This window comes from Eumetopias jubatus, unplaced genomic scaffold, assembly GCF_037043125.1.
Source record: "Eumetopias jubatus isolate StellerSeaLion01/CBP00866 unplaced genomic scaffold, mEumJub1_p1.0 scaffold_10, whole genome shotgun sequence".
Lineage (NCBI taxonomy): Eukaryota > Metazoa > Chordata > Mammalia > Carnivora > Otariidae > Eumetopias > Eumetopias jubatus.
Window position 1 is genome coordinate 75589488 of NW_028274816.1, and position 69901 is coordinate 75659388.

Consider the following 69901-nt stretch of genomic DNA (forward strand, 5'->3'; position numbering starts at 1 on the left):
GGAAAACAACATCAATGCCCATGGTTTTCGACAGGGGAGCCACTGGGTCTGGGATCCAGTCTACGGAAAAGAGAGGGAAATGGCTGATGGGAAACTCAACTCTTGGATTCCGACTCTTCTGAGACTTAATCTCTCATCTCTTTAATTCTGTGGTCACACTTCTTTCAATTGCATCTGTTCTTTTTTTTTTTTAAGATTTTATTTATTTATTTGAGAAAGAGAGAGCACAGAGGGAGAGTGAGAGAGAGAAGCAGACTCCCCGCTGAGCAGGGAGCTCGATGCGGGGCTCGATCCCAGGACCCTGAGATCATGACCTGAGCTGAAGGCAGATGCTTAACTGACTGAGCCACCCAGGTGCCCCTGATCTGGATTTTAATATACGTAAAACATACAAATGATACAAAAGAGAGGAGGGCATTCCATGGTGGCAGTGGGGAGCTCACCTAAGAGCCTGGCATGTGGTAATGCTCTGCAAATGTTTGCCGGGTAATTGAAATGATCAATGAAACAAGCAATGAAGGAAACTACTTCACCACAACCAAGTTCAGAGTAAGAATGAACAAAAGATGGGGGCCATTGGAAACAAAATGGTTAATATCTGTTGAATTAGTAATGGGTACCATATATTTTTCATGCTTCTAAGCATGCTTCTGAACATGCTATTATCTTATTTATTCCTCAAAAACCCTTATATAGATTTGGAACCATTTTATAGATCCGGAAACAGAGCCTTGGGAAGTTTTAGTAAATTTCTAAGGATACCCAGTTGGTGTGTAGTCAAAAGTCATATCCAAGATCCAGTTTCAGTTGACAGGGACAAGAATGATCAGGATAAAGAAACCTAGGGCATCTGAAATTTGTAAACCAGAATTTGGGGGATGCCTTCCATATGTTCCCACCATTCTAGGTGTTGATAAGAAGCAGACAGATGCATAAAATATGGCCCCCTCCCTGCAAAGAATTTGTACATTGCCTTTTTTTTCAAGCTACTATCATCCTGTTCTGAAGGTGACCTGAACCACTTGAGTGGTGCTCTTTTGGTTTCTCAGTTAGATTATAACCTCTTGAAGACAGGGTCAGTGGCTACTATTCCCTTTGAACTTCCTTGCCCTACACAGATCAGTATTCATTCTTGAATTCCTTCTATTACTGAGTTGTCAATAGACCTAAACGTGACAGATATCCCAAAAGGTAAGTAAGCAATGGAAAGTAGAAAGTCCCTGACTCATTAGAGCAGGGGTCAAAATATTGGTGAGTCAAGAAAAATGCCTGAAGTGAATGTACATCTTTGATTTATTCACAGAGTGTAAAAGCAGATTATCCTGACTGACATATTCCTTAGGCCCTAGTTCTCAGAGAACATTTACCAGCCACAAGTCATGAGCCAAGTGGCACAGGGAACAATGAAGGTATATTTCTCACCCATTGGGAATGAGGCATCTCATTTGCTTTTTTACATCTATCTGTAAATATGGTATTCACCAAAGGATTTTACAAACTGAGGAATCAGAATATATCATTGTGAGATGACTGAAAAGTGAAGGACATTTTGCAAAAAACACAAAATAATAGAGAGTTAATGATGCATAAAGATAATGTGCAGCGGCAGTAGGAATGGCATAAGAAAATATCAAAATATTGGTTTGGGCACTACAAATGGCTGCTGAGTATAAGGAAACAGAATCATAGCTCATCTGAAAGCAGAGGTGCCCAACCAGTGTGTCTTGGCATCAGAAAGTTACAGATGTGCCACAAAATGTTGATCCTTTCAGTCTGGAAGTGGCTGGATGGGCTGGGAGGCCAGAGCATTGGGAGGTGGTCTCTGGCTATGGGAACCTTACCCAGGGGAGCCTCAAAGGGTGGCCTGGGCTGAGTGAGAGTCTGACAGTATACCCTACAATCCCCAAAGGAGGCAAGCACAATGGGGGTGTTTACCATGTGCTGAGTGGAACCAAAGAGGACATTTATTTTAGCAGCCAGCTGCGAGTGTGATGCTGCCAGCTACAGGCAAGAGACCCCTGGAGATGCTGGGAAGGCTGGTGTTCCAGGATGCCTGGGACAGGGCATGCAGCCCAGAGTGCAGCCAGCCAGAGTAGGGGTGCTGGAAGGCCAAGTAGGTTGTCTTGGTGGAGGCAGCTCCAGATCTTACACTGTGAATCCATCAGGCACTTCTGTGTATTCATGGCTGATGTGCCCTTTGAGTGGTGACCAACCTAGCAGCAGGGTGACCCCTTTAATACGTAGACTTTTGAAGATTAGAGCTTCAACATCTTTGGAAATATTTGATATGAAAGAGAAAGAGTTCAAGTGGATTCAAAACTTATTCTCATTACCCTAGAAATTTCAACATTATATTTGTCGGTAAAGAAAAAAGAAGAGCTGGGAAAATGTTAAGATATCATTTCAGTAGTCGCAAAAAAAAAAAATACATGGTTTTACATTTTGATTGCCTTGCGAAAACTTTCCCTACGATGGTAATTATCAAGAACGCAAATGTGTGCCATCATCTTCGAAGTTTTGATCAGGACATAAGTGTCATAATTTCAAGTATAAAGTCACATATAAACAAGTTCTTTTTTTTTTAAGATCTTATTTATTTATTTGACAGAGAGACACAGGGAGAGCAGGAACACAAGCAGGGGGAGTGGGAGAGGGAGAAGCAGGCTTCCCGCTGAGCAGGGAGCCCGATGTGGGAACTCAATCCCAGGACCCTGGGATCATGACCTGAGCCGAAGGCAGATGCCCAACGACTGAGCCACCCAGGCGCCCCACATATAAACAAGTTCTGTTCATGGAATCTAGCTGAAATTTCTCCTTAAAAGTTTAAGAAATATCTTGTTTAGACGCACTCAGTATTTAATATTTTCCTTAATCCTATGTATTTCCTCCTTATATCACATGAAGAAATGTAAAGAAATATAAGAAGTATAAAGAAATGTTCTTACCAAGCCCTTTACAGATAGAGCCAAATCACGTCCAAATTATTCTAGTGTAACTACACTAATATGTCATTACTTTCTGGTGGTGCTGACATGGAAAATGTTGGGAAGTAGTCCCCAAAAGCGCTTTTCACTACTAGAAAATCTTCAACCTTCTTCACTGCAGGCAAGCCACACGACTGGGCAGGCAGGAGACAATGTCCTGTATGTAGGACCAGTTTGGGCAAAAGCAAAATCATGAAAGAGTCAGGATATTCCCCCAAAGCTACAAGAATATTGGAACAAGTAGAGGACCTTCCTTCCTTTTAAACTGTCGAAGACACGGTACTTAATTTTGCAGGGCTCGGAAGAAAAGATCAACAGGTGAAAATTAACCCTCGCAAAATCAAAACAAACGTTTGTGTTTTATTTCTATCGTTGAATATGTGAAATATGAAAGGTGACGCAAGGCAAACCTGAATGGCATGCCCAGCTAGGCCAGGAAAAATTTATGAGAGAAGCCAGGAATTCTGGCTGCCTCTCCGCTGCCTTTATCCACCAGCCTGAACCTTCCTTTCAGATCATCTTCTCAAATTATCCATAGGAGATTTATTCACATACTCAATAAGAAAAATATTTCTAATTATATCCAACCATTCTTAATATGAATGAGAATTATGCAGGGACGCAAGGCTGCCAAGATTTTTTCTGCCAAACAATTCCTTTTGACTTGAGAAAGCACAGGCAGCTGCATTGTTTCCATAGCTATCCATATAAAAGAGCCCTTGGAATGAAGCTGACTCGTCCTGCTTTAAAAAGCTCCAAGGTAAGTGGGAACAGGCAACGGGCTTTTAAGAGGGACACTGGCCACGCTGTCCTGCGTCGGCTGCAGAGCTAGCTCGGGTACTGCTCCTTTGGATACTGCACGTTTTTACAACCATGACTTTTGTAGCCTTCTGTTTACAATAGCCAGTAATGCCACAAATTGGATTTTGTGTGTGTGTTGCGGGGGGGGGGGGGGGGGGGGCGGTGCTTTTGGTTAACTAATGAAATGCTTTTCCCTTCTCTTTTATAGAACTGCCTTGTTTCCAGACTACATCTTCTCACTTGCTAACAAGGTAAGTGTTGGACTAACCAGTCCCTGGAGGAGAAGGTGAGAGCCTCTGGGATGGATCTGTGTCACTTAGCAACCTTTAAGAAAGTGCTGGTCTCAGTAAATACCTTAATAACTGTACTTCAGGAAAGGTACTGGAGAGAGAGGGAAGGAAGTCTTGCTTTTCAGAACAATGCACACACACTCATTTGGGATGCAAGTGTTGGTGGGGGGGCGGGGGGGCATCTTAACAAGAAAACTGCTAATGGAATTGCTAGTTTGTTAACAGAGTATCATTTTATAGGGAAAAGAGATCTGCAATAGGATTCGCTTGCTAAAAACCTCAAATTTGATAAAAATGTATCCTGCTATTAGAATTCATTAAGTAAACATGATATCTAACAAGTAAGAAAGAAGGTACCTAGGAAAAATCTTCCTTAAGCTCCTTTAAAACTTGTAAAAAGTTACCTTGCCCAATGCTGAGCGTTGCATGAAATTAAGATGCTGTGAACCTTTTGTTACACACATATAGGTATTAATCTGCCCAACTACTACACACCGTGTTTCTGGAGGGAGACACTGGTGGGTAGCTGATCAAAATGACTTTCAAGTAACTGAATCCCATAATGACTGAGTAGCGTTCTTTGCCAAACCTTTCATTCTACCAATGCCGCTGGCAACCTGCAGATAACAGAGCATAGGGCAGCCCAAGCCCGCATTTTCCAGCAAGAAATTTGGAAGGGCAAAGGGAGCCCTTCAATGCAGAAGAATGAGGATAATATAACACTGCATGTCGACTGAACATCGATGAAATAAATTTAAAATAATAAAATGAGGATAACGTTTGCTATGGCTTTTATCCTCAATTAGGTTAACCAATTAACTGGATGATAATATGCCAACCCTAAGATATAATAATATGCAAAGATATTATGTCAGGCAAACACTAGTAAGCACACAACTTGAGAAAAAGAGGTAAACAAAATTATCATCCCCAAAACGCCTGACCTTGAGCACTTCTGACTGAATATCTAAAGGAGGAAATGAAGTTCTCTTGCAGTATATGACAAGAAATGGACTTTTCTTCCATTACAATAAATAGCATTTTCCATCGAGATAAGAGCCTGTACTATTTCAAACTGCTTTCTCAGTCACCATGTAACTTTGTTCCCAAAGTATCTGTCCAGTATCTCACAGGCTGTGAATTAAGAGAGGCAGATATTGTAATCCCTCTTCTATGAGGGAGGCACTGTAGCTCGAAAAGATCAGGGGTCACCAGCTCCTCCACAGCACGCGGAGACTACCTCCAGCTCCCTGATTAGAATGCTAGTCTTGGAGGTTGAAAGAAAATAGTGCATGTTAAGCCCTGAGTACAGTGTTGGTTACACAGTGACCCTTGATGCATCTGAGATCTTGGGATTGTTTGTTTCAGTAATTACAGCATGGTGCACAGGGGGCCTGCCTGGTGAAATTTCCAAATAGTGGAGTTTCCATGAACTATCACCACCAATATATAGAGATGTACTGATACACATGCCAGTCCACATCTCTAATGTGAAATGCCTCATCTCCTTTAGGACCTCTGAGTTCAGCAGCCATGAGTTCAGACCAGGAAATGGCCATTTTCGGGGAGGCAGCTCCGTACCTCCGAAAGTCTGAAAAGGAGCGCATTGAGGCCCAGAACAGGCCCTTTGATGCCAAGACATCTGTCTTTGTGGCGGAGCCCAAAGAATCCTTTGTGAAAGGGACCATCCAGAGCAGAGAAGGAGGGAAAGTGACGGTGAAGACCGAAGCTGGAGCGGTAAGTACAGTCCCTGGAGCTGGCCACATTTCATCAATTCTTGTGTTCCATCTCTCAATTGACATGAACCGTTATGTTCCCTGTTTACCAGACTCTGACGGTGAAAGATGACCAAGTCTTCCCCATGAACCCTCCCAAGTACGACAAGATCGAGGACATGGCCATGATGACCCACCTGCACGAGCCCGCTGTTCTGTACAACCTCAAAGAGCGTTATGCGGCCTGGATGATCTACGTGAGTGCCTCCCCCACCCAAGTGCTTTTTATCGCCATCACCCTGGACCTGCCAGCCCGTTGCTTCCCCTGTAGTATAAATGGGTCAAAAGCAGTGACCCATTTCGCTTTCGCTAGTGGTGTAATTAGTCAGCACATGTGTTAACTAGCTAGTACATTAGTTAGTTAACAAATTGCAAGGTTCACTATTGCTGTTGTAAGGCACAACCCAACAGCCAGTACTTCATCCTTTGTCTTCCCATCCAAAGCCGGGGAAGGTCATTGTCCACGTAGACTGGGTTTGCCACACGTCTCCTGAGCAAACACTGGAGCAGCTACTGTTTATATCTCAGCCATGTGCCTACATTTCTACCCACCCACCCCTTTCCAGTTGTAGAATCATCCAGAGGTAAATGATACATTTACACTTTAACACAAAAAGATAATGTTTTAAAGACCAAATTTTACTCATTTTCAGTCTTCTAAAACGACAGCAATTTGTATCTGTGTGTTATGGTCCCCTCTATATGAATGCCACCCCCTCGAGGAAACCTCCCATCTTCCCCAGGCAGAGTGGGATGCCCTGTCCTATGGTCTCTGCCCCATCCACAGCACTGACCTTGGTTGTCCACCACCATGCATTCACATGTCTGCCTCGTGTGTAGACTGTAGGCCAGGAGCTTCCCAAGGAACACATCTCATTCACACTTCATTCTAGGTGCCCTGCAGGGGTCTGGCACATAATACACACCCAGTGAACATCTTAGAATTGAACTGATTACATCACATTGACATTTTTGTGTAGTTCAGCCAGTGCTGACGCTCAGCCGGACAATACCCACACCGGTGTCTCCGGTGATTAGGGTCAGCATCCATTCTGACTGGTCGGTGCCTGTGTTGAAAAGCTCCCTGTTTAATCATAATGTATTTACACCATTTTGTGTTCTGTGTCTTTATAGCTTAATAGTAGTCTACAAATGTTGTCCCAGGATTGCTGGATCCTTCCAGGTTTACCTTATTACATGCCTGCATCATACTATCTTAAGATTTACCACAGTTCACCAAACCACTTCATACCGTTGCGCACTTCAGTTGTGTCCAAACTTCTATTTTCATGCATTTGAACGATCTTCATGCTGCAAAGGAAATACAGGCATATCTCCTAAAACACAGTAAAAATGTCTCACACTACACATTAAAAAAAAAAAAAAAAAAAAAAACCTTTGGAGCTCCTACTATGTGAAAATCATTGTGATAAGTCCCAAGAGGAATAAAAAGTCAAAATTATGAGCCCTTCCCTCAAGGATTTTGCTCTCTCACTGTTGAACGTTCCAACTAATTTTCATGCCGATGCCTTCAAGAAATGTAGGGTACTTCCTTAAAGTGCTCCTTTGAGTCAGAATTCATTTAACAAGTGAATTGCACACCTAACAGGGAAAGCTCTTTCTTATTCCCTTGCGTAGACCTACTCGGGCCTCTTCTGTGTCACCGTGAACCCCTACAAGTGGCTGCCGGTGTACAACCCCGAGGTGGTGGGCGCCTACCGAGGCAAGAAGCGTCAGGAGGCCCCGCCCCACATCTTCTCCATCTCCGACAATGCCTATCAGTTCATGCTGACGGGTGAGTTAAATGCTTTGTGTGTGCGTAATCTTTTTGGAGCCATAGGAGAAAGAGACCCTAACTGTCTCAACACGCTCTTTGAGCCCTTCCGTTAGGCTGGTGTACTGGCGAGGGAGGCGGTCCAGGAAGGAGGGGGTTTAAAAGATGACTTGCAATCCTTACCATCACACAATTGCTCATGGTCTCTTCAACTTTTAAAAGTCAACAGGGGTTGACCATAGTTAGAGAATTTACTTTTGAATGACTCAGAAACTAAAAAAGCTTGAGCAAAAATTATAAACACTGTTTGTGTATACACACATGCAATCACACATACAAACTGTGCTTCCATTGCCAAGAGCCAAAAACCAGAAGAGTAAAATCTGCCCCTGTGGTCTTATCCTCAACATCAGAAACTATGACCAACGAATGCCCTCTCTATATTAGGGAGGGCAAAAATGCTATTGCCCTTTGCCCTGAGCCAACCTCAACACGCTCCAGATTTTAAAGTGTATTTGGTATGAAAACAGCTATACCACGAATCTTCTTCCTAGAATACTGCCTCAGCCAGCCCAGGTCTAAGCTAGTTGGGGAAAGGACTTAGAGAATTCATCTTCAGAGAGAGTAAAACAGTAAAACCAGCCTTTTCCCCAAACTATGACTAAAGCCGTAATTACTTCCAAAGCTACCACCTGTACTATATTTACCCCATCCCACATGCTAAAATACCTATTTTTCATGACTTCTTACACCTACAATAAATATTCACTATTCACTACTGGAATTGTCATCTAAACCCGACCAAAGGCTCAAGTCCACTTTGATATGTCCCTAGTGACAGAATATTACAAAGAAAAGATCTGCTGCTTTGTTCCAGTGTTCTGTTTAAATGGATGCAAGTGTGCTGAAGTCAGGGGTGGGGTGTGGGGAGGTAGTGGGGGACATGGAAGGGGCACTGGAAAAGACTGGTGGCCGAGGGCCCATGAAGCCCTAGAGATTGCAAAGTCCAGTCTGAAAAATACTAAGTTCATCCCATTTTACTTTACAATTTACAAATATACAAAAAAAAAAAAAAACCACCCAGTATTAAATGTTTATGATTTCTCTTTTGTAGACCGAGAGAATCAGTCAATCCTGATCACGTAAGTAAATTTTATGCTTTCTTATGACTGTGACAGTTGCCACATCTGGAACCTCATCTCACTTGTTTTTATTTGACAGCGGAGAATCTGGTGCCGGGAAGACTGTGAACACCAAGCGTGTCATCCAGTACTTTGCAACAATTGCAGTCACTGGGGACAAGAAGAAGGAGGAAGTTACCTCTGGCAAAATGCAGGTGGGTCTGGGGCCAGACTCAAGACTCTCAGCGCTCTCAGAAATTCTGGAGCACCAGAGGTGAGGACCGCTCTTGCCTTTGCAGGGGACCCTTGAAGATCAAATCATCAGCGCCAACCCCCTACTGGAGGCCTTTGGCAACGCCAAGACCGTGAGGAATGACAACTCCTCTCGCTTTGTAAGTTGCAGACACTGGTACAGACACTGTTCACTGGTCAAGGTGTATGGGTTGTTTGTGAATATACTCTCTGAATCTTTTCGTTCACATTATACTATATCAGGCTCTCTCCTTTCCCTCTGAGCATGTAATAATATGGATCCAAGTCCCATCTAAAAAGATATGTGACCCTATATCTGAGTTATTTCTCATTTGTCATTACCTACAATTATTTGTAATATGAAAATCAAAGATAAAATTCTTTTACCTAAAAAAACAGGAGATACACCTTTTCTGCCTCATACAAATAGTCTCTGGATTTATTTAATATCAACCCATTAGGCAGTCCAAGTATTTTGAGTTTCTCAAAGATTTGATATGATTTGAAAACAAAGTAGTAATATTAGTTTTCCTTTCAAGGGTAAATTCATCAGAATCCACTTTGGCACCACAGGGAAGCTGGCTTCTGCTGATATTGAAACATGTGAGTGCCTGGATCTCATTTATAGTCATTTCTGTTTCCTATAACTTATAAAGTCAACCCAAAGTAAAATCTGCAACCCACGTGAATTTTTGCATTGCTCTGTTCATTTTTTCCTACCAGATCTGCTAGAGAAGTCCAGAGTTACTTTCCAGCTTAAGGCGGAAAGGAGCTATCATATTTTTTATCAGATCACATCGAACAAGAAACCAGAACTAATTGGTAAGAAATGTCATAATCCCTTTGCAGAACGATTGCACCAGCACCTCCCCGTGCATGGTCCAGCCCCAGTATTCCATGACTGAATTTTGTCAGGTTTATCACCTTGATTTCGAAAGCAGCTTCGTAAGTTTATGTGTGCTTATTATAGAAATCAAAAATGAAAACTGAAGATAACAGCTTCAAATCCTATCACTATGAAATAACCACTGTGAACACTTGGGTGAATATCATTCTACTCATTTTCTGTACTTATACATATGATAACTGGAATCATACTTCAATGTTCCTCCGTGATGTACTTTTTTCACTGAGCAATAATGTATCGTGGTTTTTTTCCATGTCACCAACTGTAGCTCCACATTATTATTTCTAATGGTTGCATCGTGTTATATTCTAGAGATAAGCATAATTTATTTAACCATACTTTTTAAAGAATATTTAGGTTGTTTCCAATCCTGGATTTTAAATAGCACTGTACTGATCATTCTTGTAAATATAACTTTTCCCAGTATGTGATAATCTTCTTTGGCTTCATAAAGTGTCTTAGAATTTGTCTAGCCATCTCTTGTTTTAATGAAGGGGATAATTCTGCCTACCTTTTCTCTGTTTCATGTACTTAGAAATGCTTCTGATCACCACCAACCCATATGACTACCCATTTGTCAGTCAAGGGGAGATCAGTGTGGCTAGCATTGATGATCAAGAAGAGCTGATGGCAACAGATGTAAGTGCAACACAAGAATGATGATTTTGGGTTAGAACAATGGTCCCTCCAGATAAATATTCAGTTTCTAGTAGAAATAGCAAGAGAGGGTTCAAAGATGAGCACAGGTGTGCCACCTACAGTCAGCCAAAAAAGAAGGTCTATCATATCTGAATTTATCTAAACCACTTTTTTTTTTGTAATCTACACGAATGAGATCCATACTGCTTCTCAAAATAACAAGTTCCTTAAGTTTACTATCTTGTTCTCTATCTTAAGTTTACTTTTTCAATCTTAGGGGGTCTGTAGCTATAGTTCTAATGCTCAGTGCTGGCCTCTAAAGAGTTCCTTGCACCCCCATCAGCAAGGATAGTTTCCTCAGTTTGACCAACGTATCAGGAATCAGAATGTGAATGATGAATAGTAAATGTATGGATCATAACATAACAGTTATCCTCTTGGTTATATTGGCAGAGTGCTATTGATATTTTGGGCTTCACTAATGAAGAGAAAGTCTCCATCTACAAGCTCACAGGGGCTGTGATGCATTATGGGAACTTGAAGTTCAAGCAGAAGCAGCGGGAGGAGCAGGCTGAGCCAGATGGCACCGAAGGTACCAACGAAGTCATCCCTGATTTTTTGTTTGTTTGAAAATCACATTCTTAACTTGTTATCCTTGAGTTTTTCTAGGACGACAAAGTCATTTTTAAGAATTGAGTTTTAAAGTATACCCAGATAATATACTATGTGAAGCATTATATTAGATAGATGTTTCCTATCATCTATGAAGTTCTTTAGGGCACACTATCCATAATGAAAATCTTGAACTTAATGGGGAAAAAAGGGGGCAAGAATGCTCAAAAGAGATATTCTGAAAACACTGCACAAAATGTCTATAGCTTAAAAAAATGTTTTTTGAGAAAATGGGTTGCTCTGGGCCATAATAACTTTGTTTTATCCTTTCTTCTTTTCAGTTGCTGACAAGGCGGCCTATCTCCAGAATCTGAACTCTGCTGACCTGCTCAAAGCCCTCTGCTACCCCAGGGTCAAGGTCGGCAATGAGTACGTCACCAAAGGCCAGACCGTAGAGCAGGTAGGTGCATAATTCAATTCACTGGCAGGAATCAAGCATTTTTACAGTACTCTGATAACCTCAAGAGATATATTTTTGTTTTTCAAGGTGACCAACGCTGTGGGAGCTCTGGCCAAAGCCATCTATGAGAAGATGTTCCTGTGGATGGTCACCCGCATCAACCAGCAGCTGGACACCAAGCAGCCCAGACAGTACTTCATCGGGGTCTTGGACATCGCCGGCTTTGAGATCTTTGATGTGAGTTGGTAGCTGGTTGGTAAGGGGATTTTACAGTAAGGCAACAGAACATCAATAAGAAGAAATCTATGAATATTATAACCTTCTCTCACTACTCCCAAAAAGTTATGCTGAAACTTAAAAGAGAATGATAGAGTAACTACTACTCATTTATCGCAGTGGCAGTCCCCCCTCTATGAGAAATCATGTACTTGATGAGCACTCTGACTTGCTACGTACGGGACCCGAAGGGAGTTAAGAGCTAGCTTTGTGTCCGGGCGGGGGGGGCCTCTAAAAATCCCACAGCACCAAATGAAGTTAACATAAAAATATCAAAGTAATCCTGTGAAACACAACATATTCTGAATATATGGTGGGGAAGTCATTCAAAAACACTTAGACAAGAAGAGCAAAGATTAGTAACTTATAAAGTCAGCATTTATTCTCATTAATGGGATAAGATAAAAATCCCTACTTGATGAAATACAGTTTTCTTGCTTATAGCTTTTAAGAAGTTTATCTTTTTCTTTCTAATTATAAAAGCAAAACTTGGACATTGCAGGAAATACGCAAAATCAAGGGAAAGAGTTCCCTGTTAATTCCACTATTTATATCAAGCTAATGTTAACATTTTGGAGTTTGGCTTTTGTTTTTAACACAAGTGTGTTATCACACTGTATATGATATTTGGTATCTTGATTTTGTTTTCATTTCACATTGAAGAAGAACAATAGTGTCAATTATTGTCCAGTTACAAAGCTGACACTGGTGATTTCCATACTACAGAGACTCCTCCCAGCCAGCTCCTAATGGGTTGCCCATTAGCTCTTAATTGAGTCCATGGAAAATGAAAAAGATAATGGAATAAACATGAAATGATGAAGTAGGAACTCAGAAAAATCCCTGAGTAAGCTTAAGCCAGTGCAGGGAAAGAGCATTAATACGATCTAGGATTCTGTAATAAAATGGCAGCAGAGAAAACAGTAGATTTCATAGTGTTCCCCGCCCCATGATTTTGATATCTGTAATCTAAAGGCTATTCAACATATATTTTTAAATTAAGAAGTCCTACATTTACAAATGCTCAATTTGCTCAAGAGAAAAGTGAACACATGTATTTATTTAGTTCAACAGCCTGGAGCAGCTGTGCATCAACTTCACCAACGAGAAGCTGCAACAGTTCTTCAACCACCACATGTTCGTGCTGGAGCAGGAGGAGTACAAGAAAGAGGGCATCGAGTGGACCTTCATCGACTTCGGGATGGACCTGGCTGCCTGCATTGAGCTCATCGAGAAGGTCTCCTGATCTGTTCACTCAGTAACATCTTCTCGTAAACTCTGTGGCTCATCCTACGGCTCATATTTACCCTATACGCATTTTGTTTTGCTTTAATCCAGCCCATGGGCATCTTCTCTATCCTGGAAGAGGAGTGCATGTTCCCCAAGGCCACAGACACCTCCTTCAAGAACAAGCTATATGAACAGCATCTTGGAAAGTCGGCCAACTTCCAGAAGCCCAAGGTTGTCAAAGGCAAGGCTGAGGCGCACTTCTCTCTGATCCACTACGCCGGCACCGTGGACTACAACATTGGTGGCTGGCTGGACAAGAACAAGGACCCCTTGAATGAGACCGTGGTCGGGCTGTACCAGAAGTCTGCAATGAAGACTCTGGCTCTCCTCTTTGCTGGGGGACAAACTGCCGAAGGAGGTAACACTCAAAAAATCTAACACTTTCTCTAGATATTCCAAAAAGTGCTGTTAGATGGAGGCTGATCTCATAACCCTGCCAGAAGGATTGCAGGGCCAGATCCATTGTTTTTCCAAGTTTTGACTAAGTAGGCTGCATTGCAATTATACATTTGTGTCTCACTCTGGCACTGACAGAGACCTGCCTTACTGCAAAGGGTCAAAGAGGAACTGTTATGACCTCAACCAATGAAAGGCCTCAGCTTCTATGATTCTCTCCTATTCTTTCCTCCACATCTGCTGGATATTGAGTAGCTGGGGATATTTAAGGCAATGGAGTGACAAACTTCTGCCTATCTAGACTAGTTTCTACTGATGATTTTTGAAGTTATTTTGTCCCCAGATGTCCTAACTTTAAGGATCCATTTTTACACAGTGAAGTGAATGCCCTTCACTTCATCTTCTAATGGAGAAAAAAAATCACAGAAAAGTGGATACAAGCTTAGTTGACAGATAAGAGTCATTTGGCTCCAACAGAGAGGCCAGTAGTGTCCAAAAACTGCTCCATCAGATGCGTGCAGAAACTGGCAATAAATAAGCAAGAAATAGCTTTGTCAGTTCAAAACTATACTTGAATGACACCTTTTCTTATTTGCTCTCCAGAGGCGAGTGGTGGTCCCAAGAAAGGTGGCAAGAAGAAGGGTTCTTCTTTCCAGACTGTGTCTGCCCTTTTCAGAGTAAGGAAGAAACTGTTTTTGACACTCCCCACTTACTTTAGGAATTTGTTTTTTAAAGCACAGAGTTCTTTCCACAAGTCATTGAGGAAAAGACTGACAATGATTAATGATATCTGTTCATCTAGTTTTAGAGAGAAAACATTTAAGTTACTCAGAAATTATTAGCTCATCTTTCATGTCGAGCCACATAATGCCAAATATTTTACAGGAAATTTTATAAAACTAAATATTCTACCATTCATAGTCTAGTCTTGTCATAAAACTAAGCAATGAATGACACAGTACTCAGATTAAATTAACGGTAAAGCTAATGAAAATCTAGCAGCTAGCCTATAAGGAACTTAATATGGTATCTTTGTCCTTAATCCAGTCAGTCCCCAATTATAGCTGGTAAGATTATTCCCCTTTAGATGACATTGATGCCCTGAGAGTTAATTGGGTTGGAAAGGGGAGCTATGTTCATGAGAAAAAGCTCCAGTGTGGTGCAGGCTTGCATGTCCTCATTGGAGAACCATGGCGTTGGGTAGAAGAAAGTGTGGCCATCTTGTATAAGAAGGCAATAGCCTTGTGAGTGTATGTGGGAGGCCATGCACCAGGGAGGAAGTAGGACCTGTGTCAGGCTGCTTCTCATGTGTAACTCCTGCCAACTCAAGTGGAGAAAGAAGTAATGAGGAGAAACCTGCCTCTCTGGAGAAGGATAGCAAGGTATTACCTTACATGGAAATGGTCCACACTGGTCATTCAACTCAGCCATAAACATTGAGTTCATAGACATCACCAAATGCCCACAACTATGGCTAAAGTCGGAGATAATGGGCTTTTTCCTGACTTTACAGGAGAATTTGAACAAACTGATGACCAACCTCAGGAGTACCCATCCTCATTTTGTGCGCTGTATCATCCCCAATGAAACAAAAACTCCCGGTAAGAAGCTCTAGAGTGAAGGTACAAAGCATGACTGCTATACCTCTTTTGAAAAAACAGCAACAATTCTGCAGTGTAATCCAAATATATACTTTTAGGGGCCATGGAGCATGAACTTGTCCTGCACCAGCTGCGGTGTAACGGTGTGCTAGAAGGGATCCGCATCTGCAGGAAGGGGTTCCCAAGCAGGATCCTTTATGCAGATTTCAAACAGAGGTCAGACTCTCTGAATTATGGTACATCTTGAAGTTTACTATAAATATATTTATTGCAAGCAAAACAATTTAGTGAAAAAAATGCCTCTATTCATGTTTAATTTGCCACAAAGAGTGAAAAATCATAAGCCTCAAAAACACCTTTAAAATATAGATATACCACCTATTTTGTACTCCAGACTTTTCACGGGCTTTACTGAGCTCCTGGCTTAGCCCATAGATATACACATTGACTTCAGTGATTAGGAGAACTACCATTTTTTCATGTGTAATATGTAAGTACTAGCAATACCTCCTCTTATAGATGAATAAACTGAGGCTCAAGAGATTAAGCTACCTGCCCAAAGTCACATGGGTGTTGGTGGCTAGGTTAGGAACTCTCCCAGGCAGGTACAGAGCTCCCAGTGAGTCATTTTCTATCACTTCCTTTGTCTCCCGCCCTCACTCACTGGTTTCCAGAACCCTGTCATACCAGCTCCTCAGCAACTCTTTCTCCTCCCTAGATAAGTCCATCTTGGGAATCAAATAGGAGGCAAAGGGACAAAGGGCTGGCGGCAGCTCCAGGGAGCTGGCCTCTCTAAGGCTGGGTCTGGTAGAATGCGCAGAGAACTTCAGTGTGCAAAACCCAAAGTACAATTACGCGTGAATTTGGGTGATCAGAACAGTTCCTCCTACCTGAACTGAACCTTCCTACCAGATTCCTCACTAAAAATTTGCTTTCTGGGACTCAGGATCATAAAAAGCAAATGAATCTAGCCAGGAAAACATGTCACATTTTATTGGTCATCTACATCTTAACATGAACAAGATCATGGGATGCTTTCCTGAGAATAAGGTCTGATGAGGCAGAAAGGAAAGTCTGCAACTGTGCAGGAGGGTGGAATGGAATGAAAACTGTTGATGACCTGACCATCCATGTATACAAAGTCCTTCCTGCAAACAAAGAAGGATACTTTTCTTTAAAGCTCTGATGTTCTAAATAGGTCATTTAATGTTTATCTATTAGTGTCATCATAAATGAATTTAAAAAACAAAAACTATATTTACTTAAACAGATACAAGGTATTAAATGCAAGTGCTATCCCCGAAGGACAGTTCATTGACAGCAAGAAGGCTTCTGAGAAGCTCCTTGCATCCATCGACATTGACCACACCCAGTATAAATTTGGTCACACCAAGGTAACGGTTTCTAAAGCGTACCTGATACTGTGTCCCTTTGAAGTTTATGTATAGTGTCTGATCCGCAACTCCTCCCATGCACAGGTCTTTTTCAAAGCTGGTCTTCTGGGGCTCCTAGAGGAGATGCGAGATGACAAGTTGGCCCAGCTGATTACTAGAACCCAGGCCAGGTGCAGAGGGTTCTTGGCAAGAGTGGAGTACCAGAAGATGGTAGAGAGAAGGTATAAACATAAATTTTTTATTTATTCCCATCTTTCTGCTTCAGAAACACATTTGAGTTGGCTTAAGATCCAGATATGATAAGGCCACAAACATAAGCAAGAATAAAGAGTCCTATACTGATGTGGGGATATACATATACCAGAAAACTAAAGGTAGGGATCATCACCATGAAACATATTTTGAGTGTTCAGGTTAAAGAGAGAGAGAGAGTAAGCATAAAGCGTGGGCAGTTCTTATCTCACAAGAGAAAATATACGAGTATAAAAATATACCAGTGTGAATTTAGTGGGTAGGTCATTAAATTAGATACACTGAACTGAACAGCAGACAGTATTTTCAACAGTGATTTTATACAAGATGCAGAAACAACTTCTTGCATATGATCATTTCTATTATCAAACTATTATGATGTAAAATATTAAGGGCATTTATCTGTGAAAGATTTTTTCAGAAAGTTAATACAGTGTCACCAAGGTATGTAGCTTTCTGGTGATCTGATTTGATGCAGGGACAGAGTTCTAGTCTAAAGATCCAGGTGTCTCAAATGGCAGAAGGCATGTGAATAGGACCCCTGGTGAGAAATGCATTTTATATAAGCATATACACACTCATGTGTGTGTGTGTGTGTGTGTGTGTGTGTGTGTGTAAGTATGTATGTAATTTACATCAAACAAATTTTATTTCTATCACCTATAGTTATGTTAATATTTTCTATTGTATTCTATTTTATTAAAAATAGTAAGTTTGGTCATAACCCACTATATAGATATTAGGGCAGTCAGTTGCCTATACAGGAGGGTAATTAATTTTTTAAATAAATTAATTTTTTAAATGTGATAATATTACAGATTAGAATGCAAAATTCACACAACACATAAAATGTAAAACGAGAGATTTTTACAGAAATTCTGTCTTTAATGAATCCCTTTGTTTGGTGCCCTCATCCCTCATGGGTCTTGAAAGTGATTTTTACCACTGCTCTTAGTGGTGTTCCAGAAGGAAAGCTTGAGAAGCACTTATGTACAGCAGTAGTTCTCAAAGGGTGGTCCTTAGACCTACATCATCAGCGTCTCTTGCAAACTTGTTACAAATGCACATTTTAGACCACATCTCAGATCTGATGGAATCTCTGGGGTAAGGTTCAGGAACAAGCATTTTAACAAGTCCTTCATGACTCTTATGCACACCAAAAGTTTGAGAGGCACTCATGTAGAGAAATGAGTGATTAACAAGTCCTTGACCATCATCCCAAAATGGAATTTCTTCCATCTGTGCTTTTGAAGGTAGGAGAGGTACACAGTGGGGGCAGAACCTCCAGCTCTCATTGCCAAGATTTCATCTCATTTCTTCATCCACACAATATCAAATTTGCATCAATTAAATTTCAGGGAGTCCATCTTCTGCATCCAGTACAACATCCGTGCCTTCATGAACGTCAAGCACTGGCCCTGGATGAAACTCTTCTTCAAGATCAAGCCTCTCCTCAAGAGCGCGGAGACTGAGAAGGAGATGGCCACCATGAAGGAAGAGTTTCAGAAAACCAAAGACGAGCTCGCCAAGTCAGAGGCAAAAAGGAAGGAACTGGAGGAAAAAATGGTTACTCTCTTGAAAGAGAAAAATGACCTGCAGCTCCAAGTTCAGGCTGTAAGTAGTGGAGTCATGCTGGGTGCTGCTCATGAGGATGCAAGTGCTGGAACTCTGGCCACTAGCGGCAGTGAGCTGGGTAGTCAGTGTGGGGACACTCACTGGAAGGAGAAGGTCAAAGCACTCTGATGGTTCTAGCATAGTCCATCTACCCCTTCATCGCCCAAACCGGGACTGGGGCAATAAGGTAGAACCGACCACTGTCACCCGTTCTCCACTATTTCATCAAACTGCAGGACTTATGACATCCCTTTGAAGTCAGTCTTTGAAAGTGATTTTCACATAAAACTATCCCAAATGAAATATTAAGGGGAGGATAGCATGAAGAGATTTATTTTTTTTTAATCTCCAAAACTTCCTTAAACTTCTCGATGTCCAGTTTTAAATCATGATATGTACAGCTGACAGATGTCAGTGCTCTCCATCACATTTTACAGAATTGTTGTTTGTTACTGACCTCCAAAATTCAGATTCACTCTTTCCAATCCATGTGCACAGTCAGTGCCCCATGGCACCCAGACCGCTGCCTTGGCACCCTGGATGCTCTGCCTGCCCCCAGCTCTCCCCTCCAGCCAGCCCGCTCACTGCTCACTCCTGCACCAGTCATTTGAGAACTGCCTCCATCAACTGTGAAATGTAATTTATAAGACTGTCTTTCATTTGGAGTGAACCGAATTGGTCTGGTATCATCTACTCATCACAAAATCATATATTTCTCCTGTTGATTAAAATTAGTTTCTTCTGTCAAGTTTGGGCAGTGTAATAACTCTTTCTTCTAGATTACAGAAGGAAAAAGAGCTGTAAGTAGTGGAGTCATGGTGGGTGCTGCTGACCCAGCCCCTTCAAATCTATCCAGTATGCTCTTCTGTTGTCCCTGGAGAATTACTTAGAATCTGTCCTACAGCACTATAGATTCACTACATGAGCACACACAGCACATTTTACACTTTTATGTATTCAAAGGCTAGCATGGAGGCTCACTGATGAATGTATTTATCAGTTTCTTGCTCATATCTTGTCCACTCCCAACCCTCTTAATTGGAAACATAGCAGGTTGCCAGGAATTTCTTGATTACTTTATGCCTCAACTTGAATGTCGAAAAACATCATAACCACAATCATCCTCCAGTACTACAAAGAGAAGCAGTTCATTAGCAGCTGCATCCTGAATTCCCCACTGGAATGCCTTCTCTCATCCTGCCCCATTTCCCCCAGTGACTTGATTTTTACAAAATGAAATCCTGCCCACCTCTCAAGGTGTAGCTTAAATGTCACTTTATTCAGGAAACTACCTCTAATAGAACTTCTCTGATCTCTTCCGTCACAAACTGCTTTCTGATTTCATGATAGCTTTTGGGGGGTAGGCTTTCTAATCTACTAGAAATATACTATTCTGAAGGAACAGGACATTTGGTTTTCCCACAACGTATCCTGGATTGCACATAGGAGGTGGTTCATAATATCTAAATCCAAAGAACCAACAGCAGAGATTGACATTGTTATCATTTTTAAATATTTCATTCTTTCTTTCCAATTTTGATTTTTTTTCCAACTCAAGGAAGCTGAAGGCTTGGCTGATGCAGAGGAAAGATGTGACCAGCTGATCAAAACCAAAATCCAACTGGAGGCCAAGATCAAGGAGGTGACCGAGAGAGCAGAGGATGAGGAGGAGATCAACGCCGAGCTGACGGCCAAGAAGAGGAAACTGGAGGATGAGTGTTCAGAGCTCAAGAAAGACATTGACGACCTTGAGCTGACCCTGGCCAAGGTTGAAAAGGAGAAGCATGCCACGGAGAACAAGGTAGGAATCACATTCTGTTCTACCATATAGAGGTTCTGCCACCCTACTAAGCTGCTTTAGAGCAGGTATCATTTCTTTCTAATTTTTCAAGGTGAAAAACCTCACAGAAGAGATGGCAGGCCTGGATGAAACCATCGCAAAGCTGACCAAGGAGAAAAAGGCCCTCCAAGAGGCCCACCAGCAGACCCTGGATGACCTACAGGCAGAAGAGGACAAAGTCAACACCCTGACCAAGGCTAAAATCAAGCTAGAGCAGCAAGTGGATGATGTAAGTCCAGGATTATCAAAGAAATTCTTTTCTTCAAGAGGAAGCTAAGCATTCCTTTAGACTAAATTATTTATATTTAGCTTGAAGGGTCCTTGGAGCAAGAAAAGAAACTTCGCATGGACCTAGAAAGGGCTAAGAGGAAACTTGAAGGTGACCTCAAGTTGGCCCAAGAATCCATAATGGACATTGAAAATGAAAAACAACAACTTGATGAAAAGCTCAAAAAGTAAGTGTGAAAGATTAACTTATGACCTTGCTTTCTAATGCGTGGATATATACTCAATTGTTATTTTTTGCTACTTTCCAAAAAGGAAAGAGTTTGAAATGAGTAATCTGCAAAGCAAGATTGAAGACGAGCAAGCACTTGGCATTCAGCTGCAGAAGAAGATCAAAGAGCTGCAAGTACGTTCAGATTTCTATCAGTCTGGCTCAGAGAGGCATAGTTATGACACAGAGAAGCTAAGTGTGTGCTTTTCACCACCCCCAGGCCCGCATTGAGGAGCTGGAGGAGGAAATTGAGGCAGAGAGGGCCTCCCGGGCCAAAGCAGAGAAGCAGCGCTCTGACCTCTCCCGGGAACTGGAGGAGATCAGCGAGCGCCTGGAAGAAGCCGGCGGGGCCACCTCCGCCCAGATCGAGATGAACAAGAAGCGCGAGGCCGAGTTCCAGAAAATGCGCAGGGACCTGGAGGAGGCCACCCTGCAGCACGAAGCCACGGCGGCCACCCTGAGGAAGAAGCACGCGGACAGCGTGGCCGAGCTCGGGGAGCAGATAGACAACCTGCAGAGGGTCAAGCAGAAGCTGGAGAAGGAGAAGAGCGAGATGAAGATGGAGATCGATGACCTCACCAGTAATGTAGAAACAGTCTCTAAAGCCAAGGTACCAGAGCCTGGAAAATTGTTATTAGTGACAATGATCCCTTATGTACACATCATAATTTGCACAGGGTACTTTACACACATTATGTCATTTGCTTTTTTTACAATAATCTAAGGAGATAAGAAAGATACTAGCATTTGTATTATTTCCACTTAACATATGAAGAAACTGAAATACAAAGAAGTTAAGTGCACTGGCCCCATCACACCATGAACAAATGACAAGACCAGCTTTTTTTTTTTTTAAGATTTTATTTATTTATTTGAGAGAGGGAGAGAGAGGGAGAGCTCAGAGGGAACAGTGAGAGGGAGAAGCAGGCTTCCCGCTGAGCAGGGAACCCAATGTGGAACTCAATCCCAGGACCCTGAGATCATGACCTGAGCTGAAGGCAGATGCTTAATGGACTGAGCCACCCAGGCACCCCAGGACCAGCTTTTGAACAAAGGCCACCTGCATTCTCTCAGGCTCCAGTTGGAGAACTAGGTCTCCAATATTCTCAATTATCCAATAAGGCAAGTTTCACTGTACAGAAAGGCAATCAAATATCTATAAACATGCTTTTAGAAAGATATACCATACAATACTTACATCTTAAATTTTAGAACATCGTCTTTAATTTTTTTTTTGTATTAATAGGGCACGGAACTTCACAGTTAGCTCTTTAAAATTCCCAACATGTATTTTCAACAGAGGACAGCAATCAAAATATAAAGAAAAAAATTTTTATGTATCACAATTACATATAAGAGAATTTGATTTTATGCCAAAAGTATTTATTAATATTTATTTATTTTTAAAATTATATTAAAATATCTTTGTTTCCTTCTTTTATTTTTTCTCACACAGGGAAATCTAGAGAAAATGTGCCGCACTCTGGAGGACCAAGTGAGTGAGCTGAAATCAAAGGAGGAGGAACAACAGCGGCTGATCAATGACCTGACGACCCAGAGAGGACGCTTGCAGACCGAATCTGGTAACTGTCCTCTTGTGGGCACTAAGAATGGAGATGATGTGGTTGAAAACAACGGATTTGGTAATGTGAGAGCCTAATAAACACGGCTAAGAACACGTGTGATTTACTGAACAGCTCAGACTTTCAACTACCTTGCAAGGTCACTTGGGGACAAAGTTGGAGATAAAGGCTTCGATAGGACTGGCTCAAGCTCTGCTCCAGAAAAGCCTGGAGTAGTTGGCCATGCTGAAAGGATGCTTGGGATTAGGAGTCACTCTAGCTGGGTCCAGGACTCCTGTTGCAGACCGAGCTTCTGTCTCTATACGTCAAATGAACCAAATACCTGAAAGGGGAATGGATAGCCCTGTCTCTCAAAAGATCGATGAACCTCAAAAGACCAATGTAGAATTCAGTACCCTGGCTCCCATAACCAGGTTTTGCACACTATCATACACCCAGAAAGAATTAGTTATGGAGAGAACAAAAAGGATTTCAGCTGTATTTATTCATTCAGATTCATATGTAAGTTTTACCATAAAAATCAGAAATTTGACATTAAGCTTGAAGACAGCAATAGAGAATTCAATCTTTTGAGTACTCAGTGGAGGAGAGTTAAGGTTAAAACTTATTTCTACTTTGGGCTTGCAAAATTGTTTCTTCACTTTAAAAAATGGTGCCATTTCTTTCATCTCTCAGGTGAATTTTCACGACAGCTAGATGAGAAAGAAGCTCTGGTGTCTCAGCTATCAAGGGGCAAACAAGCATTTACACAACAGATTGAGGAATTAAAGAGGCAGCTGGAAGAAGAGATAAAGGTAAATAATAATATTGTCAGACTCAACTGTTTTTTGTATGACCGAACCCTAACTGGAGTCCATTTACACCAATTTTCAAAGGGTTTTGAAACGCAGTAATTAAACATATGCAGTAAAATGAAGGTGTAACTATCTCCACAGGCCAAGAATGCCCTGGCCCACGCCCTGCAGTCCTCCCGCCACGACTGTGACCTGCTGCGGGAACAGTATGAGGAGGAGCAGGAATCCAAGGCCGAGATGCAAAGGGCGCTGTCCAAGGCCAACAGCGAGGTGGCCCAGTGGAGGACCAAATACGAGACGGACGCCATCCAGCGCACGGAGGAGCTAGAGGAGGCCAAGTACGTGTGCAGATATGAGAGAATGTGCAGAAAACTTTGCATGTTGAATCAGAAAGGTAACAACCTTCAGTGAATTAGCCTATAGACGTTCATTAATTAGCTCCTCTTGGCCAGGCACTATCAGGCCCTGGGAATAAGACATGAGTAAAACAAACATGATACCTGCCTTCCTATGCTGAAATCTACTTAAGGAAATGAGTAACAAATAATTATCCAGATAGCTAAGCCTTACTGCTGTTTGTCAGGCACAACAAGCTCATTGCTGCTTCAAGGCTCTGCACTTGCTGGTCCCTCCATCTGGAATACTCTCCCTGAGATCTCCCTCCGGCTCACTCTGACTTTTTGATTTGACGCAAATGCTACCTCCTCGGAGAGGCCTTTCCTGAATATCTAGAATAGCTGCGCACCCCTTACTCTATTTCACTTTTCTTCCATTGCATTTATATCTGCAATATGTTATTATGCATTTTCTCACCAGCCTATTATTTCTCTCTTGTCCTCATTTGGAAGCTTCATGAGTCAGGGCCCTTTTTTCTGCCTTGCTCACTGCTGTGTATCCAGTGTCTGGTTCATAAAAGGAGCTCATCAGTGTCTGTTGAATGGATGAATGGATATTTTTCATATGAAGTTTCCAATACTTCTCAGCATGGCAATAGCTCCTAATTCTTGTTCTGGTTCACTCCTCTCTACAAACATATATAACCTTCAAGGAAGAAGCTGGCCCAGAGGCTGCAGGCGGCCGAGGAGCACGTAGAAGCCGTGAACGCCAAATGCGCTTCCCTTGAGAAGACAAAGCAGCGGCTCCAGAATGAGGTGGAGGACCTCATGCTGGACGTGGAGAGAACCAACGCGGCCTGCGCCGCCCTGGACAAGAAGCAGAGGAACTTCGACAAGGTAACTCATTCAGCAGCCTCTGCTCTCCACTGTCTTCCTCTGTCCTTCACAGCAGGTAACCCCTCTCGGTTTTTCAGATCCTGGCAGAGTGGAAACAGAAGTATGAGGAAACCCATGCTGAGCTTGAGGCCTCTCAGAAGGAGGCCCGCTCTCTCGGCACTGAGCTGTTCAAGATGAAGAATGCCTACGAGGAATCCTTGGATCAGCTGGAAACTTTGAAACGAGAGAACAAAAACTTGCAGCGTGAGGCCCTTTCCCTTGCAATAATATTCATGCCTTGGGAATGGTTCCCTTAGCTCCTCTGTCTGATCAAATCTCTACTTGTCTTTTACCCAAACAACAGAGGAGATTTCTGACCTCACGGAGCAGATTGCAGAAGGAGGGAAACGTATCCATGAACTGGAGAAGATAAAGAAACAAGTGGAACAAGAGAAGTGTGAACTTCAGGCCGCTTTAGAGGAAGCAGAGGTAGAGGTCCAATTGTGCATTATAAACAAATCAGGTCAGAAAAGATTTTGGCCCATCCACATAGATCGAATGAAAAAAATAAACAGCACAAAATTAATGGAAGGAAAGGTATGCAGAAAAACTTCGGAATGCTTCCATTCCCCACTAATGTCACCCCTTGCTGTCATTAAAGGCATCTCTTGAACACGAAGAGGGAAAGATCCTGCGCATCCAGCTGGAGTTGAACCAGGTCAAGTCTGAGGTCGACAGGAAAATTGCTGAGAAGGATGAGGAAATTGACCAGCTGAAGAGAAACCACATCAGGATCGTGGAGTCGATGCAGACCATGCTGGATGCTGAGATCAGGAGCAGGAATGATGCCATCAGGCTCAAGAAGAAGATGGAGGGAGACCTCAATGAGATGGAAATCCAGCTGAACCATGCCAACCGCATGGCCGCAGAGGCCCTGAGGAACTACAGGAACACCCAAGGCATCCTCAAAGTAAGTGGGTTCAAAAAATGGCGCCAAAGTGGTTGGGGTGACTGCAGCCCTGAGAACAAGGTGTCTCAATGACTGTTCATTCCACAGGACACCCAGATCCACCTGGATGACGCTCTCCGGGGCCAGGAGGACCTGAAGGAGCAGCTGGCCATGGTGGAGCGCAGAGCCAACCTGCTGCAGGCTGAGATCGAGGAGCTGCGGGCCACTCTGGAGCAGACGGAGAGGAGCAGGAAAATCGCAGAACAGGAGCTCCTGGATGCCAGTGAGAGGGTCCAGCTCCTGCACACCCAGGTGGGGTTTGGCACAAAGAACTTACCTTCAATAAATGCTTATGTGTTCCAAACAATGCAAGCTTAAGTGTTTTATATAACAGCCAGGTTTTATACTTCTACCAAGTTTTCACTGTATACTGAGAGATCTTTTTTATTTTACATAAATTATTGATTTACTTCCTAAAATATTCTAAAGCTGCCCATATTCTCCTGTGTTTGTATCTTTATTGACCCTTGTTATCAATATTAGCATCTTTATTTTGGAGAAATGGAATATTTGAACATCTGTTATAATTTTGTCCCTATGAATGGTCTCACTGGTAAATGGCAGTTACAAAATTATACAGCTATTTGGTCTAATTATGGACTATGTACTTGGAAGATGCTGAATATTCTATAACATTTTTATTTTATTTACTATATACTATATAGTACTATATATGTACTATACAACAAACTAATATTGAAGGGCAGCTGACTTGTAAATTTTTATCTGAAATTATTTTTAAAAATAGCTAGCAATAAGTACTGTGGTAACACGATAAAAAAAATTGTAACTTATTTTTAAACAGAATACCAGCCTGATCAACACCAAGAAGAAGTTGGAAACAGACATTTCCCAGATCCAGGGAGAGATGGAAGACATTATCCAGGAAGCCCGCAACGCAGAGGAGAAGGCCAAGAAGGCCATCACTGATGTGAGCAGAGGGCAACACGGTCCTGGTCAAACTTGAATCCTAATGTGTTAGCTCAGCCCCCTAACTGGTTTTGTTTTACTGCTCATCAGGCAGCCATGATGGCCGAGGAGCTGAAGAAGGAGCAGGACACCAGCGCCCACCTGGAGCGCATGAAGAAGAACCTGGAGCAGACAGTGAAGGACCTGCAGCACCGTCTGGACGAGGCTGAGCAGCTGGCCCTGAAGGGTGGGAAGAAGCAGATCCAGAAGCTGGAGGCCAGGGTGGGTCTCTCAATCTCTGTCTACTTCCATTTCCTCCCAGTGTCTTATTAGTTCAAAGTTCTTAAGAGCCTACTTATTTGCAGGTGCGTGAGCTGGAAGGAGAGGTTGAAAGTGAGCAAAAGCGTAATGCGGAAGCTGTGAAAGGTCTGCGCAAACACGAGAGAAGAGTGAAGGAACTCACTTACCAGGTACAACAATGGTTTTTATCAGCCAAGTGCTCCCCATACATACGTGAAACACTCATATAAATGAAACAACAGTCAAGTGCTTTTGAAGTAAGGCCCTGTGGTTTTCATTATCTTTCAGACAGAGGAAGATCGGAAAAATATTCTCAGACTTCAGGATTTGGTAGATAAACTTCAGGCCAAAGTGAAATCTTACAAGAGACAAGCTGAGGAGGCTGTAAGTATCCTTAAGTTGGAAGGGAAGAGAGAAGTCCCTTGTTAAGAAAAGCTAATGAACAAATAATTAGACTTAGCCCTCCTTGTAGTAAATAAGCCATTTGCTTCTTAGAAGACTGTACTTCTTGAAAACATTTGCGTATTTTTGTACTTATTGCTTATTATTTATAATATTAATAGCTTGATTTTAAAAGTAAATTTTTAATCCACAAAGAAACCTCAAAAAATTTCAAAGCAGAAATAATGAAGGCCACATTCTCTAGCCATAGTGTGATAAAATTATAAAGTGGTTAGAAATATAAACACAAATTCCCAAATGCTTAAATGTTAAAAAACTAACTTTCCTAAATAATTCTTGGGTTACATTGGAAAGAAAAAAACTACCGAATAATTATTAATTATAAGCAAAATTTCAAGGAAGATGCTACTTTTACAAACCTAGAGTGTAGTCAAAGCTGTCCTTGGAGGACAAGTCATTGCTTTATGAATCAAAATTTTTAAAAAATTGACAGTCCAATAAAGAAATTAAAAATAATAATGAAGGAAGTACTATTAAAGATAAAGGTAGAAATTGATAAATTAAGGTATAATATTTTCTACTATGATAATTTTAAGTAATATCTGATAACTTCTGGGGAGTTAATAAAATAAAAACACTTATAACTAATTTAATCAAGGAAAAAGAGAAAGAAAATACAAACTCACATTAGAAATGAGAAAGGGGGGCCGCCGGGCGGGCTCAGTCAGAAGAGCATGTGACTTTTTTTTTTTTTTTTTTAAGATTTTATTTATTTGTAAAAGAGAGTGAGAGCATGAGCAGGGGAAGGAGCAGAGCGGGAGGGAGAGGGAGAGGGAAAGAATCTCCAGCAGACTCCGTGCTGAGTGTGGGAGCCCAATCCCATGACCCTGAGATCATGACCTGAGCCAAAAACCAAGAGTCAAACACTTAACCGACGAGGGCACCCAGGGGCCCCAAGGATGCGACTCTTGAGCTCAGGGTCATGAGTTTAAGCCCCACATTGGGCACAGAGATCAGGAAAGGAAGGAAGGAAAGGAAAGGAAGGGAAGGGAAAGGAAAGAAAGGGAAGGAAGGGAGAAAGGGGACAAACCATACAAGCAGGGAAATTATCTTTTAATGTAAAATATAAATCTGTCAACAAAGTTGAAATCTTTGAGATTGATGATTTTTTTTATAGAGGGTCATAAATTACTAAGCTGGCTAAATAACTTATTTGAGAATCACTTCTGAAAAAGGACTCGGGTCCAGACAGGTCTTTCAAAATTTCAAGTAACAGATAATCCCTGAGCTATGTAAGCCATTCCAGAGCATGGGAAAAGATGGAAAGCTTTCCAAATCATTTTAAGAAGCTCATGTAACCCTCATACCAAAACGTGTCCAAGAGAGAATGGGGGGGGGGCGGGGAGGATGGAACTAAAGGCAGTTTTACTCATGAGTGTAATTCCAGCAAAGATAAATAACTAAGTCGCTGAAACCCTTTATTAAGGGGATTGTCCATCAGTGATTAAGCAGGTTAATTCCTTCAATGTAAGGATTACTTAATATTAGGGAATTTGTCAGTAGAATCATTACATCCAAGACAGGAGAAAAATGATTATTTTGAAATGTTCCAAAATGATATATAAAATTCAACATTTATTTCAATTTAAAGAGACCTTTAAGAAATTCATCCTTAATATGATAAAGAATATCTATTTAAGCCCACTGTCATCTTCTAGCAAACATGAACAAGAAGGAAGATTTCAAGAGTACTCTTGCCTTTTTAAAAAAAATTTTTTTATCTATTTGAGAGAGTGAGAGCGATCACAAGCAGCGGGGAAGGGTAGAGGGAGAAGCAGACTCCCCACTGAGCAGGGAGCCCAATGTGGGACTTGCCTGGGATCATGACCTGAGCAGAAGGCAGACATTTAACCAAATGAGTCATCCAGGCGCCCTGTACTCTTCCCATCTCTGCTATTACATTTTTTTCTTGCTTTACTTAATAGGTTTTTGTTGAAAAAACAGGTATGCAATTATTTGTGGGACACCAAGCCCCAAATAAATCATAATGTTCACTTCAATGATAACCAAAATCCAGGAGGTGATAAGACAACCATGTTCCCAGCTGGGTATTCTGAGTTCTCCACAGATACCAAGTCCTTTCTTCCCTTAAGCCAACAGAGCCTAGAAAGATGCACAGGATGGGTTCCTTACAATTCCCTTTTTATTCTCAGGAGGAACAATCCAACACAAATCTATCCAAATTCCGCAAGCTCCAGCACGAGCTGGAGGAGGCCGAGGAACGGGCTGACATTGCTGAGTCCCAGGTCAACAAGCTGCGGGTGAAGAGCCGAGAGGTTCACACAAAAGTCATAAGTGAAGAGTGAGCATGTCCGGATGCTATGGAATGACTGAAGAGAGGCACAAAATGTGAAGCCTTTGGTCATTTCCCTCTGTAATTATTGTCCATTCTACCCTATTGCAAAGGAAATAAAGAGCATAGGGTATTTTGCAAACAACATCCTTAGACTGGTCTTTCTTAAAGCAGTGACAAAGCTAGAATAAGCATAAGGCTATCAAACAATTGCACTCAACCTGCCACTAAGAAGTAGTACTCACTTTTATTTTAAGTCTACAGGAATACTTTAAGACTATAAAACTGTTGCCTATCAGGGAAGTCTGTTCTGGAAGAAATCTGGAAGACATGTTTTATTTCTTTCTAACCTCTCCTTAATACCGGGACATAATAGGATCCTAGAAAGCTCCTGATCCCCCCGACATGAACCTAATTTTCCAGGTCTATGCAAAGAATGGCACTGGCTGTATTCTCAAATAGGGGATTCAGATTACACTATAGCATTACTTCTCCTTGATGTCATCAAGAATACAAATCCGAAGTATTATTAATAGCCCATAAAGACTTTCATCATGAATATCCATATACTGTATATTCAGAGAATGCACACCAGGTAACGGGTATGACATGAGTGAGATGTGACCCTTCTCCCTATGAAAGCTACAAGGTGGCTCTCAAGTCTGGGGCCAAGAGAATATTATTTTATATATTATAATGTAATATCAATAAGTTATTTATTAGCCTATGTTTCCAGACCTGCTGGCTGCCTTTATAATCATGTGAAGGGCCAAAATAAATTATCAGAAGTGTCCATAAAATATGAGTCCTAAAATAGACAATTTGGGTGTAAATTCAACACACATAACCATCGGCAGCATGACTTTGGTGCAAAACCCAGAAGTAGTAGCCATCTGAATTACTCAGAGAAGTTTTCCTAGATGATCAAGGTTTTTTAAACTGGATTCCGTTGAGACACATAGCCCAAAGTATAACCTTCCTGCACAGCATAAAGGAAAAGCTAAGTGGTAACTATCCATATGAATGGAAAGCAAGAGTATATGGGTTTAAATTGCACCGTGGGAGAATAAGACACGTGGAAGCAGCTTAGCAGGTAATTAGGATTCCTATTGTCCCACTGGCCCAAGGAAGGGTGTGGGATCGCCCTTCTTCCTGCTTTGGCCCATCTTTCACTTTGTTCCACATCACCTATAAATGCTGAAGTGCCTTATAATTTGGCAGTAATAAGCAAAAAACAATGTCTTATAACAAGCTTACTGCAAAACCTATCCAGCACGGGTCAAAAGGAGGTCTTAAAATTCCTATCCCAAATCCTACTGAGAACATTATGAAAATGTCCTCTCTTCCTGAGAAGCACTGCCCACATTTTTCACATGCCTGCTAAAAAAAAAAAAATGTATGTGGGGGAAAAAAAAAACGACACGGATATGTAAGGAAGCAAAAATGCTATACCTGTCATCACAAAGTGGGTTGAGGGTTGGCTAGGAAGGCTCCCATCAGACGCATGTCTCCTGGAAGACCCTTCCTGATGGCTTTAATCTACTCCAGGTAGAAGACTGGTAGCAGCAAGCACACTGGGCTGCCTTGCCAATCAGGTGCCCCGGGGTCTAGGCTGCTATGTGATTTGTGGTCACTCTCTTCTATTCTTTGGATCTCAGCTGTTTTCTTAGTCAAATGAGGAATATGGGTTAGATGGTCCCTTCCAGTCAGTAATATATCACATGACCATTACAACCAGTATCTCCAGATAGCTGCTTTCCTAAGGCAATCTGTTTCATTAAATCGATTGAAATGTATGTATAATAATACAGGAACTGTTGCAAAACGGGGGATATGAAGCAAATTTGGTCTCCGTCCCGGACGGACAAGGCTGACATAAAGAGACATAAGACAAAAGACAATAAAATCATTTTTTAAAAAATTAAACATGAGAATAGAAAACAATGTTCAGGTATCGTTTGTATGCAAAATGTGAAATGTATACCTTGGGCAGCTGATGGAGAAGCCCTAGATGCTGCATATTTAGACAGAGAAATGCCCTGTTTTCTAATATTTTCCTATGCCGAGTTTCACAGAGGAAACAGGATTTCACAAGCAATTTGCATTTTTTCAAAGCGAGAGAAGCAGGACATCTCAGCTTGGCGACGCAAAGCAGTGGGGAGCATGCCTGAGGTGGGAGTGGTCTGATCTGACAATGAATCAGGGGCAGTTGACCGGAGTCAACAAAAGCAACTGTGTGTGGCTGCTCGTTAGGAAGCAAGTTTTTAAAATCATATTTCCAAGCACCCTCGGCAAAGCCAAAACAAAACAAAACAAAAAAACTTCGTGCCTTCTGGGGAGGAACGGACAATCTTTTTCTAACATCCTGGTAAAGAGCAGCAAGTTCCCTTCCCAGTCTAGTATGTGCAATTGTGAGGGCAGTTGCAAAGGTTTCACATGCAGGCAGGCGACTCCGCGAAACTGCACGGCAGCAGCAACAAAAGTGCAGGGACTGCGGAACTTTGAAACAACACCTTACATTATTCCGAAGCCAGATCGCTTTCACATGGCCAACCTCTCGAATTATTTATAGGAGATTGATTCATATACTTAACCAAATGTGAGAGGAAATACTTCTAATTATATCCAAACATCTTTAATATGAGGGGAATTATGCTTGGAGGCCTTCATTGCCAAAAACATGTTTTGCCAAATATGTTTTAAGAAAGAGGAGGAGGCTACGTGCTTTCCATATCTGACCCTATAAAAGTACCCTTGGAATGGGTATGACTTGTCTTTCCTCATAAAGCTTCAAGGTAAGTGTATGTGAGGACAGGGCTCTGTCTGAAGACGGTAGCGCTATCTGGCAGCCTGCATGCATGCCACGCATCCTGGCTCCCACTGCCCCTGGCAGTTCTTCCAATGAGGCACCAACTTACTCTGTAGCAATTTGAATTAGCTGTTTTAGTGTTCCCAGTCATTTACTGATTCTCACTTAAGAATTACGCTATTATTAGGAATGGTTAGAGTCTAACCAGAAGAAATTCGCTCTTTTTCTTACAGTTCTGACCCACTTCCAAGTTGTATTTCTAAGGTAAGATATTGATTTTTTTTTTCTCATTCTTCACCGGGTGCAAGAAATCTTCCACAGTGGTTGGAGGGTGCCCAGGGGGTTATAAAATGAAAGCATTTTCATTTCATGGCCGATCATGCTTCCCTTGAAAAATTCTGAGAGGGGCTTTAGGAACTCGTTCTCATTAATTTATATCCTCTGCAATACCTTTAAATGCTTTCTTAGAGTTTTGAGGAGTTTTATACACAATTTTTTTTCTATTTCCAGCACTGCAGTCTGTCTTTTAAATAACTACAACATGCAGTACATTTTGTTGTTATTATTCATTTATCGAGAAAATGTAAATTTCCTATATTACGGGTTTTCCTCAGCACCATATACTGTAAAAAACAAAAAAACAAAAAAACACAAACCCTGAAATGCTGTCTGAATGAACGGAGTCCTTGCCTTGGAAAAGAAGCTTAAATCCACATGTTGTTTCACAGTGTATAAAATAGAAAAACATTTTTAAATGCTATGAAAAATGATTGTGAGCATTTTCAGCAAGACAAGTATTTTGTATTATCCAAATCACTGCAGTTTGGGAAAATGTAGAAAAGTTTACACAAGTGCTTTGAGTTTTTCTGGAAGAAAATATCTTTATTATTATAAAACAAATTACCTCTGATCATTATTGACAGGGTTAATGAATATTAAAGTGGCAAGAGATGGATGGATCTTGAAAAGAAAGTTCTGTGAAATTTTTATGAGAATCTCAGTAATAAAGCAAGAAAACAGATAATAATATTTTATAATAAGTCTTTGAGAAATACTAAAGACAAGTAAAAAAGCCAAATTCTCAAAATTATGGAAACAAGAGAAACTAATGTAAAATAGAATAATTTTTTAACAAAACAATGTAAAGCAAATCTCCCTACATTTCTGCTTTCCTTTACCAGGTAGCCTTTGTAAATCTATAATGAATCCAAATCTATAATGAAAAGATTTTCACTATGTACAAAAATAGTTCCTGGAATTTTCACAACATAAATCTTTGTACTTTTAATTCACAAAGCCGGCTTTGAGCCCTTCCTTGTATCCAGCATGTGTCCTGAGAGGTATGAAGGATGCCTTGAAAGAAAAGTGTTCCCTGCCTGCAAGGTGCTTATAATCCAATTGGAAGATAAGAGCTCTCCATGAAAGAGCTAGGGGACACCCTGCCACCATCTTAGCTTGTGTTCTGTATAAGCCAATCACAGGCCACATATAGAAATTAACATATATACCAAATAAAATAGAGAAAGTAGCTACAATATCCTACAGCAGGTGAGTCAGAAACTACAGTCTCTGCAAATGCTCGATTAAGTACCTGTCAGCATTGGCACAGAACATCAACACTGACATTTCATCTCCAGCCAAGCCAGGGAGGTAGGTGGTCGTACTCAACACAAGGCTAAGCGCTCAACTGCTCAGTGACTCAAAAATGTTTTCTTTTTCTAAATGTGACATAGAATATCTGAATTCCTAGAATATCTTTTCTTTCCCTTCCAGGCAGGGTCTTCGACTGGGCTGAGTTCAGCAGCCATGAGTTCAGACCAGGAAATGGCCATTTTTGGGGAGGCAGCTCCGTACCTCCGAAAGTCTGAAAAGGAGCGCATTGAGGCCCAGAATAGGCCCTTTGATGCCAAGACATCTGTCTTTGTGGCGGAGCCCAAAGAATCCTTTGTGAAAGGGACCATCCAGAGCAGAGAAGGAGGGAAAGTGACGGTGAAGACCGAAGCTGGAGCGGTAAGTACAGTCCCTGGAGCCGGCCACATTTTATCAATTCTTGTGTTCCATCTCTCAATTGACATGAACCGTTATGTTCCCTGTTTACCAGACTCTGACAGTGAAAGATGATCAAGTCTTCCCCATGAACCCTCCCAAGTATGACAAGATCGAGGACATGGCCATGATGACCCACCTGCACGAGCCCGCTGTTCTGTACAACCTCAAAGAGCGTTATGCGGCCTGGATGATCTACGTGAGTTCATTCTCATGGCCTTCTGCTCATGCAGCTAATTAATAGTTTTGAAAAACAGTAGATTACTAAGGTCCCCATGAGATGATTATATTTCTTTTCTTTTTCTTTTTGGTGTAGACCTACTCAGGCCTCTTCTGCGTCACAGTCAACCCCTACAAATGGCTGCCAGTGTACAATGCAGAGGTGGTGACAGCCTACCGAGGCAAGAAGCGCCAGGAAGCCCCGCCCCACATCTTCTCCATCTCCGACAACGCCTATCAGTTCATGCTGACGGGTGAGTGGCTCAAGTGTTTCTCATACAAATTACTTGACCACCTAGAGTCACAAAGTGTTAAAGCTAAACAGATCTTTGGAGATAATCTAATCCAAGCTCCAAAAGAGGTAACTGAAGCACAGAGGGACATGCCGTCAAAGCTGGAACTAAAACCTAGCTCTCCAGACCCCACCTCCGTGATTTTACCAGGACAAGCCTCGGCTCTCCGCTATCCCTTTAAACTTAACTTGCTTGCAGTCTCCTCCTTGGAAATATATAATTTATGGTATAGATTTAAGTAACAATAGTTAAGATTAAGTAACAGCAGAATCACACTGAGTGGAAATTAAAAATATACATTCAATCCTTTTGTGCTTAAGTGTCTTGTTGACTACAAATTTGATGCTTTTAGGAGTACTGTTACCTTTAAAGTCATCAGAGACCATCTCAGAGAAGAAAGCCTCTCTTTGAATGAAAATGGTATTTGGGGGCTACATGCACAGAAACAAAAGTTGTTGTTTTCTCCTCCCTTAAAAGGATTTTTGTTCTGATTGAGGCAGTTCCCTCACCTGATGGCATAGTTTTGGCAGGACTGATCAGAGTTAGGGTTGCAGGCTGTGGCCGTAAGATACTTTTTTTTTTCTCCGCTTTGTGAGGCAAGTTGACTCATTTAGAAACTAAATCTCAACCTTGGCTTGATGAACACTATTTAAACCTATTAAACTACAGTCCAAACCCTTCGTATATTTTGCATTTTTTAGTTGTATGCATGAATTAGCAGTGAGTATGCTACTGAAATTCACAGCTGACAACTAGAGAATGTGTCTGGCTGTGGAAAGTACTAAACCAGGACACACTTACTGTGAGGGCTTAAGGAATTTAAGATATAACAACATTTTATGTTTCTCTTCAACTTAAGAGGTTTAAGAATAATATATATAACTTTATAATAATATATTTAAAAACTCCATTTAAAATGACACAGTATTTATACTCAACGCCCCAGGTGTTTCCCTATAGAAAGTTCTGTTTGTGTAACTGGTATGATGCTGAGTGTCCGCTGTTTTTCTTCTAGATCGGGAGAATCAATCCATCTTAATCACGTATGTATTACTATTCTGGGATGTATTAGCATTTTATTTGCACTGGGAAAACGACAAACTAAAAGAAATTAGTTAGTGCTCCCATATTGAAGCAATGCTGGTCAGCCTGGAACTGGATACTGTTTGTACTTTGTTGTAGGGTTCAGACTGCATCAGAATATAAAATAACAATGTCCTAAACTTTGTAATTTACTAGTCCAGTCTTAAAAGCTGCCCAGAACTTTCCTAAGAGTATGGGCTATAAACTCTTTCTCTGTGCAAGGCCAGGGCCCGTTACATGGCAGTGAACAACATATACAGCCTTCTGAACGTTGAGCTGTTGGGAATGTTCCCAGTGGCCCAACTTTATGGCCTACTTGAGAAATGTCTAGTCCCTCAAAGTCTTCACTTAAGCCATGTCTTTAGTCTAAGGAAACTGAAGAACATACGTATTGTTTATCATAGAGTTTTTTACGGTTTCATTTCCCATATAGTCACTGGGTGGCTGCCTTTTGGACCTCTCAAGTCCAGGTCACAGCACTTGGAACAGAGCCTGGCACATTTTCCAGAAATATGTGTTAGGTGATTAATGAATGAATTTCCCTACTTCTTGTCAGTGCAAAACAACAGAAGTAATATGAGCTATAGTAGGCTAAAGAGAAAGACCTAGGAGAAACTGACAAAGACATATAAAGATGGACGCATAAGGTAGTAAATGCTGATGATGGAAGTACTTTCATTTGTCACATACCTTAATTCCTCACGTATGTTTGGTCTCTGTTTAACAGTGGAGAATCTGGTGCAGGGAAGACTGTGAACACCAAGCGTGTCATCCAGTACTTTGCAACAATTGCAGTCACTGGTGACAAGAAGAAGGAGGAAATTACTTCTGGCAAAATACAGGTAGGTCTGGGGTCAGACTCAAGACTCTCAGCGCTCTCAGAAATTCTGGAGCACCAGAGGTGAGGACCGCTCTTGCCTTTGCAGGGGACCCTTGAAGATCAAATCATCAGTGCCAACCCCCTACTGGAGGCCTTTGGCAATGCCAAGACTGTGAGGAATGACAACTCCTCTCGCTTTGTAAGTCTCCTGGTCACAGAGGGATCTTCTCAGCCCTTCTGTGCCAGAGAAAGCATGTCTGAATTATCATTTCCATCTCATTTTTCTCGAGTGCTTCAAGTTTTGTATATAATATCATCATTTCTACTTGCAAGGGTAAATTCATCAGGATCCACTTCGGTACCACGGGAAAACTGGCTTCTGCTGATATTGAAACATGTGAGTAACAGGACCTCCTAAACAGAATCCAAGAATGACAAATGATGGTCTGGAGGAACATTTTGCAGCTCCTGCTGAGCCCAGAGCCTGTGAAACACCAGTCTGTTGCCAAACATGCCCATAGTTAATGCCAGTCTTATGCATAGCCCACAGTGTGCTTTATCCCAGTCATGAGCTAATGATTCTGTAAGAACCGCCAAAAGCCATGGGGCTTGTCTGAGATATTCCAGTCTCAGAATGGATTTCAACTTTCTCTAAGACAACACTCCACTAGGGTAAATGAGTTGCCTTCAGGTTGAGAATAGGTGATTTCTTCCTAGCCTGAGACTTGATAAATGTTGCTCTTAGCGCTCTCTCTGTTATAAAGCAAAAAAAGACCCTGAGGAGGGAGGGGTTCTCAAGAATCAATTATATCCCAAATGTCAAGGATCTTCTGCAAGAGAAGTGTCTATGTCTTGGGCCAGGCATGCTTTAGTTTCTTTCTAGAGGTGGTAAGAGCACCCGTAATGGTGTTTGTAGAGGTAAAATATGTAGCCTATGTTGTAGAGGCACAACATTCAGCTGAAATCTCAACAGGCCAGTGAGATTTTTTAGTTAATCATCCCAAATTCCAAAATCACTTCAGGAACTTTATAATTTTTCCCCCTGACCAGTGTCTTCTTTTCATTGCAGATCTTCTGGAGAAGTCTAGAGTTACTTTCCAGCTGAAGGCAGAAAGGAGCTACCACATTTTCTATCAGATCATGTCTAACAAGAAGCCAGATCTAATTGGTAAGAAGGAGCTTAAATTTATAAGGTAGAAGTTAATCATTTTATTAACAACTTCTAATGTAAAACATATACCCTGAATTCTGTGTACCCAGAAATGCTCCTGATCACCACCAACCCATATGACTATGCCTTCGTCAGTCAAGGGGAGATCACCGTCCCTAGCATTGATGACCAAGAAGAGCTGATGGCCACAGATGTAAGTTACACATACAGTTGGTTTTTTTAAATCCATTATGTATGGGAATGACAATAACACCCCTGTATAGGCATGGTTAAGGATATGGTATAAATTCTCCTAAATAAATTAGTGTCTTCTGCCCTTTTGTCCTCTCATCTTTCCTGGTAGAGTGCCATTGAAATCCTGGGCTTCACCTCTGATGAAAGAGTGTCCATCTATAAGCTCACGGGGGCTGTGATGCATTATGGGAACATGAAGTTCAAGCAGAAACAGCGGGAGGAGCAGGCCGAGCCAGACGGCACTGAAGGTAATACAGACAAAAAGCTCATTCCAAATTCATGTCTTCTTTACAGTTGAGCTTCTGATAAATGTATGCAAATTCACCCCCATACAGACTTTCTATAAAATGTTTCACTCATCACTCTGCCCCGATGAATTGTGGGGCCCACAGTAGGTCATGCAAGGTGCGTGAATTATGTCTCTGCAGTTGCTGACAAGGCGGCCTATCTCCAGAATCTGAACTCTGCTGACCTGCTCAAAGCCCTCTGCTACCCCAGGGTCAAGGTCGGCAATGAGTACGTCACCAAAGGCCAGACTGTGCAGCAGGTGAGTGCATGACCTCAACGAATGACACCCATCCCAGGCCTTCACAGCATGTCTTCTGTAGCATCAACAATCACTACTCTGTCCACGAAGGTGTACAACGCAGTGGGCGCTCTGGCCAAGGCCGTCTACGAGAAGATGTTCCTGTGGATGGTCACCCGCATCAACCAGCAACTGGACACCAAGCAGCCCAGACAGTACTTCATCGGGGTCTTGGACATCGCCGGCTTTGAGATCTTTGATGTGAGTTGTTTGAATAAGTGGCCTTTTTAAGGCCCTTCCTCTTTGTGTTTCTTTTGCTGAATCCCCACTGGATTTTCCAGACTCACTCAAACTCCTTGCTATTTGCAACACCTAGTTCAACAGCTTGGAGCAGCTGTGCATCAACTTCACCAACGAGAAGCTGCAACAGTTCTTCAACCACCACATGTTCGTGCTGGAGCAGGAGGAATACAAGAAGGAGGGCATTGAGTGGGAGTTCATCGACTTCGGGATGGACCTGGCTGCCTGCATCGAGCTCATTGAGAAGGTTCGCTTGCTTTTTTCAGGTCACAGATCATACCACTGAGAAAAATCTTAAAAGACTTCTACTCGTAAATAAAATTAGGAAATCTCCTTCTTTTGCTAACTCTGAGGGAGATATTCTGGTAAAAGGAGAGTGAATATTCTCTCTAGCGTCCAGAACTTTCCATTTCCCAACAGTTTGCAATACAAGGCCTTATATTTAAAGCCACCTTTCCTTACAAGAGCGTACTATAAAGAGTATTTTTTACTCATTATCCCTTTGTCATCCTTAGATTCATTCTTACTGGCAACTGAAATACGAATTTCTAGTACTTTAAAGCAGAGGATCTCAAACTTCAGTTTGAGTCTCACCACAAGTACTTAAGAAAATTGAAGAATTCCCTAATCTTCCTCCTGGGAAAACTTTTTAGGAAGTGTGGGATGGAACCTTGGAATCTTCATTTTCACCAAGTGTTTCTGATGCAACCAGTTTGCAAGTCACACTTGGAGAAATACGGCTGTGGAGCCATGGGGCAAGACATAAACTCCAGGAGCCACCCACCCCAGAGCCTGACAAAGCACCTGGATCTCAAAAGGCCCTCAAAAAATATTTGCTAATTTAACAACTTCTGACCCAAGGGATGAGTTTTCATTAATTGTAAGAAATTAAAGGATGAATTTACTGAAATAGGATCAAGATGTCACATATTATTTCTACAAGCAGACAAAATTGAAAGGCATTTGTTTCTTTACATCCTTTCAGCCCATGGGCATCTTCTCTATCCTGGAAGAGGAGTGCATGTTCCCCAAGGCCACAGACACCTCCTTCAAGAACAAGCTCTATGAGCAGCACCTTGGAAAGTCAGCCAACTTCCAGAAGCCCAAGCCTGCCAAAGGCAAGACCGAGGCACACTTCTCTCTGGTCCACTACGCCGGCACCGTGGACTACAACATTGGTGGCTGGCTGGACAAGAACAAGGACCCCCTGAATGAGACCGTGGTCGGGCTGTACCAGAAGTCTGCAATGAAGACTCTGGCTTACCTCTTCTCTGGGGCAGCAGCTGCTGAAGCAGGTAAATTCCAAAAGAAGTTATCCTTTATTTAATGTATCAAACATACACTGAGAAAGCCTGTGCAATGATTGCTTGTGCTCTGTCTGCCCCCCTTAGAGGCTGGCGGTGGCAAGAAAGGTGGCAAGAAGAAGGGTTCTTCTTTCCAGACCGTGTCTGCTCTCTTCAGGGTACGAACTTCCTTTGCTCCATCTTATTAGATTCAGGAACTTAAATTTTACTGTATTTGTGGAGAAAGGGAAGTAATCTTGTAAGGACTCCAGAACTGAATGTGACTCAAAGAGACAGGTCAGTGGGTGGTAGTTGAACAGAGTCTTAGAGAGCTTGGGGTTGTTTGGAAGAGACACCTCAGTATATAGGAGACAAGGTGTCAGGAGGGATGAGAGTGAATTGCAGAAGTCAGCATCAGATGATAAAATTAAATTTGGGGGCCAGGAAATAAGGTCATTTGACATTTAAAAGGTTCTGCTGGGATAGGACTAAGCAAAACATGAGATTTGCTGGAGCCTGTGGGAGCCTCCAAATGATGTATACTCGCTCAGAACTGAAGTGAGTGGGTTTTGAAAGCCAAAGACAGAAGATCACTGTTGGGAATTGGAGGCTGATTCTAAACAAAGGAAATAAAAAACCAGATGTGATAAGAAATAGCTCTTGAAGGAAAATGTACTTTTCTTAGGATAATCCTATCTGTAATAATGGAAGGTTTAGTTATTCTGAAAAACCAGGATTTCCACAAGTTGAAACACTTCTCACACTTGGTAACATGGCTGTTGGTGTTCTGCCAATTCCCAGAGTGAGGCACTAAAAGACCACTTTTTGTGGAATGAGTAGGAGGACACAGCTCTGTAATTAGGATAAGGAATAGGAATGTGATAGAGAAGCAGATACAATTGAAAATCGGGTAAAGAAAGAGAGATTTGGAAGAAGACACTGAATTATTTGTAAAGCCAGATCACACATCTAGACCTGAAAGTCCAGGTAGAATATTTCCCTACATTTAGAATATCATACTAAATCTACAACACATACTAGGAAATTCAGCAGCAGTGACCACCTCAACAACTGATAGAAAAACATGTTTATAATGCACAAAAACAGGAACAGAAGGACGTTTTGGGAATGTGGAAATTCCAGAAATAAAATCTCATTTTCAAATCTGGATACTATTCAGATAGTATCTCAGTTAGATACTGTTGGATCCTACAATTAGATACTATTAGAACTGAGCCAATGTCACAGATGTCACGATGATTATGTCTGTAAATATGAATGTATGAAAACAGTGCTTCTTAAAACCAAATAGTCATAAATTCCACAGGAGAATCTGAATAAGCTGATGACCAACCTGAGGAGCACTCACCCCCACTTTGTACGGTGTATCATCCCCAATGAAACCAAGACTCCAGGTAAGACACTTCTGGTATCTAAACAAACTCCAGGGTGTTTGTTTTAGACCATGATATAAGGCATGTATTCTTCCTCTCAGGGGCCATGGAGCATGAACTTGTCCTGCACCAGCTGCGGTGTAATGGTGTGCTGGAAGGGATCCGCATCTGCAGGAAGGGGTTCCCAAGCAGGATCCTTTATGCAGACTTCAAACAGAGGTCAGACTCCCTCACTGCCAATTGTTTTGAGGTTCTTTTATTCATTTTAATTTTTTCGATGGAAAAATCCTTTATATTTTCTATTATAATTGAAAAAAAGAGAAACACATTTGACAGACTCTGTATTGACAAACCAAAAGTTTGACAACCTTTGATATACAGAGAATAAAGACATGGATATGATTTTTTGTTTATGTTTGCTAGACTACCCAAAGTCTACGTCGTTTCTATAGTAAGGCAAGAAGAAGTCTTGTTGGTGACAACAGCTCTATCACTTATTTGTTTGGCCTAAACAGATACAAGGTATTAAATGCAAGTGCTATCCCCGAAGGACAGTTCATTGACAGCAAGAAAGCTTCTGAGAAGCTTCTTGGGTCCATCGATGTTGACCACACCCAGTATAAATTTGGTCACACCAAGGTAACGGTTTCTAAAGCCTACCTGATGCTATCTGTGTCCCCTTGAAGTTTATGGATAGTGTCTGATCTGCAACTCTTCCCATGCACAGGTCTTTTTCAAAGCTGGTCTTCTGGGGCTCCTAGAGGAGATGCGAGATGACAAGTTGGCCCAGCTGATTACTAGAACCCAGGCCAGGTGCAGAGGGTTCTTGGCAAGAGTGGAGTACCAGAAGATGGTGGAGAGAAGGTATTAATAGAGATACTCTACTGAGACCTCCTTGGCCTAAGCTCTTCTAACTCTGCTTCCTGTTGGAACCTGACTTTGACCACTTCTGCTCTTATCACAGAGAGTCCATCTTCTGCATCCAGTACAACATCCGTGCATTCATGAACGTCAAGCACTGGCCCTGGATGAAGCTGTATTTCAAGATCAAGCCACTCCTCAAGAGCGCAGAGACAGAAAAGGAGATGGCCAACATGAAGGAAGAGTTTGAGAAGACCAAAGAAAACCTTGCCAAGGCTGAGGCCAAAAGGAAAGAGCTGGAAGAGAAAATGGTTGCTCTCATGCAAGAGAAAAATGACCTGCAGCTCCAGGTCCAAGCTGTGAGTATCAGAGCCCATTTCATGCAATCAGATGCTAACATTTCAGTTCAGCAGTTGCTAGAGGAAGGTCTAAATTCCACCTCCCTAAGGGACTATCAGTGTTTCCTAATTCACAACTCCTTAGAAGTTCTACACAATCCCAGACACAACATTACTACCAAGCACTGTGGTAGGATCCCTTGCTGCTGAAAAGGAAAAAATGAAAGCACTTCCCCTTTCCCCCTATTGTTTCTCCTAGAAAAATGTTGGCAAAAAGTGAGGTGATCTTTGCTCCATAAGATTCTCCCAACTGAAAAGAGCACATAAGACCAGTGAGAAAAAGAAAATATTCACAGTGGAGAGGGAGGAGACGTTGTGATGGAAATGCATCAACTTGAAACCAATATGAAACCAACGGGCATCTCTCCTCTCTACTCTGTCTTTGGAAACTGTCTAGTATCTGAAAGAATATAGTCATTGCAAGGATAATGGCAATACTTTCTACAGATAGTGTCAGTTTTTAAAAGCAAAGCATGAGATGGGGTTGATATTCTTGTTCTGATGTCCCAATAAACATCCAGAAGACTGGGAAGAAATATTTGATCAAACACCACGGTCTAACCCACTTTTGTGACTCAAATGACAAGAGAGTTTGCTACTGAGACCAACAACCTAAACCCTGAAAGTGACCCTGTAGTCCTCTGAATTCAGAAGCAAATAGACATTGGTCCAGTGGGTATTTAGGCTTGGGACACTCAACTAGAAAATGTAAAGAAAGATGAGCTGTCTGTTCCTACCTAGGTTGGCATTATGCCTTTCCCTGTACTTCACGTACAACAGAGTTTTTCAAATTAAGGAGAGGTTCATCACACCTTGGAGAACCAGTGAATAACTGTAGGGTGTATCTAAGTTTGGTCTGAGCATACTCCTCTCCTTCAAGAATAGTATGATCTCTTTTCAGCATCATTCCCTCAACTCTCCACATTTAATAAATACATGAGGACATTCCAAGCACTAGGGATACAACCTGAAGCAGGAGACACAGTCCCTGCTCCCACAGAGTTTCTATTCCAACCCCTATTCCTTCTCATGAGAAACGTGCTCGCTACTTCTCTATGCACCACCTTTGAACATGTTCAGCTCCCCTTATTTCTTCCATGTGTTCCCTGTAATTCCCAGTTACTCTGTAGGACATCTTCCCTTTAAGTCACTTTTCTGGTATTACCCCTCCCTCTGAGCAAACCGCTCGATACCTGACCATTTTGTTTCTCATACATTAAGTTTTTCTGGAAATAAATATTAAATAAAGAAAGGTGACTGATCTGAAATTATATACCAACACATTAAATGTAGGTGACATCAAGCAGGGGAGGAAAAAGTTTCCCTGGATGCTCTTAATAAGGTCCCTGGCTGGGTCTGAAAATTTAAAAATTGATCAACAGGAGAGAAGCATGCATATTTATTGGTTTTTACATGTACACAGGAGCCTTTACAAGAGACTGACGACCCAAAGAAGTAAGCAGAGCAGAAAGCTTGTATATCTTTTAGACAAATGACAGATCTGTAAAGAATTGGTAAGACAAAGGGGTTTGAGCTAAGGGTAGTAAATGGTGAAGGAGTAACTAAAGAAGATAAAGGTTATTTTAACAAGGTTTATTTATGCAGCCTTCTTGGCTCCCAATTCCCATCTCTGGTGATAAGAATGTCTTCTTTCCTCCTAGGACAGGGAGGGTACTTTTCACATGGGAGTTTAATGACCTGTTTCAGGGAAGAAGGGTGAGTAGAGGAGGTCAGAGTGGGCTTCCTACTTCAGCCATTTTCTCAAACTCCTTCAGTTTATGGTACACAATATGCCAAGGGCCATATTTAGGGACAGTGTGTCCTGAACCTCATCATTAGCAAAGAGAAGTGTATCATAATTTCACCAAGAACCCTGACTTAAATTCCTTTTTAAAAAAATCTGCAGTGCCATAATAAGTGCCCAGTAAATATCTCTCAGATGATGGAAAGCTTATAAAAATTAACCTAAGGGTTTAAAACACAATTCACTTGTTTGGTTTCAAAATATTAATAAAATCTGAAAATGTCCAGAGAACCAAAATCTAAAAGTGTCTATTATCTCTTTTCAGGAAGCAGATAGCTTGGCTGATGCAGAAGAAAGATGTGACCAGCTGATCAAAACCAAAATCCAACTGGAGGCCAAGATCAAGGAGGTGACCGAGAGAGCAGAGGATGAGGAAGAGATCAATGCCGAGCTGACGGCCAAGAAGAGAAAACTGGAGGATGAGTGTTCAGAGCTCAAGAAAGACATTGATGACCTTGAGCTGACCCTGGCCAAGGTTGAAAAGGAGAAGCATGCCACGGAGAACAAGGTAGGAATCATATTCTGTTCTACCATATAGAGGTTCTGCCACCCTACTAAGCTGCTTTAGAGCAGGTATCATTTCTCTTTTTAATTTTTCAAGGTGAAAAACCTCACAGAAGAGATGGCAGGCCTGGACGAAACCATCGCAAAGCTGACCAAGGAGAAGAAGGCCCTCCAAGAGGCCCACCAGCAGACCCTGGATGATCTGCAGGCAGAAGAGGACAAAGTCAACACCCTGACCAAAGCTAAAATCAAGCTTGAACAACAAGTAGATGATGTAAGCCTAACATCACGTAAAAAATATTTTTTTATTTAGTAACAAACTAAGTAAGCCTAAGTTTACATTCTAATGATGTAATGAGTACTTTTCAAGAGCTTCCAATGAATAAGTAGTGTAGGACATCATCCCTGCTACAAGGTCTAAGATGGACACCCATGGAGTCAAAAAAATCAATTAAAAAAGTTGTAGGTAACAGACAATATAGGTAAAAAGAGTTAGGGGAAAGGAAGGTTATTCTGTTTACCAAGAAAAGCTGTACAAACAAAATGGGTTTTGGTTGGGATCACAAAGCAAATGGCTATGGGAAGAAATACAGAGTGTGCTCTAAGAGGGGAGCACAGCAAGAGCAAAGAAGTAGTAAATATCCATAAGGTTTTCTCTCGCAGGGAGAAAGGGGATTCCAAATAAAGAATGTGGAAGATGAATTCAGCTTTAAATGTGATCTGATGTCGAATAGAGAACCCACTGTAAATGTCTGAGTGAGGGAGGAACTGGCAAAAGTCATGGTTTAGAAACATTGCTATGGTGTCTATGGGTATGGTGAAGCACTAATCACAATGGCTTCCAGTGGGGAGATTCAGAAGGCATGACATCTCCTTAGTAGTTTACTGTAATCATATGGTAATGAGGTATGTTTCAACTTTTAAATGATGACTCCTTGGACTAGGTAAACAGAAAAGGGAATGGAATGGATGGGACAAGTTTGTCTTATGCACAGAAAAATCAAAATAAGCTGCTTATTCGATAGGAGTTAAACATTTACAAGTCCAAACTACAATAAAAGATGGTAACACTCCAGGAACTGTATTCATGCATTATTAACTTTTAGCTTGAAGGATCCTTGGAACAAGAAAAGAAAATCCGAATGGATCTAGAAAGAGCAAAGAGGAAACTAGAGGGAGACCTAAAATTAGCTCAAGAATCCACAATGGATGTTGAAAATGACAAGCAGCAACTCGATGAGAAACTCAAAAAGTAAGCAATGAGGAGAAAACTTCCATGGGGAAATTATTATTCTTATATCTGTGACTGACATAAAACGCTCCTCTAACAGGAAAGAGTTTGAAATGAGCAATCTGCAAAGCAAGATTGAAGATGAGCAGGCCCTCGCAATGCAGCTACAGAAGAAGATCAAGGAATTACAGGTGAGTTGGACCCCCCCACCTCCTCTACTCATTTCAGGAATCAAATCTGCCATGAGTTGGCATTCACGTTGATGTATCACCCCCAGGCCCGCATCGAGGAGCTGGAGGAGGAAATCGAGGCAGAGCGGGCCTCCCGGGCCAAAGCAGAGAAGCAGCGCTCTGACCTCTCCCGGGAACTGGAGGAGATCAGCGAGCGCCTGGAAGAAGCCGGCGGGGCCACCTCCGCCCAGATCGAGATGAACAAGAAGCGCGAGGCCGAGTTCCAGAAAATGCGCAGGGACCTGGAGGAGGCCACCCTGCAGCACGAAGCCACGGCGGCCACCCTGAGGAAGAAGCACGCGGACAGCGTGGCCGAGCTCGGGGAGCAGATAGACAACCTGCAGAGGGTCAAGCAGAAGCTGGAGAAGGAGAAGAGCGAGATGAAGATGGAGATCGATGACCTCGCCAGCAACATGGAGACGGTCTCCAAAGCCAAGGTACAATCATGGTTTAAGTCTTAAAGAGATTTCTGTGAGACAGGTGTGAGTGAGCCGCTCAAGAATCCTTAGTAACTGGCACGAGGAGACTACAGACAGTGCAAGCAGGAGACAGGCACTCAGGTGTGATGGGGGAAGCACTGGCTCTTGGTTGTGAGAAGAGCCACACCCAAAGAACATATAGAGTGGAAAGTTAAGCTCTTCCAAATAAGAAATATGATTCAACTATATATTTTGGGATTTTAAAAACACCTCACCTTGATGAGGCTTCTGTTTTTCCCTTTAAGCACAAATACAATTTGCTTCTCAAAAAAATCGCCAAGAATTGAATCAAGTATCATTATTCTCCTATCAAAGAGAATCCCATTGAGTAAAGACTTGTATTCACAAAGCAGTTTACTGGTAGCATGTTTGGACTATGTAATTTTTTACTCTTTCCTTCATAATCTTAGGCCTCTGAGTTTTTGTTTGTAAAGATATTGTATTCTCAAAATAAGTAAGTGCCCCAAACCCCATGGAATGCTCGGATTATGGAAAATTCCTGTGGCCCAATGCTTGCTTGAGATGCCTTCTACTACTTTTTGAATGCAGGGGAACCTTGAAAAGATGTGTCGCACTCTAGAAGATCAGGTGAGCGAACTTAAGACAAAGGAAGAGGAGCAGCAGCGGCTGATCAACGACCTGACGACTCAGAGAGCGCGTCTACAGACAGAATCAGGTGGGCCATTTACCAGTGTTGACCTGGAATGACAAATTTCCCTTGGATGCTTAATTTGCTGAAAAACTCTGCACTGACTTATTGAGATCACATATATTACCCCCTGAGAGGCACCCGTCACCACCACTATGAACATATCACTGACCACTGGCATGGAGTGCTTTCTTTTTTGTTATAGTTGTGACTTTCATTAAAGAGATCCAGGTTCTTTTGTTTTTACACACTTTAAATAAAGCACATTTGACTTTCATCAAGTTATCAAATTAAAAGTGTAGCTTCACAGTATTTATTTGCACTTTTCAAAATGCTTGCACAAGTTATTTATTACTTTATTACCCTCAACAGTCTGTGTAATGTAATCCACATTTTAAAGATGACAGACTGTGACAGTGATGAAGTGACCATCCAGGAATACTTACTCCCCACTCTTCTTCCTGAAGTCTGGCCAAATGTTGCTAGCTAACACAGTTATGCAGAGAAATATTCAGTGCTACAACCAGCCCAGGAGCCTTAAGTGATGTTTGTAGAATTTTTTGGAGAGTCTCTGCATTTCCTCTGTCCCCTAATCAATCCATCCAACTTTTTACCAAAGTTCCACCTCTCAAGTGAGAGGCAACAAGATGGAAATTATTTTATGGGTCATCTGGACCATTAAAGTAATAGGCAGATCAAAGTGCTGGAGAACCACTTTACTCTTTCATATTCATTGAAATATTGTTCTTTCTAGGACAGAGTTCAAAGTCAGGCTTTTATTATTGTTGTACAGGTAGTTAGTATACTTCATGGAAAAAAAAAACCTGTATTCTCAAAGAATCAAAATGCTCCTTGTAGACTCAGAATCTAAGTTCCTTCTATAACTTAGTGGTATGGGAAAAAAAGAAAGTTGTGATTCTTATTAAATACTAACATCTCTTAGACTATGGACTCTATGGAGAAACAAACTGAGGGTTCTAGAGGGGAGGGGGTTGGGGGAATGGGTTAGCCTGGTGATGGGTATTAAAGAGGGCACGTACTGAATGGAGCACTGGGTGTTATACACAATGAATCATGGAACACTACATCAAAAACTAATGATGTACTGTATGGTGATTAACATAACATAATAAAAAAATACTAACATCTCTTGTTACATGCTTCTTGACCAATTTCTACTGTGATAAATAATCTTAAATATCTTTCAAAATATTTTGTGTTGTCCGTAAGTATGTAATCAGCCTCCAAGCTTTCCATACTTCTCATTTTTACATATTCAGAACTGAAGGTTGGTGGCTTGTTGTAATCCATACTTATGTCAACATGTTTCAAACTCAGCTCCCTTTCCCTGCTCCAGTTTTTAATCCAGAGCTCTGATTTCCAAAATGAGGTTGAGTTTTCTCCATCTTGGTCTTAACAGGTGAATATTCACGCCAGCTAGATGAAAAGGACTCGTTAGTTTCTCAGCTCTCAAGAGGCAAACAAGCATTCACACAACAGATAGAGGAACTGAAAAGGCAGCTTGAAGAGGAAATAAAGGTAAGCCCTACTTGTCACCGTCCTTATTTTTGAGGTTGCGTTTCGCTTACTTCTACAGATTTTCTTCTGATGGCCTATAGGAGCCTAGGGACTAAATGTCACTTTCAAGATATCAAATTAAGTCTCTGATCTCTATGTTCTCAGGCCAAGAGTGCTCTGGCCCATGCCCTGCAATCAGCCCGCCACGACTGTGACCTGCTGCGGGAACAGTATGAGGAGGAGCAGGAGGGCAAGGCTGAGCTGCAGAGGGCAATGTCCAAGGCCAACAGCGAGGTGGCCCAGTGGAGGACCAAATATGAGACGGATGCCATCCAGCGCACGGAGGAGCTGGAGGAGGCCAAGTATGTACTAGATTTAGCTGAAGTGGAAATATCTCTGTTAACAAAGCACATCTGCCATAAGCACCGTATGGGAAAATGTCCACTGCTCCCAAAACAAATTTGAAAAACCAAGGAAAAAACATGCATGAACATAAGCCAAAGCAAGACATTCTAGGCGGTGCAGGAAAAGAAATTAAGCTAGAGGGCAGAAAAAGAAAGCAAGTAAGGCAAGAGGAAGCTGAAGGACTACTTTTAAAAAAGGAGGACTTTGAACATCCTTCTATCTATAAAGGTGTAGACAGAGTAAGTGTTAACTGTACTTCCTTGTGTCTCTCCTCCCTCTCAGCCACTAATGGGAAAGTCAGTCCAAGGTGTTAGGTGTGTAAGGGAAAAATAACTGGGCTTCAGAACATAGCTCCTCCTTCTGAGATGTAAAAACATGGCTATTCGTGGGGGAACAAATACATATATTGTTAAAGACTAAAAAGAAAACATAAATTCTGCAATAGGAAAGGAAACACATCTTTTCACAAAGGACCAAATATTCAATGCAATCAACAGTTCAAGATGGAGAATCTGGACAGGAAGAAACCTACTCATTCAACAGGAAGTTTCAGGAGAGATCTAGTTGTTTATCTTGTGACTCATGTACAACCATTTGGTTGGAATCGTGATGGGTGGATCCTTAGAAGAGCCTCTGAGTGGAGCTCACAAAGCAAAACTGATATTGATTTGGAAAAGTTTATTTTTATTAAATGATTACTGAAAAGCCAGGAAAAATAAGGGACATGATTAGCCAAAATCAAGTATATTTGATTTGGGTTGAATTCATTCATTTGAATTCAATTCATCCAACATTTGATCACTTAATATGTGTGACAGCCTACAAGAAACAAAGATGAGCAAGATATACACTCTACCCTCTGGAGATGAAAATTCAGTAGAGACAAGACATGAACAACAGGAATTCAAGGCAGATATTATTCTATAGGGGAGGAGTAAACCAGCCACTTGATGGGTAAATGTTGGCTTGGGCTGATCACAGATGGCCTTAAAACCCGAGAATGAAGTATGGCAATGTTGAAATTTAGACTGTTTTCAGTATTTAGTTAATCGGAGAGTGGGAATGAGCTAACATAGAACTGGGCCTATAAAACAAGCTGGAGGGGCACCTGGGTGGCTCAGTCGTTAAGCGTCTGCCTTCGGCTCAGGTCATGATCCCAGGAGGTCCTGGGATGGAGCCCCACATCGGGCCCCTGCTCGGCGGGAAGCCTGCTTCTCCCTCTCCCACTGCCCCTGCTTGTGTTCCCTCTCTCTGGCTTTCTCTCTGTCAAATAAATAAAATCTCTAAAAAGAAAAAAAAAAAAAAACAAGCTGGAAAAGCAAAGTATTAGGAGTCTGGCTGTAGAAATCACTCTTTTGTACCTACTTTGAAGCATCCAGTTCCGCTGATGGCCATTCACTTCTCTTGTCCTTATTTCACTTTTTAGAAAGAAGCTGGCTCAACGTCTACAGGATGCTGAGGAGCACGTAGAAGCCGTGAACGCCAAATGCGCTTCCCTTGAAAAGACAAAGCAGCGGCTCCAGAATGAGGTGGAGGACCTCATGATTGATGTGGAGAGAACCAACGCGGCCTGTGCCGCCCTGGACAAGAAGCAGAGGAACTTCGACAAGGTAACTTGTGTAGTAGCCTCTGCCTCAGTATTCAACACAGGATGAAAGCCAGCCTGCTACCTTCAGTGTGCAGTATTCAAACTACCTGAGGGCTGTTCTCAGTAGCTTCCTGCTCCACGGTAAGCAGTGGAGGGGGACAATGCCTGTGGTTTCTACTCTTCTCATTCATACGATTTGTCAGTCCCAGATCATCTTAACTCTGACACATTCCAGGACAGACGGTGTCCATCCCATCAACTTTATTTGGACCATTCTTTGCCCCTCAGATCCTGGCAGAATGGAAACAGAAGTATGAAGAAACTCATGCTGAACTTGAAGCTTCCCAAAAGGAGTCCCGCTCCCTTAGCACAGAGCTGTTCAAGATTAAGAATGCTTATGAGGAATCTTTAGACCAACTTGAAACCTTGAAGCGGGAAAATAAGAATTTGCAACGTGAGTACATCTCACCTTTTCTTTAACAAAAGATTTGAAAAAATGTTTTCCGTTACTGAACAAATTTTTATATTTTTGCTCACCAACAGAGGAGATTTCTGATCTCACTGAGCAGATTGCAGAAGGAGGGAAACGTATCCATGAACTGGAAAAGATAAAGAAACAAGTGGAACAAGAGAAATCTGAAATCCAGGCTGCTTTAGAGGAGGCAGAGGTAAACATTTTATTGTACATTCTAAAACAATGACAAGAGGAATTAAGAGTCACGGCATGCAAGAATTGAGGAAATTCTTGAATTAAGAGAAAAGAAAAGTAATTCTGACTGTGTACTTAGTATGAGGATGGAGAATCGACCATATGTGCAACTAACACACCTGTACGTCAGGAACTGTGCTAGACACTGAAAAAAACAAAGATGAATAAGTTAAGGTCCCTGCCCTCAAGAGCACTATCTATCTAGCTGGGGAGACAGAAATATATAAAATCAACAACACATTGTAGAAATTCCCAGAACAATGGAATAAAAATGTGTTATGGCAGCACAAGAGCAAGAACTAATTCCTATTTCTATAATACTATAAACTTCCATTCCCTGCTAATGTCACCCCTTGCTGTCATTAAAGGCCTCTCTTGAACATGAAGAGGGAAAGATCCTGCGCATCCAGCTGGAGTTGAACCAGGTCAAGTCTGAGGTCGACAGGAAAATTGCTGAGAAGGATGAGGAAATTGACCAGCTGAAGAGAAACCACATCAGGATCGTGGAGTCGATGCAGAGCACCCTGGATGCTGAGATCAGGAGCAGGAATGATGCCATCAGGCTCAAGAAGAAGATGGAGGGAGACCTCAATGAGATGGAAATCCAGCTGAACCATGCCAACCGCATGGCCGCAGAGGCCCTGAGGAACTACAGGAACACCCAAGGCATCCTCAAAGTAAGTGGGTTCAAAAGGCGGCCCCAAAGTAGCTGGGGTGACTGCAGCCCTGAGAACAAGGTGTCTCAATGATCGTTCATTCCACAGGACACCCAGATCCACCTGGATGACGCTCTCCGGGGCCAGGAGGACCTGAAGGAGCAGCTGGCCATGGTGGAGCGCAGAGCCAACCTGCTGCAGGCTGAGATCGAGGAGCTGCGGGCCACTCTGGAGCAGACGGAGAGGAGCAGGAAAATCGCAGAACAGGAGCTCCTGGATGCCAGTGAGAGGGTCCAGCTCCTGCACACCCAGGTGAGTATAACACAATAGTGAAAAATACAAAGGAATGAAAATGAAATTCCTGCTCATATCTTGGCATTACCTAAAAATGCATTCATAGTGTTTTATGGAGGATAAAATTTAAAACATTCAATATTTGTGGGTTAACAATATCTATACTGTGACATCCAGTCACATTAAAAACATATTATCATCTCAGATAATTTATGGAACAAGGAGGGATACTAATTACTTAATTAACTAGTTTGTGAGTTCATTAAAAATCTGGCATCTTCCATGGAGCACTGGGTGTTATACGCAAATAATGAATCATGGAACACTACATCAAAAACTAATGATGTAATGTATGGTGATTAACATAACAATAAAAAATTTTTAAAAAACTAATGATGTAATGTATGGTGATTAACATAATAAAAAAAATCTGGCATCTTAATTTTGCTCTCATGTATTAAATATTTCTAAATTTGATATTTCAACCAGAACACCAGCCTGATCAACACCAAGAAGAAGTTGGAAACAGACATTTCCCAGATCCAGGGAGAGATGGAGGAAATTGTCCAGGAAGCCCGCAATGCAGAGGAGAAGGCCAAGAAGGCCATCACTGATGTGAGCAGAGGGCAACACGGTCCTGGTCAAACTTGAATCCTGATGTGCTAGCTCAAATGGTTTTGTTTTACTGCTCATCAGGCAGCCATGATGGCCGAGGAGCTGAAGAAGGAGCAGGACACCAGCGCCCACCTGGAGCGCATGAAGAAGAACCTGGAGCAGACAGTGAAGGACCTGCAGCACCGTCTGGACGAGGCTGAGCAGCTGGCCCTGAAGGGCGGGAAGAAGCAGATCCAGAAGCTGGAGGCCAGGGTGGGTCTTCAGATCAGCATATTTCCCACCTCATTCCAATCCAGTGCACAGTTTTGAGTACCTCGTACTGTTGGATGACTGCAGGCATACAGAGACAAATGAGAAATGTTCCTTGCTGCCCAAGAGCTAAAAGGACACAACTAGACTAGGGCATCAAAACTACATATAAAGCAGAGTAAAAGAAGCACTGCAGGTCATTCGAAGAAGCAGAAATCCACTGAGTGAATGGATCACAGTAAATATCTTTTAAAATACCTACCTTCTTGCAGGTCCGTGAACTTGAAGGAGAAGTTGAAAGTGAACAGAAGCACAACGTTGAAACTGTCAAGAGTCTACGCAAACATGAGAGGAGAGTGAAGGAACTCACTTACCAGGTAAGGAAAAGGCCTGTCTAGGTCTCCACCCTACTCTGCAAGGGCTCAAAAAGCTAATGAACAACAAAATGTTGATGGTATTTGTACTTTCAAGAGACTCACTCTTCAAAATATTATTTCAGACTGAGGAAGACCGCAAGAATGTGCTCAGACTCCAAGATCTGGTCGATAAACTGCAAGCGAAGGTGAAAGCTTACAAGAGACAAGCTGAGGAAGCGGTGAGTTCTGAAGCCCTTGGAGCGACCATGCAATCCCCCCACCAGCCCCAGACTTAGGCAGGGCCAAGCCAGCTTAGTTACAGGGATGAAAGGAAAGGAAAGGAGGGTACAATGAGGAAAGATCAAAGGAAATGGGTCCACAACATTCTGAAGAATTAGAAGAAACCAGCCACTTGATGAGCCAGGGAAAACTGTTCCAGGGAAGGGGAAGAGGAACACAATGCTTTTGAGTGGACAAGAATCTGGTTCAAGGAGAAGAAAGCATCACAGAGAGAGCAGTAGAGAGGGGGCTGAGGAGCAAGAGAGGAGGCAGATCACATGGTCTTCTAGTCCTTGGTAAAAAGTCTGGACCACATTCTAAGTACAATGGGACACTAGAAAGCCACAGGAGGTTCTAAACTGCTCAGTCATGCCCTGGTTTATACTTTTTAAAAAGAATATTCTGGTTACTTTGTAGAGAACAGATTGTCCAATAACACAGGTAGATACAGGGCAACATTCTAGGAGACTTTTTGAACGGGCCCATGGCTTGCCTGCGGACAGTAGTGGAGCAGATAGAGAAGAGTAGAGAGATTGAAGATACATTCTGGAGGGAGCAACTATAGGATGTGCTAATAGGTTGCCCTGGGGAGGTGACAGAAATGAAATCAAAGGTACTTCATCAAGTTCATGGTTTGAGCAACCAGTTGGATGGTGCAACAAGGACTACAATGGGGAACTAAGGGAGGAACAGATTCACAGGGCAATAAAGAAACAGCATTTCTGTTCTGGCAACACTGTTTGAAATACCATCATATACATAAATGAAGGTGACAAACAAACAGTTAAGTCTGGAGCTCAGACAGTCTTGGTCATGTTCAGACCAATAGATTCTTGGCACTCTACCTTATCTCATTTCCCCAGCCTATGATTTATTTGAAATAATAAATACCAATTTTCTAAGTATGTTAAGTATGGATATATATATACCGACTCATCACAGATTAGTTCCTCTGTTCATTAGTGGTTTTCATTATTCTGCTGACCTCTAAGGTCTGGGATGGGAAGCCGGGGGTAAGGGGGACAGAGAGAGAGAGAGAGAGAGAGAGACTTAACGTGTCTCTAGCCCCTACTTCCCTCAACTGTAACAGGAAGATCTGAGGTTTTATTCACGCTCTATTATTTAGCAATTCTAAGTTGTATTAATTTCTAAATTTGAATGCCATATTTTGAATAGTTGTCAACGAGCCTTTTAAAAAAGGACAATTACTAAAGACTAAACCCAAACTGGCCTTCCCAGATTCACTGCTTATCTGTTCGAACATCATCAGAGACTACTGAAGACTATTCTTGGAAACAAATTTTGTTTCATTTCTAAATTGTATTGACTGGCGATAATTTATACTCAAATACTCAAGGGGCAATAATTTATATTCAAGGTTATTAGCTTGATATAATATAGGTTTTCTTAGAAGGTTTTTGTTGTGTGTTTTTTTTTTTTTAAGAAGGTTTGGTTCATTCGCCAAACTCTGGGAAAAAAAAGAAGTTGGAAAGCTGACATATTTAGTAGTAGCTCTAAGATGTTTATATGTTAAAAAGAAGAACTTTTAGGAATGTTGGTAGCAAAAATGTCACCTGTCCCTCCTTGTTACCCATGAGTTCAAGAAGCATGAGAGGAATTGATACAAAAAAAAAAAAATTCAAGAGCGTTTCTCTAGTTTTTTTTTTTTTTAAGGTTTACTAGAGTGAAGCATTTTTAAGTAAAAAGAAATTTGAGACCAAATGACCTAAGAAACTAGAAATTCTGACTTCTTTTCCCTCCTAAATGCATCTCCATTCTCAGGAGGAACAATCCAACATCAACCTCTCCAAATTCCGCAAGCTTCAGCACGAGCTGGAGGAGGCTGAGGAACGGGCTGACATTGCTGAGTCCCAGGTCAACAAGCTGCGGGTGAAGAGCCGGGAGGTCCACACAAAAATCATAAGTGAAGAGTAATTCAACCAAATGCTAAAAAGTGACCAAAGAAATGCACAAAATGTGAACCTCTTTGTCACTCTGTTTTCTTACTTTGGTTTTTTGCAGATAAAAAATTTATCCGCAAATAACTTGTGAGTCTCTTTCCCACCCCCCAACTGTGTCAATTAATCTTTCTCTGCATCAGGAAAAGAAAGAAAGAAAGAAAGCAGAGGGAGGGAGGGAGGGAGGAAGAGAGGGAGGGAGGGAGGGAGGAAGAGAGAGAGAAAGAGAAAGATTTTGGCTTATATCTTACAGAGCAGGATTTAGTCACCAAGAATAAAACATGATGGGAACAGCCAGGCAAATCCCCGACAGTAAATGCCCTCAGCCACACTTGTCCCTGGGGGGAGCAGGTGAAGCCTTGAGGTGGGCGCTAGGCTTACAGAACACAGAATATGATAAATGTCACTGGGCAAAACACCAGCTAGTTATCAGAAAAAGCTAATTTCTGTTAATGAAGTAATTTATTTTCGTCATAAGATGGTAGGAAATTCTTGATCTCAAGATTGCATAAAAATAAATCAAAATAGTAATTACCTACATAGGATAAATGAAACTGTAAATTTTGATTGGACACTCAAAAATACTCCAAAAGCAAACTCTCCGCTATAAATACATGAACTATTAAGTCAGGATTAGGATCCCTTGAGAGGGAAATACATTCTGTGGATTTTCTAGTCCTTTTTAAATATAAGAGATTTTTAGTGTTTTGCTCCCTGCAATAGGTTTAAGTGGTTTTCCCGGGCGTCCTCCCTTGCTGTCACATTACAATAGGAAACGGGAGGGAGTTAAGAATGAATATATTTGAAGTACCTGTGCTCTCTCTGGAAAGTCCTGTGTCTCTTACAAGGCTTTCTCCCAGTGCTTCTGACAGCAGTGGGAGGCCAACTAATGATTTCCCGTCAGTTCCCTGCTCTCATCATTTGGTCTCTGGATTGCGATGCTGTGCCTTTCTACAGAACTACAGCAAAGCACCGTCATGATTATAACTGGTATCACTACCACAGAGCATCATGGCTGAGGGTAGCCTGGGCCTTCCGCTTACCTCATTTTTTTTTTTTTAAGATTTTATTTACTTATTCATGAGAGACAGAGAGAGAGAGAGAGAGAGAGGCAGAGGGAGAAGCAGGCTCCCGCGGAGCAGGGAGCCCGATGCAGGGCTCAATCCCAGGACCCTGGGCTCATGACCTGAGCCGAAGGCAGACGCTTAACCATCTGAGCCACCCAGGCGCCCCCACTTACCTCATTTTTAATAGACAGGGAACAGGTGAAATAACAAGTTTCTTGTCAGCTAGCAAGGTAACAAAGATCTTACAGGAACCATACACCTATTTCAAAAGAACAATACAAGACTACATGTTTTAAATTGTACTATCTGGTGGGTTAAATTATCCAGCTGCACTTGTCCAAGACCTTGGCTGCCGGGGAGGATCCCTGTGGGTTGTTAGGCGCCTCCACTTAACTTTTGTGGATCCTTGGAGACAACAGTTTATTCTAACGTGACATCTTGACCTGCGCTTTAAATTGAAATCTACCCCTCCCTGATCACAGCGCTTCCTGGGAAGCTCTCGAGAGGTGACCTTTGCTCTCGAAGGCTTTCAGAACTTAAGTTCTGCTGCTTATCCTCTTGTAGAAAGCTCCTCTTCTTTGAGATTCGCGCTCTTCTGCTATGCCCCATGCCCCCTGCTCTCTTCATTATGATTCTGGCACCTGTTCCCTGTCCACCCAATCCGTACCACATACGTGGGAGATGTCAACGTCCGCATGGATGATGCCTCCAATACAGACTCCCCTCCTCCGATGCCTTCTCCTCCCTTCCACCTTGTCCACGGCCTCACTCTGGAAAATGCCCAAACCTCACACTCACTCACCAAGTCAAGCAACTCCCTTCTGATCTACTTCACGTATTGCACCATCCCAAGTCTAACAGTTCTTATTTAACCATACCGGACCTCCAGTACTCTGACCTTTTATTTCTTCCATATTCATCAGCCCCTATTTCTCTCCCAAGGAAGCAAAAATTTTATAATCTTTTTGTCCACTCTCTTAACAACACCCCCAACTCCTTTGCCATCTCCTATCCTTTGTCACCCTTGAATGGAAAGAAACTAAACCTGAATGAATCCAACAATTCATCACTCCACATTTGCATGGAGATGGTACCACTATTAATTTCCAACCACGAACCCCACGGGGCCTTCGGTGATGGAGTTACGCAGTCAACTTGGCTCACTCCCTCTATTTCTCTCTATTTAAAATTCTCTGCTCTCCTCAAATCTCCATTCCCCGCCTTTGGCCCCAGAAGATGATTTCACATCCTGCTTAAAAGAAAAACTAGATGCCATCAGATGGAAATGCCGTCCCATTCCGGCTGCCATGCCATATTCATCCTTCCAATGTGGAGGTGCTCTTCCAATTTAATTTCAGGGCCACCTCCTCAGCCTGGCTCTAAATCTCATCCCCTCCCTTCTTCTTAGAATGGTTTTACAGTGGACTCTCCATTTCTCCCACTTTATTCCCAGCATCTCCCATTCTTTCTTAAAACTTCCTTTCTTAAAACTCTCTCTTGACCCTATTTCTTTCCTCCAGCTCCTTTCTCACTTCTCCACTTTCCTCTCCAACAAAATTGCTCGGGTGTTGCATATACACACTGTCTCCATCTCCTCACCTCCCACCTACCCCTCAGCTCGCTCCAGGCTGTGGCTTCTGCTCCCTCTACTCCGCCAAAATGGGTCTCACTGTGATCCTCAGTCACTTCTTCATTGCTGAATCAAAAGGACACTTCTCAATCTTTATTCAACTCGACCTTCCAACTGCATGTTATACATCTGACCATTCTCTCTAGGGGAAATGTTCTCTTCCCTTGATTTCCAAAACTCTGACCTGCTTTGGTGTTCATCATAGCAGCAGCTCCCCAGCCTCTCTTTCTCCTCCGTCAGCTCATCTGCCTCTGCCTAACCATCAGATGTTTCTGTGAGTTCAGTGCAATGGGGCCCACGTCATAATGGAGCGTACACTCTATTCAAGGCACGATGCCAAGTGGAGGGATATAGGGATGAACAAGTGAGACCCTAAACCTATATATATTCATGTAGCTTACATTTTAATGAGGGAGAAAGACTACTTGCCGTTTTGTAAGTGATAAGTAAAGAGAACATATAACAGGGAAATCAGACTTATTCTGGAGGGCCCAGGTCTTTTTCTTAAAGTAGTGAAATTAAAGCTGAGATTTAGAGGAAGAATAGGCCTTAGCTAGTCTTAAGCATAGAGATGAGAAATGAGAGTCCTTGAAGCCGAGGCAGCAACAGTGCTAAGTCCCTGACATGAGAAGGCTCACGGTGGGTTCCCGGAACTGAAAGGAGGTCAGTGAGGCCAAGACACACAGAGAGAGGAAGAAAGCATCACAAGGTGAGAGCCTGCAAGGTAGGCAAGGGCCGTCTTCAGAATTTTAGTTTTTATGCTAAGAGCAGAGGGGGTGATTTTAAGCTGGACAGTGATGTGTTTATGATTTTTAGAAATATTTCTCTGGCTGGAGAGCTGCAGCTATGATGAACACCAAAGGTATAAATAGATGAATGTTTCTATACCTTTGAGTTTGCTGCCTGTGTGCCCTCCAACCCTTCCCCACCTGGCAAAGGTTTACCCATTCCTCACGTCTCCGCTTACACATGGCTCGCTTTAATGCCTTCTTTAGGGGTCAAAGCATCCACTCTGACATGTTCTAGGACACCTAGGTAGACTTACATGTTCCTTTCCTGTATTTTCGTATCACTGTCATATTCTCCTTGCTCCTGCTGCCTCTGACCATAATACTCTTTCCTCCTCTTTGTGAGTCCACCCTCCTCATCCTTCAAGGGCACTGGCTCAAGCAACCTTCCCTAGTAGGAGGGAGAGCCTCTCTAGAGCAACTGCCTATACCTTCTCCGGTTCCATGATTCCTTCCCGCCTTATCTTTCCCACTCGGTTCTTGCATCCCGTCTTCTCTCCCCTCCTCAGGAATTACATGCTTCCCTGTCTCTCCCCGTCAATTCCTGCACTCTGTCTTAGCTCTTCTGTTCCGGTATTCTATCCCAACTTAGGCCTCCTGCTTGGTCAATGCGTCCTGTCTGACCTCTCCTGGCACTCAAGGAAAGCCCAGACTTTAGATTGCTTGGTCCATTTTACTTGTTTAAAGAAATAGTTATATTTATTCACAGTTTACTTCCGAACTGTCCCCAACTACAACATGTATTTAAGAAAAAAAATCATTTTGTAAATCTTTTCTCTTACTTTCAAAACCTTCAAAACACACAGTGACTTTTACAGAAATGCAAAATATCCACCAACAACCAGCATAGGAATACTAGAACATTTACTCCTGTTCCCCCTACACAAGTGCCTCTTACTTCTTAATAATTACCTCTCATTGATATCCTGCCACTCGGAATGTAATATGTTCTCTTCTTACCTCTACTTCCAATCCTGTAGAAGATACCAACTGTCAACACTGATGGCAGCAATTTATTGCTACTTCTTTTCTGAAATAAAGGGAATTTAGCACCATACCAAAACTTGACTCGAAAAAAGATCCTAAAAGCGTGTCTTGTTGTCTAACTGGAACTAAGAAGGAAAAAGAATTTTCAAAGATTTAAGTTAAAATTAAATTTGTCCACTGATTTATTTTTAATATAGTTCATCAATACATAGGACATTAGAATCTCAAATATTAACTATTAATGTTGCCCGAGTAGTGGTGACAGCACATGACTTCTCACACCTAAGAGGTGAAATGTCAGATAACAACACGAGGGGAAAATAAGAGTGAGCCAAACAACCACATACCAACCCCCAGGAATCAGGAAGGCCCTAAAGAATGAAATAGAACAACCAGAAAGAGCTGAATGATTCTGTCTCCTTATTCTTTTCCCATGTAGACCTGCTTCCCCGGGAATCTACGTGCCTCTGGGTTAATTATAACACCTAGCAGATGCTTCTCTATTCACTCTATTCAAGTGGAAAGGTGTAGTCAGCTAGAAGGGGCAGGGCATGAGAGAGCAAAACTGCTACGTGTGAGTAAGGAAAGATTACTGATATGCTACCAAGACAGAATTTCTGAAAAACATTTTCAAGGTTCCACCTATATTCTATAGCACAGAAAACGTAAGCGTCTACATATCTCTGTCTTTTTAGCAGCATGTACTTTACACAGTTCTATGTGTCATGGGGGTAGTTTGTGGCATTCTGGTTTTCAATATGCTGGCTTCTGGTGGGCAAGCATTATGGCGTGTCCAACAACAGGACACTGTAACACTACATGCTGCTCTCATAAAAGGCAGCTTTCACAAAATGTGAATCATTGGATGAGAGGTCTCTCATTTATTATTCTGTTAGCTGTTTCCTTCTGGCATAGCTTTTATCGTGTCAGTCACATCATTAGATAAACACAGAATCTCTGCGTTGGAAGGGGCACTGGAGACTGTACAGCTAGGAGCTAGGTGATGGCTGCTGAGGTGGCCCTGCCTGAGCTGAGTGTCAGCTCTACCACACACACCAGCCATGTGATCCAGGGCAATTTATTTAACCAGACTGTTACTCAATTCCTTTTCAGTATTCAGCAATACTAACATTTTCTACCCTTTAGGTTTGCATGAGGATAAAATGAAGCAGTGTAAATCAAATACACCTGGCTCTTGGTAGGCACTCAAAATACAGACCTATTTTTCCCTCACTCACCTCCCCACGGTTTTCCCTGCACAGAATGTTCCTTATTCAGATTTCTGCAGAGGTCATTCTTTTGCATTATTCAAAGAAGCCTGTCGGGCTTGCCGTACCAAATGTGGCCCCCTGCCTACAGTAATTACTACCTTGTGACTCTAACTTATACTTCCCACAGCACGTCACATAGAATAAGAAATACATCTTCCATGTTTTTTTATGAGTTCATTGTCTCCACCACCCCCTTCCATCAAAATGTCAATTCCAAGAGAGCAGGGATTTCTTTTTTTAAACTCTTTTATGTCTACCCAACAAATACCAATTAAATGAATGAATACCACTAATGAATACCCCTATATGTACTATATACTTGTATGTGTAGAAAATCACCCCCTGGAAAGTAGTTTGAGGTAGCTGAGCATACAGCTTGCCATGATCAAGATTTTCACAAAAATCGCAATCTCAAGCACCCCATTCGGTCTCTGCACAAATAATCAAAGTATACAAGGAGAAACAGATAATCTGAATAGGCCTACATCTATTAAAGAAGTTAAATCAATAGTTAATAAGCTTCCAAAAACGAAAGCATCAGGTCCAGATAATTTCACTAGTGAATGCTACCAAACATTTAAGGAAAAATAACAGCAATTCTCCACAATGTCTTCAAGAAAAAAGCAGAGGGAAAATTTTCTAACTCACTCTATGGGGCCAGAATGACCCTAATATCAAAACCAGATAAAGACATTACGAAAAAGAAAAACTACACACTAATGTTTCTTATGAATATAGATGCAAAACTTCCCAACAAGATATTAGCAAATCAGATCCAACCACATATATAAAATAGTGACACATCACACCAAGCGGGATTTATTCCAATCTCTATCCAATACCTCCTCTTCTTCCAGTTCACCTGCTCTAGACATTCCATCCCTGCAACTCTTTGACATCAAGACCTCCTCTCCATTGACCACTACTTTTTCATTGTTCTGATAAGTCCTCTCATTTTCTTCCTTGTCCAAGCTTAAATTTCATGGTCCAATATTATAATAACTCACTTGAAAAGACTCTTCACTCCTTTGGCCCTGTCCCTACATTTCTCTTGCCAGACAAAGTCTCACCTTGGTTCAACTCGGCTTTTCTATGTCCCCGTCCAAGCAACTTAACTGGCTGGAGAAAAACAGATCTGCTAAACCGGTCTCACTTTAACAATATGACTTTAATTCAGTACTCCTGGCCAAGCCTCTCGCTCTCCAAACGGACCCTTCACACCTTCTCTCTGTATAACTGCTACATCCCCTGCACTGGTCTCACTCTCAACCAATAACTTCACCTCATACTTCACTGAGAAAATAGAAGCGAACAGGAACTCTCTCATCTTTCACCATCAAGTCTATCAACTAACTTGCATCTTGCCCTCACTCTCTGTCTTCTTTCCTAATTTAGGAGGTGTCCTTTCCCCCTTCAGAGTCCAAACCTGCCACTTGGCCTCTGGACTCCAGCCCCTCTTGCCTTGTCACCCACAGGAATCCCCTCCTTCTCTTGCGTCATCAGTTTGTCTTAATTCTCCATAATCCTTCTCATCAAAACAAATATGCTTAGTCTCTCCCCTCTTTTAACAAACCTTCCCTTGACCCATCTGCCTCCAGATACCACTTCATTTATTAGCTACCCTTCTCAACAATACTTTTTTCCTCTGACATTTATTATGAGACATAATACTTGCCCCTAGCTGTTGAATCACCCCCCAGGCTTTGTTCTTAGACGACCCAGGTTTTGCAGAAGAGAGACTGCTATGTCCCTTCCAGAATCTATATTCCTGACTCTCAAAACCCATGGGCATAATAAGATGGTTGTTTTAAGCCATTATGTCTGGGGCAGTATGCTACATCAGCAACACCAACTAGAACATGGCCCAAGCCACCTTAATATTCTATCTACACAGTCGCAGTGGCCTGCTGCCTCCGCTTGGCCTCCCCTTGCTGCCCTCCAACCTATATTCAACACAGGAACCCAGCATGGTTCTTTTAAATCTTCAGTCTGATTACATTTCTCCCCTTCCTAAAATTCTCCTCTGGCTCTCCATCCCATTCAGATTAAAAACCAAAGTTCCTGCATTGTCCCACAAGTCCCTACATTAACTGACCCTCCCTACCTCATCTCCTGCCACTCTGTCCCTTGTCCATTTTGCTCCTCTTTCAGGCTTCTTTACTGCTCGTCAACACTTTAGGAGGACTCCAGGCTCAGGACCTTTACACTCTTTGTTCCCACTCTCTGAAATACGCTTCTTCTACGTATCCACATTGCTTGCTCCTACACTTCCCTCAAGCTTCTACTCAAATGTCACCTTATTATGAAAGTCTTCCGAGATCACCCACCTTGCTACAATGCCCCCTCTCCCCCCTTACTCAGTTTCATTGTTCTTTGAAGCATGTAGTATCATCTGGTGTATCACATGCTGATTTGTTTATCTGTTTGTGTATGTCCACCCCCATTGACTGAAATTGCCATTAGGGTATTGTCTTGGCCAGTTTTGGGGAGCTACCACAGTGGCTGACACACAGGGGATATTTAATAAGTATGTATAGACTAGAAAAGTTAGTGAGTGAATATACCCACACACTGGGATGAGAATCTGCAGCGCAATAAGCAACGGACTTAAAATGAATATGCAACTTGTGAAGACCCATTGTTGTCCCTGAGAAATTAAAAAAAAAAGACCAACAACAATCTGACTTGCCACATCTCAAGGGATTTTATTGAGGTTGTGTTGCTATGCTGGGCACCACAGAAGCTAGGACATGAACAACTCCAAACTGCGTTCCAACTATATTTTTTTGAACAAAGTTTATCTAATAAAAACACAACAGGGGTGCCTGGGTGGCTCAGTCAGTTAAGTGTCCAACTCTTGATCTCGACTCTCATGGTTGTGAGATCAAGCCCCATGGTGGGCTCCACGCTGAACATGAAGCCTACTTAAAAAAGAATTTAGGAGAGGCGGAGCAAGATGGCGGAGGAGTAGGAGACCTGGATTTCCTCTGGTCTCAGGAATTCAGCTGAATAGGGATCAAACCATTCTGAACACCTACGAACTCAACAGGAGATCAAACAGGAGAGTAGCAACAACTCTCTGAACAGAGAAGCGACCACTTACTGGAAGGTAGGACCTGCGGAGAAGTGAATCCGAGGCGATATTCGGGAGGATAGACGGCAGGGGAGGGGCCTCCGTCGGCCGCTTCTGGCAAGTGCTAGAGCCGCGGAGCACAAAATCGGACCTTTTAGAAGTCGGCTCCGCTGAGGGACGTCGCTGCAGTGGCTAAGCGGGGGGTGGAACCCTCGCGGGACAGTGTGGTCTCAGGACCCTTGGGGTCACAGAGAGACCGGGGGAGCCTGAGTGCGGCAGAGCTCCCGGGTATCGGAGCGGGGAAGCCGGCTGCAGAGACGGAGCCGAGGCGCGGGCTCTCAGCTCGGGGTGGCCATAAACTGTGATCTGCGGCCCAGTCGGGCCACTGCTCCTCCAGCAGGGACCCAACAAGCGGCAGAGCCGGGGAGACTCCCCTTCCTCCCCCGGGAGGAGCGGCGCGGGAGCGCACCGCAGGGATCTGCTGGGTTTGGAGACTCCGCGCGGGGTCGGGTGCCAGAGATAGCAACGCTCGGTCACAGGCCGGGTGAGCACGGAGTGCGACGGAGACCGGGGACACGGAAGGGACTGCTTTTCTCTGGGGGCGCACTGAGGAGCGGGGCCCCGAGTTCTCAGCTCCTCCGAGTGAAGACTGGGAGGCCACCATTTCTGCCCTGGTCCTCCAAAGCTGTACCGAGAGCTTGCAGGGAACAAAAGCTCCTGAGAGCAAACCGGAGCAGCTTCCTTAGCCCGGACCGACAAGGGCGGGGCAATTCCGCCTCCGGCAAAGACATTTGGGAACCACGGCAACAGGCCCCTCCCCCAGAAGATCAGCACAACAGCCAGCAAGCCAAGACCAAGTTGATCCATCAAGGAGAATAGGAGAACTCCAGCGCTAGGGGAATACTGCACATAGATTCATGGCTTTTTTTTTTTTTTTTTTTACCATGATTCATTATTTCATCAAAGTTAATTTTTGTTGACTGTTTTTTTTTTATTTTTCTTTTTCCCTTTTTCAACCAACATCTTATAAATCCCTTTTTTAAAAAAAAAAAAAACATTTTTTATTTTTCATTTTTAGAGTCATATTTTATCCCTTCATAGTAGTTACCCTTATTTTTGGCATATATATATAAGTTGTTCTCTCTTTAAAATTTTGAGGTACAGTTTCTTCTAACAGATCAAAATATACCCTAAATCACTAGTGTATGGCTTTGTTCTAGTCTCCTGCCTGATCACATTCTCTCCCTTTTTCCTTTTTTTTTTTTTCTTAAATCTTCCTTCTTTTTTCAAACAACTTATCTTACCAAGTCCTTTTATAAAATCTTTTATAATTTTCATCTTTACAGTCATCTTCCATCCCTTCATTGTATCAACCCTTATTTTGTACATATATGTCTTTCTTCCTTTAAAATTTTAGGAGGCACTTTTTTCTAACAGACCAAAATACACCCAAAATCTAGTGTGTGGCACTGATCTATGCACTAGCCTGATCATATTTGATCATATTCTGCCTTTTTTGTATTGTTTTGTTTTTGTTTTTATCTTTTTTTTTCTTTTTCTCTTTCTTTCTTCTTTCTTTCCCTTTCTTTTCCCCTGGTTTCAGGTCTTTTCTGATTTGTATACAGTATATTTGCTGGGGACGTTGTAAACCTGTTAGCATTTTGTTCTCTCATTCATCTATTCTCCTCTGGACAAAATGACAAGACGAAAGAAATCACCTCAGCAAAAAGAACAAGAGGTAGTACCGTCAGCCAGGGACCTACTCAATACGGACATTAGTACGATGTCGGACCTAGAGTTCAGAATCATGACTTTAAAGATACTAGCTGGGCTTGAAAAAAGCGTGGAAGTTATTAAAGAAACCCTTTCTGGAGAAATAAAAGAACTAAAATCTAACCCAAATCGAAATCAAAAAGGCTATTGATGAGGTGCAATCAAAAATGGGGGCACTAAATGCTAGGATAAATGAGGCAGAAGAGAGAATCAGCGATATAGAAGACCAAATGATGGAAAATAAAGAGGCTGAGAAAAAGAGAGAGAAACAACTACAGGATCACGAGGGCAGAATTCGAGAGATAAGTGATATGATAAGATGAAACAACATTAGAATAATTGGGATCCCAGAAGAAGAAGAGAGAGAGAGAGGGGCAGAAGGTATATTGGAGCAAATTATAGCAGAGAACTTCCCTAATGTGAGGAAGGAAACAGGCATTAAAATCCAGGAGGCACAGAGAACCCCTCTCAAAATCAATAATAATAGGTCAACACCCCGACATCTAATAGTAAAACTTACGAGTCTCAGAGACAAAGAGAAAATCCTGAAAGCAGCTCGGGAGAAGAGATATGTAACCTACAATGGTAGAAACATTAGATTGGCAACAGACCTATCCACAGAGACCTGGCAGGCCAGAAAGGACTGGCAAGATATCTTCAGAGCACTAAACGAGAAAAATATGCAGCCAAGAATACTATATCCAGCTAGGCTATCATTGAAAATAGAAGGAGAGATAAAAAGCTTCCAGAACAAACAAAAACTAAAGGAATTTGCAAACACGAAACCAGCCCTCCAAGAAATATTGAGAGGGGTCCTCTAAGCAAAGAGAGAACCTAAAAGCAGCAAAGAGCAGAAACGAACACAGACAACAGACAGTTAACAGTCACCTTACAGGTAATACAATGGCACTAAATTCATACCTTTCAATAGTTACCCTGAATGTAAATGGGCTAAATGCCCCAATCAAAAGACACAGGCTATCAGATTGAATTAAAAAACAAGACCCATCTATATGCTGTCTGCAAGAGACTCATTTTAGACCCAAAGACACCCCCAGATTGAAAGTGAGGGGGTGGAAAACCATTTACCATGCTCATGGACACCAAAAGAAAGCTGGGGTGGCAATCCTTATATCAGACAAACTAGATTTTAAAACAAAGACTGTAATAAGAGATGAGGAAGGACACTATATCCTACTTAAAGGGTCTATCCAACAAGAAGATCTAACAATTGTAAATATCTATGCTCCGAACATGGGAGCAGCCAATTATATAAGGCAATTAATAACAAAAGCAAAGAAACACATTGACAACAATACAATAATAGTGGGGGACTTTAACACCCCTCTGACTGAAATGGACAGATCATCTAAGCAAAAGATCAACAAGGAAATAAAGACTTTAAATGACACACTGGACCAAATGGACTTCACAGACATATTCAGAATATTCCATCCCAAAGCAAAGGAATACACATTCTTCTCTAGTGCCCATGGAACATTCTCCAGAATTGATCACATCCTAGGTCACAAATCAGGTCTCAATCGGTACCAAAAGATTGGGATCATTCCCTGCATATTTTCAGACCACAATGCTTTGAAACTAGAACTCAACCACAAGAGGAAAGTCGGAAAGAACTCAAATACATGGAGGCTAAAGAGCATCCTACTAAAGAATGAATGGGTCAACCAAGAAATTAAAGAAGAATTAAAAAAATTCATGGAAACCAATGAAAATGAAAACACAACTGTTCAAAAGCTTTGGGATACAGCAAAGGCAGTCCTGAGAGGAAAGTATATAGCAATACAAGCTTTTCTCAAGAAACAAGAAAGGTCTCAAATACACAACCTAACCCTACACCTAAAGGAGCTGGAGAAAGAACAGCAAATAAAGCCTAAACCCAGCAGGAGAAGAGAAATCATAAAGATCAGAGCAGAAATCAATGAACTAGAAACCAAAAGAACAGTAGAACAGATCAACGAAACTAGGAGCTGGTTCTTTGAAAGAATTAACAAGATTGATAAACCCCTGGCCAGACTGATCAAAAAGAAAAGAGAAATGACCCAAATCAACAAAATCATGAACGAAAGAGGAGAGATCACAACCAACACCAAAGAAATACAAACAATTATAAGAACATATCATGAGCAACTCTATGCCAGCAAATTAGATAACCTGGAAGAAATGGGTGCATTCCTAGAGATGTATCAACTACCAAAATTGAACCAGGAAGAAATAGAAAACCTGAACAGACCTATAACCACTAAGGAAATTGAAACAGTCATCAAAAATCTCCCAAGAAACAAAAGCCCAGGGCCAGATGGCTTCCCAGGGGAATTCTATCAGACATTTCAAGAAGAATTAATACCTATTCTCCTGAAACTGTTCCAAAAAATAGAAATGGAAGGGAAACTTCCAAACTCATTTTATGAGGCCAGCATTACCTTGATCCCAAAACCAGACAAAGACCCCATCAAAAAAGAGAATTACAGACCAATATCCTTGATGAACATGGATGCAAAAATTCTCACCAAAATACTAGCCAATAGGATCCAACAGTACATTAAAAGGATTATTCACCACGACCAAGTGGGATTTATCCCTGGGCTGCAAGGCTGGTTCAACATCCGCAAATCAATCAATGTGATACAATACATTAACAAAAGAAAGAACAAGAATCATATGATCCTCTCAATAGATGCAGAAAAAGCATTTGACAAAGTACAGCATCCTTTCTTGATCAAAACTCTCCAGAGTATAGGGATAGAGGGTACATACCTCAATATCATAAAAGCCATCTATGAAAAACCTACAGCGAATATCATTCTCAATGGGGAAAGGCTGAGAGCTTTTCCCCTAAGGTCAGGAACGCGGCAGGGATGTCCACTCTCACCCCTGCTATTCAACATAGTATTAGAAGTCCTAGCCACAGCAATTAAACAACAAAAAGAAATCAAAGGCATCCAAATCGGCAAAGAGGAAGTCAAACTCTCACTCTTTGCAGATGATATGATAT

General features: G+C 42.0%; 2 protein-coding genes across 2 annotated transcripts; both read left to right on the forward strand.

Annotated features, from left to right (window-relative positions):
• Window positions 1-5608: 5608 nt before the first annotated feature.
• Window positions 5609-29348, forward strand: LOC114225351 (myosin-2). Its single transcript, XM_028124982.2, has 38 exons — window positions 5609-5812; window positions 5904-6047; window positions 7489-7645; window positions 8739-8766; window positions 8846-8960; window positions 9045-9137; window positions 9537-9600; window positions 9721-9819; window positions 10440-10543; window positions 10997-11135; window positions 11497-11615; window positions 11703-11852; window positions 12958-13128; window positions 13230-13539; window positions 14181-14254; window positions 15091-15178; window positions 15277-15394; window positions 16449-16572; window positions 16657-16793; window positions 18183-18438; window positions 19997-20239; window positions 20331-20507; window positions 20588-20733; window positions 20819-20909; window positions 20995-21384; window positions 22231-22357; window positions 23033-23151; window positions 23293-23489; window positions 24200-24383; window positions 24461-24626; window positions 24727-24851; window positions 25024-25332; window positions 25420-25623; window positions 26177-26302; window positions 26392-26562; window positions 26646-26750; window positions 26869-26964; window positions 29196-29348. Exons 1-38 carry the CDS (start codon window positions 5609-5611, stop codon window positions 29346-29348), a joined length of 5823 nt encoding a protein of 1940 aa, XP_027980783.1.
• A 4602-nt stretch (window positions 29349-33950) lies between these two features.
• LOC114225319 (myosin-1) lies at window positions 33951-56273 on the forward strand. The gene is made up of 38 exons (XM_028124910.2): window positions 33951-34154; window positions 34246-34389; window positions 34507-34663; window positions 35718-35745; window positions 36513-36627; window positions 36712-36804; window positions 36939-37002; window positions 37675-37773; window positions 37866-37969; window positions 38120-38258; window positions 38439-38557; window positions 38648-38797; window positions 38913-39083; window positions 39822-40131; window positions 40228-40298; window positions 41447-41534; window positions 41615-41732; window positions 42029-42152; window positions 42241-42377; window positions 42478-42733; window positions 44842-45084; window positions 45178-45354; window positions 46187-46332; window positions 46412-46502; window positions 46589-46978; window positions 47570-47696; window positions 49090-49208; window positions 49353-49549; window positions 51019-51202; window positions 51469-51634; window positions 51724-51848; window positions 52258-52566; window positions 52654-52857; window positions 53329-53454; window positions 53536-53706; window positions 53976-54080; window positions 54203-54298; window positions 56121-56273. The coding sequence occupies exons 1-38, from the start codon at window positions 33951-33953 to the stop codon at window positions 56271-56273; spliced, it is 5820 nt and encodes a 1939-aa protein (XP_027980711.1).
• Window positions 56274-69901: the final 13628 nt, after the last annotated feature.

Coding starts and splice junctions, on each gene's coding strand:
- LOC114225319 (XM_028124910.2), top strand. CDS start 33,951: ATGAGTTCAGACCAGGAAATGGCCATTTTTGGGGAGGCAGCTCCGTAC. Junction 46,979..47,569: donor AGACGGTCTCCAAAGCCAAG/GTACAATCATGG, acceptor TTTTGAATGCAG/GGGAACCTTGAAAAGATGTG. Junction 53,455..53,535: donor CCAAGAAGGCCATCACTGAT/GTGAGCAGAGGG, acceptor ACTGCTCATCAG/GCAGCCATGATGGCCGAGGA.
- LOC114225351 (XM_028124982.2), top strand. CDS start 5,609: ATGAGTTCAGACCAGGAAATGGCCATTTTCGGGGAGGCAGCTCCGTAC. Junction 11,136..11,496: donor TGAGCCAGATGGCACCGAAG/GTACCAACGAAG, acceptor TCTTCTTTTCAG/TTGCTGACAAGGCGGCCTAT. Junction 26,965..29,195: donor AGAGACAAGCTGAGGAGGCT/GTAAGTATCCTT, acceptor TTTTATTCTCAG/GAGGAACAATCCAACACAAA.